Source organism: Diceros bicornis, chromosome 16 (assembly GCF_020826845.1).
Source record: "Diceros bicornis minor isolate mBicDic1 chromosome 16, mDicBic1.mat.cur, whole genome shotgun sequence".
In the NCBI taxonomy this organism is placed as follows: domain Eukaryota; kingdom Metazoa; phylum Chordata; class Mammalia; order Perissodactyla; family Rhinocerotidae; genus Diceros; species Diceros bicornis.
The window spans coordinates 756,755-828,843 of NC_080755.1; positions in this window are offsets into that span (position 1 = coordinate 756,755).

Sequence of the window (72,089 nt, forward strand, 5' to 3'; positions counted from 1 at the left end):
TTTCCCCATTTCCCTGGGGGTGGGCTTTGTGAAGGTGGGTTTTGTGGGGTTGTGACCCATATCGTTTGCATGGGTTGGGTCTTTGTGCTATAGCAAGTGCCTAGTCCGGCTGCTCCTGGGACCAAGAAACATCTCCAAGTTGAAACAAATTATCTTTCTCTGTATTTTCGTAAAACAGCTGTATTGAGATATCGCTCACATGCCGTGTAAGCCACCCATTTAAAGTGTACAAATCAATGGCTTGTAGTAGAGTCACAGAGTTGGGCAACCATCACCACAACAGTGGAACATTTTCATCACCTCAGAATGAAACCCTGGACCCATTAGCAGTCACTCCCCCTTCCCCCATCGCCACAGCCCTAGACAACCACTCCTCTACTTTTTCTCTCTCTCGATCTGTCTATTTTGGACCTCTTATATACACAGAATAGTACAATGTGTGTTCTTTTGTGATAGCTCCTTTAATATGTCATGTTTTCAAGGTTCATCCTTGATTGTAGTGTATCGGTAATTCTTTCTGTTTTGTGCCAAATGATTTTCCGTTGCATAGATATACTGTATTTTATTGATCCATTCATCGGTTGAGGGACATTGGAGTTGTCTCCACCTTTTGGCTATTATAATAATGATGCTATGAACATTCACGTACAAGCTTTCATGTTTTCATGTCTGTTGGGTACACACCTAGAGTGGAACTGCTGGGTCATATGAAAACTCTCTAAATTTTGAAGAATTGCTAGACTATTTTCCATCTTTATTCCTGCCAACAATGTATGAGGATCCCAGTTTCTACCTATCCTTGACAACACGTCTTAATATCTATATTTTTAATTTACAACCATACTAGTAGATGGGAAATGATACTTATTGATTGTGGTTTTGATTGCATTTTCTTCCTGGATAATGGTGTTGAGCGTTTTTCATGTCTTTATTGGCCATTTGTATATCTTCTTTGGAGAAATATCTGCTCAGCTCCTTTCCCCATTTTTAAATTGGGTTATTAGTTTCTTTATTATTGAGTTGTAAGCATTCACTCTATCTTCTATTTGCAAGTAGCTTGTTATATATATGGTGAGCTGGTATTGTGTCCCATTCAGCAGGCTGTCTTCTCACTTTCTTGATACTGCCTTTTGATACACACAAATTTTTAATTTTGATGAAGTCCAATTTGTTTATTTTTTATTCGTGTGTTTTTGGTGTCCTATCTAAGAAATCATCACCTAACTCAAGGTCAAAAGTTTTATTCCTAGGGCCGGCCCGGTGGCGCAAGCGGTTAAGTGCCCGTGCTCTGCTGCGGCAGCCCGGGGTTCGCTGGTTCAGATCCCGGGCAGGCACCGACGCACCGCTTGTTAAGCCATGCTGTGGCGGCGTCCCACATAAAGTAGAGGAAGATAATGGATGTTAGCCCAGGGCCAGTCCTCCTTAGCAAAAAAGAGGAGGATTGGCATTGGGTGTTAGCTCAGGGCTGGTCCTCCTCACAAAAAAAATAAATAAAATAAAAGTTTTATTCCTGTTATGAGAGGTTCGGGGATTCGATCGGAGACGTAAAAGACACTTTCCACTCCAAACAAATGGACTGAAGGTATATTTTATTATATAGAGGATAGTAAAGGTGACAGTCTGCAAACAGATCAAATAGGTCAAATATTAAGAGGGAAAAAACATCAGCTCGATTGGAAAGGGAAAACACCCACATCGGCTGAAGAGAAATGACACAAATCAACCGGAAAGAGAAACACCAGGTTGACCGAAAAGAGAACACATCAAATCAATTACTTCATATCAAATCAATTACTTCATATCAAATCAATTACTTCATATCAAATCAGTTACTCACAACATCCACGCCCCACTGCCGGGAGAGCCCTGTCAATCGACGCGGCTGGGCAAGGATCACACGTCCTGGGCAATGTGTCCCTTCCACAGGTGGAACTCTCACCAGGTCTCAGCTTCCAGCAGTTTATATAAGCAGTTACAGAGTTTACAGAGCAAGCATCTAGTGTTCCCATGCACAAAACAGTTATCAGTGGCATACGTGCACTGAGCCCCTTGGCTAACTAACGTCCCAGCCCAGTGGTTGTGTACGTGCATTGTTTTCTTTGGTTATCATCTTAGCCCGGCACAGATGGCCAGTCCATCCCGTGCTACGACGCTCCAAGAGCCTTGAACTGTTACAACTTGCAACTCCCTCCATGTGAGAAAGGCCAGTTCCCGGGAAAAGGCCAGTTCCCACCACACAGAAAGCAGCTTTGTATTTCTTTGTGTGCTGGTGGCTATAGGTCAATGGAGCGGCCAAACATGGCTGTACTCATGTCAAGACAATTCCCATGTGTTTTCTTGTAAGAGTTGTATAGTTTTGCCTCATATTTAGCTGTTGGATCTATTTTGAGTTCATTTTTGTAAGTACTGTAAGCAAGGAGTCCAACTTCCTTGCGTGTGAAAATCCAGTTGTTTCAATACCATTTGTGGACAACACTGTTCTTTCCCCATTGAATTGTCTTTTCACTCATCAAAAATCAATTGACTGTAAATATGTAGGTTGATTTCTGGACTCTCAATTCTATTCCGTTGGTCTGTATGTCTATTTTTGATGACAGCACCACGCTGTATTCATTATGGTAGCTTTGTAATAAGTTTTGAAATTGGGAAGTGTGAATACTCCATCTTTGAACTTCTTTCTCAAGATTGTTGTGGCTCTTGTGGCTCCCTTTCATTTCCATATGAATTTTAGCCTTGGCTTGTCAGTTTCTGCAAAAACAGGCAGCTGGGAGTTTGCTTGGAATTCCACTGAATATCTAGTTCTATTTGTGGAGTATTGCCACCTTAATAGTATCAAGTCTTCGCATACATGAAGATGAAATGTCTTTCCATTTATTTTGGTCTTCATTAATTGCTTCCAATAATGTTTTGTATCTTTCATTGTACAACTCTTGTACTTCTTATGATAAATTTATTTCTAATTATTTCATTGTTTGGGATGCTATTGTAAATTAACATATTTTCTTACTTATATTGTCAGATTTTCCTTTGCTAGTATATAGAAATAAAATTGATATTTTAAAACTTGACATATGATATTATATTAGTTTCAGGCATATAACATAATGATTCTATATATGTATATATTACCAAAGATCAACACAATAAGTCTGGTTAACATCCATCACCTCACATAGTTACAGATTTTTTTCTTGTTATCAGAACTTTTAAAATCTGCTCTCTTAGCATCTCTCAGATGTACAATAAAATATTGCTAACTATAGTCACCATGTTTTTTGTTATATTTCCAGGACTCATTTATTTTCTAAGTGGAAGTTTATACCTTTTGACCCCTTCATTCATTTGCCCAACCCCCACCCCCTGCCTCTGGCGACCACCAAGCTGTTCCCTGTATCTGTTAGCTCAGTTTTTGTTTTTTTTTTTAATTTTAGATTCGCCATTTAAGTGAGATCATATGGTATTTGTCTTTCTCTATCTGACTTATTTCACTTAGCATAATGCCCGTCTATGTTGTTGCAAGTGGCAGGATTTCTTTCCTTTTTATGGCTGAATAAGATTCTGTTATATATATATACTTACACCACATCTTCTTTACCCGTTCATCCATCAAAGGACACTTAGGTTGCTTACCGTGTCTTCACTATTGTAAATAAATGTTGCAATGAACAGTGGGGTGCAGATATCTTTTTGTGTTAGTGTTTTTATTTCCTTTGGATAAATATTCATAAGTGGAATTGCTGGATCATATGGTAGTTCTATTTTTAATTTTTTGAGGAATCTGCATATTCTTTCTCATAGTGGCTGCACCAATTTATATTCCTATACAATGGATTTTTTAAATTAATCTTGTATACGGCAGCTTTGTTAATCTCATTTCTTAGTTCCAATAGTTTTTCCATGTATTCTCTGTGATTTCCTGTATATGTGGTCACATCATTTGAGAATTGAGATAGTTTTACTTCATCCCCTCCAATCTAGATACCTTTTACATCATTTTCTTGCCTAATTGACCTGGCTAAAACCTCCAGTAAAATGTAGCATAGAATTGGCAAGAGTGGCCAATGCTCATCTTGTTCTTGACCTCAGGGGTGGCATTTCCAGTCTTTCCCCACTGACTATGACGTCGGTGAGCTGTGGACTGTTCACAGATGCCCTGGACGAGGCTCAAGATATTCCCTTCTGTTTCTAGTTTCTTGAGTGTTTCTATCACGAAAGGGTGTTGGATTTTGTCATATGGCTTTTCTGCACCTAGTGGATATTAGCTTTTGCAGCAGCTTTTAAACCATGAAATCGTCTTCCCTCCCCTCTTCCTCCATCTTTCTCCCTCACACAAACACACAGAACCTCTCTGGAGGCAAACCAGAACCCACATATTAAATACTTGCTGAAAGCCAGTCGAATGACTAGTCTAGACCTCTTGATCCCATCATCCCTGCCCTGGCTGCTGTGTAACTGGGGGGTGGGCCCACTCCAAACAGGTGACGACAGAAATTCACATACTCATGATGATTCCGAGGGTGGTGGCTCCCTCTGGATTGCATTCTCCGTCGTGTTCTCTTCTCTTTACTGACTGTAGAGTGAAAATATTTAGCATGAAGGGAGGGGATTGTGCAGGAAAGAGCATATATCAATTGTGTTTGCTGAAAGGTAACAATAAATAGGCAAAAAACTTGACTTCTTCAAGAAATGTGTTAAAGGAAATATGACATATTCTCTACAGACCTTCCTGGCGTGGAAGCCCACATTCTGAAAATACGGTGTCTGGTTAATTTTCTGAGGCCTCGTGTATCACTTTTCTCTTGCAGGAGTCTGGGTGCTGACCCTGTTGTCGGCCGGCCTCACGAGGGTGAGCTTTCTGTTCCATATTTTGCCCGGTTTCAGGTAAGAGGCCTTTGGGGTCATTTGCATGTCTTCAGCAGGAAAGCGTCAGCCACGCTTTCTCAGAATTACCAGGCAGTGCCGGCAGAGCCCGACATGCAGTACGAGGTCTGGATTGGACAGAAATTTCGTCTGCAAACTTCCTATGGCATTTCAGCATTGTGTTTGTCAGAGTTCTCCAGAAAATAACCAACAGGATACATATACATGTGCACACATACACACACACACACACACACAGATGTGTGTATATGTATGTGTAGAGAGAGAGAGACTGATTTTAATATATTGGCTCATGTGCTCATGAGGGCTGGCAAGTCCAAAATCTGTAGACCAGGCTTGCAGACTAGAAACTCAGGCAGGTGTCTAGATGTTGGAGTCTCGAGGCAGATTTTCTTCTTTGGGAAACCTCAGTGTTTGCTCTGAAGGCCCTCAGCTGATGAGGCCCACCCAAATTATTGACAGTAATCTCTTTTACTTGAAGTCAATTAATTGTACGTGTTAACCACATCTACAGAATACCTTCACAGCAAGACGCGATTAAATATCCAGTTTGATTAACCAGCTGCATACTATGGCCTGGTCGGGTTGACACACAAGACTAACCATCAGAGCCCACGCTCCCTCAACTTGGCTCCCACTCACATCTCCTTTAGCCGCATTTAATCTCCAAATAAGGACAGGAAGAAAGTCATTCTTCCCTCTAACATGGTACCCCTCTCCTGTGGACAACTCAAAACACAAATACTCTCCCCAAGGAGGATGCAAAGTTCTTAGGTGATGTGCACTCCTTTCCTTGATATCCTATGACTTAAATACTATCATGTGAAGTTAACTGTTATTGATACATCTAGTTACATATGATGTTCTGTGATAAGAAGATAAGGAACAGAAGAAAAAAATTTATTTGATACATGCACACTGTCTACAGTCTGGGAAGGCTTCCTGGAAGGCTTCTTGGATCCTTGGGCTGGGGCTTCTCTGGAGGGCAGCGGGGTGTTTTCTGTTTTTGGAAAGGCACGTGAAAAGGCAGTCATGTTGCTGAACATTTGTCCTCTTGAAGCACCGGTGCCCGCTCTAAAACAAGCTTCAGAGCTAGTGCCAGCTCCACCACCAGCTCCACAGCTAGCACCGCCTTCAGTGTCAGACATCACACCAGCTCTAGTACCAAATCTGAAGTTCGAGCCATTTCTTGCCCATGCCCAAGAGCTAGATGTAGTACCAGCCACAGAGCTTGTGCCAACTCCAGAAAATGGTCAAAAGCTGGGGCCTGGTCCAACACCAGCTCCAGCAGCAGCTCAAGAGCTTGAGTGTTCTCTGGAGCCAGCTCTAGCCAGGCTCCTGACTCAGAGCCATTTTCAGGACCAGCTTCAGCAGCCAAGCCACTGCATGAACCAGTTCTATTACCAGCTCCAGAACTAGAGCCAGTGATAGGTCTATAGCCAGAGCTAGCCCCAACACCAGCTCTACCAACAGCTCTAGCACCAGAGTTGGGGCCAGCTCCATAGCTAGAGCTAACCCCAGCTCCCACACTTGCACAAACTCCTGAGATAGAGCAAGCTCCACCTTCAGCTCCAGTGCTAGTTGCAGGGTCAGGGCCGGTGTTCTCTCATGAGCTAGAGCTGGCTTGAACACTAGCTGTAGCATCAACGCTGGAGATAGAGGCAGCTCTATCACCAACTCCTGTGCCAGTCCCAGTGATGGTTCTAGTGCTTACTTTAGAGTGAGAACCAGGTTGAAACTAGTTTACAGCCAGTGCCAGGTTCCAAGGAAGAGCCAGCTCCAGCATCAGCTCTAACACTGGCTCCAGAGTTAGAGCCATTTCTGGCACCAGCTCGAGAGCTAGAGTCAGCACCAAGTTCAGAGGCAGAGCCTGCTCCAGCAACAGATCTAGTACCAGCTGCAGAGCTAGATCCCCCACAAGTGCTGGAGCAAGAGCTGGCTTGGGTACCAGTAGCAGACTTAGAGCCAATGCCAGCTCAAGAGAAAGAACCAGCTCTGGCAACAGCTCTAGCACCAACATCAGAGCTAGATCATGCTGTGCTACCAGCTCTACCACCGATTTCAGAGATGGAGGCAGCTCTATCACCAACCCCCCAGCCAGAGCCTGTGCTGCTCTAGTACCAGAATCTGCCCCAACACCAATTCCAGAGGTGGAGCCAGTGCCAGAGCTACAAACCAATCCACCACCAGTTTTAGCACCAGCTACAGAGCTAGAGCTAGGACTGGTTATACAACTAGAGCCACAAGAACCAGGTCTAGAATGAGAACCACAGTTAGAGCCACTTACAGAAATAACTCTACACCAGCTCCAGTGCAAGAGTTGGAGCCAGCTCAAGAGCTTTATCAAACTGCAGAAGCAGGTCTAGATTATCTCTGGAGGTAGTTCCAGCTCCAGTGCCTTCCCCAGAGCTAGAGATACTGGCGGCTATAGAGATAGCGCAACTCTAACACGGGCTCTCGCATGAGCTGCTGAGATTGAACCAGCTCCAGCTTCAGCTCCAGTTCTAGAATCAGAGCCATGTTTTGAGCTAAAGCAAGCTCCAGCACCAGCTCTAGCACCAGCGAGAGAACTAGCCCATGACATCACCATGATGGGTGGGGCCAGGTGTTGGGCTGAGGGGTGGGACATTTTCTGCCAGGCAGCTCACTCCCAAGTACCTTGATCACATCCACTGCCAGCTCCTCGTCCTCCCTCACTCCATGAGGTCCCAGCCCCGGGGTCTCTGTGGCCCTGCTTTCCCAAAGAAGGCTCAAAGCTGACAAAGAGCCCTCTGGTGTTGGAAACTGGGGCCAATTCATTAAAAACAGTATACATTTTGACCCAGAAACTCCACGTCATGGATTCTGTCCTAAACAGAGATTTGTGGTTGCAGGTGTTCCCTTCAGCACGATTCAGAGAGTGAAAAACTGGAAATGGCCCCTGGTCCAAGCAGGGGGTCTTCATAAATTCTGATGCCAGGACAGAGAAAATACCAAGTGGAAGAGGATTACCTGGCGGTGGCCATGCCTGGACAAATCAGGTTCTAGAAGAGCACACACCCTGGAATGCTCCGTTCCTGACACCCACAAGTGCACACACATACGCACGCATGTGCACACACGTGCACACACTGTACAGACTTTCTGTGGGATGAAGTCCTGGGATCAGCACCGCCAGCACAGGCGTGCCCCTGGGGACTGCGATGGGTCCTGCAGGCTGGTCTCCAGAGAGGAGTGTCCTTTCACACTTGTCTCTAGGAGTCTGCTGGGGCCTCTGCTTCCTCACATTGTCACCAGGGCTGGTTGTCACCACACTGGAACCCTGCCCATCTGATGGGGCCCAGTGCCCTCTCCACAGTGTCTCCATGTGCGCGTGTCCCCCTCGTGGAGCTCGAGCTTCTCTGACACATGCTGCCCCTGTGTATCACCTCTCATTGGCGTTGAGTGTGTTTGCTCTTTATCTCTTTTTAAAATACTGAATTTCAAGCATTTTTTGGAAGCGAGGGATGTGTAGCCTTTCCCTGGCCTTGGGTTATGAGGAATGCTTTCCGGTTTGTGGTTTGCCTTTCCAGCTTTTTACCCTTGTCTTGTTTTTGTTTTGGCCACAGGCGTTTCATGCCTGGCTTCTGGCTCTGGTGTCCCACTTAGAACAGCAGTCTGTACCCCAAGATTATGCACATATTTACCGAAAGGGCTTTATTTGATACATCAAATCTAGAATCCACCTGGGATTTTCCTATCAAATTAGAGAAATTCTATTTCAAATAAAAACAGAAAGGAAAACCTATAAGGCCCTGTGAAAATAAGAAGGCAGACACAAATGGCCAGTTATGCCATGATTCCACTTATAGGAAACATCCAGAATAGATTTAACAAAAAACAGTGACAGAAAACAGATTAGAGCTGGCCAGGACCTGAGGAATAAACGGGGAGTGAGTGCTTTTAGAACAGGATTTCCTTTTGGAGTGTGAAATTGTCTGAGCCCAGATAGCGGTGATGGATGCACAGCATTGTGAATGTCCTTAATGCTCATAAAGTGTACAATTTAAAATGAGAAAACATAAATTTTAAAAAATCGAAACATTTAATTTAAATAATTATTACGAACTAAACAATAAAGAAAAATCAAAAAGAGCAACTAAGAAGGAAACAAACACATTAATGAGGGTAGGGAAGGAAATTTCTGGTGAGGGAGCAGTTTGAATGGGTGGTACAGGAGCTGCTGATGAGAGACATTGCAGAGCCAGCTCTCCCAGGCCAGATGGTTTGGCTTCAGGTGCCTCTTGGTCTCCTGCAGGACCCTCTTCAGGGGATGTGTCTCCCTGCTTGCATGGTGGGGCCTCAGTTGCCTCCTGGTCTTCTGCCGGAGCCCGTGCAGGGGATGGCTCTCCCTGCACGGTGGCTGGGGCCTCAGCTGCCTCCTGGTCTCCTGCTGGAGCCTGTGCAGGGGATGGCTCTCCCTGCACGGTGGCTGGGGCCTCAGCTGCCTCCTGGTCTCCTGCTGGAGCCTGTGCAGGGGATGGCTCACCCTGCACGGACGCTGGGGCCCCAGCTGCCTCCTGGTTTCCTGCAGGAGTTGGTGGTAATGATAGTTGTCCGGGATGGATGATGGGTACTGAGGTAGCTCTGAGGCTTGTCCAACAGTCAGTGCAGACGTTCTCCCCACAGCTGCTGATGCAGTCTTGTGTCACAGCTGCTCACCCCTGGGGGTGAGGGATTGGATGTCCCCTTCTACCAGCTCCTCGCTGATCTCCTGCATGGAGCTCTGCAACGGCAGTGACCGGCAGCCGACCCAGAGGCATCCGAGCCCTGCCAGCTGCCCAGCTGTCCTTGTGCTGCTTCTGTCCTCGGGACCTAATTCTCCCAGATCAGGCACATACCTGTGTCTCCACAGAATTCCACCCCGGATGAAAGACATACACCTCAGGCAGAAGGGTGCCACTCTAGCACTCCACATCCCACCCAGCCGACCTTGACCTGGGCTGTGAACATGACCCACCAGGGTCATGTTAGAAGCCCACCAGGCTTCTAACACCTCAGCGACCTGCTCCTGCTCACGGTGGTCCACCCTCATGAAACCGCCCTTCCACACACACACATGGGGAGGGGATGTAGGGCTGCCCAGATGGGACCACAGTGCTGGTCTGGTCTGGATTGGCCTGCCCTAGGACTCCCTGTGTTACCTTTCTGTCCCTCCGGTTAAACGGCCACAATTGTCGGCCATGAGAAAGGAACCAGCATCTGCATTGCGTGTGGTCTTTGGGAGCTTTCCTGGGGCTCTGGCCACTGACCATCGAGAAGAAGCAACTAAACACGTTGCTCCTCCTAGACAAGTGCTAGACAAGTGAGCTGGCTTGGGGGCTGTCTCTAGGATGTGGGTGCCTAGTTACCAGGGTTCCGAGTACTCTTGGGCTCCATGAGGGTACTTCCTGGGGTCACCTTACCTAAGCTCCCTCCTTACACAAGACCTCCCTAAGGGCTCCCGGGGCTGCTGACTGCTCACTCTCCATCTCCACACCACGTCCAGACACAGTCACACCAACAGAGTCCATCCCCACAGCCTCTGGGGATGTCTGAACGCAAGCAGGGCCCCAGCTTTGAGGACACAGTGTTGAATGCAGTCCCGCTCCTGCTTCTTGCCAGTGATGTCACCCTGGACAACCACGTGCCTCTCAGGGCCTCCCCAGTGTCCCCATCTGTGCAGTGGGGGTCATTCTAACATCTACTCCCTCGGGATGTCATCAGGTGCGATATAAGATATTTTATGTTTTCAAGTATATGTGGAAACCATTCTGGTTGGAACCTGATTTGGCCTGAAATTTATTTGAACCAAAGAAACCTGACTCATGGCTTGTCAGACATGCATTGTCTGTGTACTTTAATCGTTACCCTAAAGTAAAGAATGTACTCTTTGAAGATAAAAAAGCATCCCTCCCTTCCTTTGATGCCAGCACCCTTTCAAGATAAGACTGAATGCCTCATTTCCCCCAGCGCCGAGGCCATGGTGACTTGCTGTCTATGTGCTCATTAATAGCAAAATATCTCCTTGAATGCTTGAGAGAATGTGCACCTGTCATGCTTGATGTGTGTCTCTGTCTTTGGAAACGGGATGTAACTCTGCTGAAAAGCACTCTTCTTCACAGCGCTTTCTTCCCTTGCAAAGATGTGCTCCGGGCTAGAGTCCTCAAATGAAATTGGGCTCAAATAAAACTTTGTGCTACAGAACGATTATTGATTATTTGCGGCACCTTTTCCTGGCAACCACGAAGGGACTTCTGAGACACCCACCTGAGACCAGGTGGAGCCTACTTTCAACCAACACTGGTACCACAGGGGACCGTTGAGCTCCACTACCCCTCCTCCCCCCCGGGTTCACTGCACTCTTCAGGTGCTCTGGTGAGTGCTCCCGAAATCTGGACCTCCTTATTTAAGTTGACAGTCCTGACTTGTTATTCCAGCTGTTTTGAGTCTGAAGACTTCAACATCTTAAGGGTGTGTTGGTACTCTTCCTAGGTAAGAGGAACCTGGGGGGGACATTTCCTAGGTGAGGGGAGCCAACAGGGAGACATTTCCTAGGTAAGGGGAACCAAGGGGGAAGTTTGGAGTGAACTGGGTTAGCTGACCTCTTTAATTTGGCTTTCAATTGAAAAAGAGACATGTTGATATAGTCTGAACAAACTGACAGCAAAATGAGAGACTGAATTTGTTTTGTTCTGAAGAAAAGGGGCACTTGCTCTTTCCAGCCACAAGTTGTTCTCAGGTGACTGAGAACCTGGTGTAAGTGTCTGAGGACAATCTCCATGACATGTGGCAGTCCCATAGGGAACTCAGTCACCATCATTCACTTTAAATAATTAACGGCCTGCCGAGGGGCCCGCACACAAGGATTGTTCATCCAGTGCTCTGCACCCCTACGGTAGTTGTAGACTGCCCACAGGAGAAGCTAAGACACGTGAGAGAGTGTTCATCACCTTTTAGGAAGTGACACTCACAAGCAGCACAGTTTTGACCGGCTACACTGTCCTTAGAAATTGTTCAGACTTGATATTAAAATGAAATTAAAAGAAAATGAGAAACCACACTTTCAAAGCCAACAATGCCAGATGGGCACCCACCCACTGGAACTCTGGCTGGCTCTGTGTACAATATGTATGGAGCCTTTACTTGCAAGTACTTAACCAAATGGGGATAGCTGTAATTGGCTGAATCTTTGGATCAGGATAACCTGGGATAATTTAAAATTACACTGGCCACCTTTGGAGATCCTTTGAGCTTCCAAAACTTGTCTTTTTGTGCACTAGATTTGAGAACCGTGGAACAGACAGATTAAATGCAATCTTTAATCTCTAAAGAGTTAAGCATGCCACCTTCCAGCACACCTGCTCGAAAACTAAAGGTTCCAGAAGTTGTAAATATTTAAAACAACAGCAAAATCTTGCTACGCTTGTATTGTGTCCTGAGAGCTTGGCTTAGTAACCATCAGGTTGGGCGCCCCAAAATATGGTCAAACAGAATTGCAGGTTGCACCCAATTTGCAGTGAGGTATGGTTGGACAGAAATATGGGTTGAACTCCATTTGTGGCTAGGGTCCTACCAAAATGCCACCAGCTTCAAGGGTGTTACATTGGCCATTAGAAGGAATGATCTAATTAGATAAGATTGCTTAAGATGTGCACTTAAAAGCAAAGCCTTCAAAATTCCAAAAGAGCCCTACTGAAAGTTTGGTTGCAAAAAGCTAATAAAAAATTAAGCTATAAAATGTACCTAAAAGTCTATTAAATTATTGCTTTACAGACACCCCCATAATCGACCTTCAAAGAGGGGCCCAGTATGAGCCCCTCTCAGAGTTAATGAGATCATAAGAGTTTTTCTGGGAAACTTAACGTTATTCCCTTAAACAGTCAATGGGAAACTTAAATTAAAAATTAATAGAGTTGTTTAATACTGCCAAAAACACAGTTTGGATCCAACTATTCTTTTTTAAATTAGTGAGTTTTGTATTGTACCTGATTCATAGGAAACATTTAACGAAAACCATTTAAGGTCTCTGCTTGTGTCTGTCTGTGTATCTATGTATGTCTATGTGTACGTGTTATAGATATGTGATATTTTTCTACCTCTGGATGATGTAATTTCTAAAAGAGCTCCATTAGCAGGCTTAAAGTAAGCATTTATATAAATTGTTTCTAAATGTAATGGAAACTAACCCAAATGTTTTTCAAGTTAACATGATATCATCTTTAGTAAATGAAAGCTTATTTAAGTTTGTTGGTTTGATGAAAATAAGCATGTTTTCAGTATTCTAAAAATTATATAAAATTCCTAAAAATCTGATATGTCTTGGTATAATTCTAGTCGTTATCTTAAAATGTGGCTTATAAAATAACTAAATTTCCTTGTAATTACATTATCATGTTAAGTCTTTTGTCATTGCCAGATCGTCACTATTTTACTCCAGTGGTTTTACAAATACATTTCATCTTCAGAGAAATTCGCAACAAGGCCTCTGACACATCCAACATTTGACACACATGGACAGAAAGCTTCTACAGTACGTTGGTTGTGTGATTTATCCTTTTTTGCTGTGAAAAGTCAGTGTTGGCAGGCTCCAGGCTCCTGTCACTTCAGCAAGTGTGTGAGGACACCCTGAATGCAGTGACCACAGGCCACTGTGACGTGTCACCTGGCCGTTCTGTCTTCTTACACTCAGACTCTGTCATTCCACCTATATTGGGGAAGAAGCGAGGCCAGTGCAGAGCCTGAGTGGCAGGCACAGCCTGAGAAGGTGGAGGGACTCTTGTCACACGGTGGCCACCACCGTCTCCCTCAGTGGACGGTCGTTGCCAGGGGCCTGGGTCTCCGTCTTCCATCCCCTGAGCCCCCGCCGGACGTGCAGGCTGCCACTCCATGATGATTTCTGGAGAAGGGGCTCTTGCTAGCACACAGACCCTGACATCAGTGAATAAAAGACACTTGGCCTGCCGTTCTCGTCAGGTCCGCCCCTGACTCACTCAGGACAGTCCTGTCCTGACCACGTTTGTTTCTTGAATATGTGGTTGGCTCACATTTTCAGGAGGTCAGGAAACACCTACTGTGCACTCACTGTGTTCATGTGACAGTCAGACGCTGAGAACCACGCTGCAGGAAGAGTGCTCTGACTTGGCACAGCAGGTGACAGTCTCGTTGAGCACCTGGCACAGGGTAGACACTTGGGTTGCATTTCTGAAGATCCACACTGTTCTCTCGCAGATTACGCTCAGGTCCCAGCACTTCCTGACCAGCAGCAGAGTTACTCACACCTTCTGAGGGTCATTCTCTCCGCAGGGGCTGCATGGGAGCTGCTCAGGTGCCTCGGCCTACCGTGCAGCCTGACGTTCCCACAGACCACTTCAGATGGCCTTGGCGGCCTCAGCACTGGGGTGGATCTGTGAGGCAGCCATTGTCCTGGGGCCTGTCCTGCCCCGTGGTTGAGCCCCAGGAATGTATCCCATCCCCAAAGGACCCCACACTTGCCTTTCTCTCTCCCAGGGTGCATCACCCAGCTACCCTCAGACGCTCATGCTGTGGCGACCAAGAAACCCAGCCTTTCTTCCACACAAACCTTGATATTTCACACGGAGCAGCCCAGATTCAGCTTGAGCTGGAGACAGTGCTTGGAGTCCCTCTCACTGTGCTTTTCTCAGGGGCCACACTGAGGGCATGCTGAGCAGTCAAGTTTAAAAGGAATAATCCAGAGATTGTGGTCACCTTCTCAAACCAGGAGTCCATTGTCTTGCTAGGGAGGCAAACAGGTGGGATGTAGCTGGTGGGGGAGCTGCCCATGAGGAGCAGAGAGACTTGGTCTTGCTGTCGCTCTGGTAGGGTGGTGCCAGCTGAATTGCCAGAGAAGAGCACAGGAATCTGTGCCCATCAGAAAAATGCCATGTGTGCATCCACCCTCAGAGATGGAAAGTGAACAGGCTCAGGCTTGTGACCCGAAGCTGTTCCTCAGCTGCTGTCATCCACCTTCATTACAGCGAGAGAACACTGAAGATGAAGCAAAGGCCTGATTGAGTCCCTGTTCCTGACCGACTGTACGCCAGGAGCTGCCAGGTGCTGGGGATGTGGTGGTGAGAAGCATGCATTCATTCCAGCTGGCGCATTTCGGGGCTGGCTGCCTCTCATGAGTCTGGCCTCAAACTAGGAAATCAAGATGAGGTCACCTGCCCCCAGAGCAGCCGAAGGAGGCCGTGTTCATTAGGGGATTCCTTTGGGCAGATTCAACCCCTCACCCTGAGCTTCTCAACCTTGCCTGTATGATAGAATCATCTGGGAGGTTACTGATTGATTGTTTTGATGTACCGTATTCAACATTTGGTGGACATTTGGCTGGTTCCACATTTTGGCTATTATGAATAATGCGAGAACTTCATGTATGAGTTTTACTTGGCCCAGCATTTTATTTTTTGGATCATTCGCATACAAGTGTCTGTGTGAACGTGTTCTCAGTGTTCTCAAGTGTATACCTAAGGAGTGGGATCACTGGTGCCTTCATTTAATTTTTTAAGTTTGGACACTTTTACCACGTAATTCATGACACGCTCAGTGACCCTGAGTCCAAGACACCGAGTATTGATTTCCCTGAAGACACCTCGGGCTATTACCTACAGGCTCCTCAGAGGCTCTGCCTGCTTCTCCGAGGTTCTCCCTGGACATCAGGACCCTCCCGGTGCCCCATGCTCATCAGGGTGGGAGATGGGCCTGGGTCTCGCTGACGCTGCACAGCTTCCCGCTGGATCAGCTCAGGTCCAGAGCTCCTGGAAAAACAGCTCAAATGAGATGCTCCCCCACCAACATTTGCGAGGTGGGAGCTCCCGGTTCTTGCATCCGTCCTCATGCTCCTTCTCTGTGCTGCCTCCACCATGTTGATAGGGACTTCCTTTAACCCTCAAGAGTGTCAGAATAACTCACATTCTTTCTTGGCCATCCTTCACGCCCAGCATCCATTCCTGTTGCTTTTTCTACCACATCGATATTTTTAAAACATTGACATGTGAGTCACATGATGTAAGACCATTTTAAAGTGTACAATTAAGTGGTTTTAGCGTATTGTCTATGTGGTGCAACCACCCCCACGATCTCATCCCACGCATTCCCTTTGGAGAGCTCGTTTTCACCATCATGAGCCCCCTGCCACCTCAGAAGAACGTCACATGATAAAACCAGGGGGACCATGTGACCACAGAAGCTGCTCTTTCCTCCTGTGGCCGAGTTCTTTATGTTACCTTTTGAAAGAGGGTGGGGGAGGTTTTAAACCGATATTTCATCGAAGAGAAACTGAATCAGATTCTTGGGGGTGGAGTCCTGGCATGGGTAACCCCCCCCAGGGATCTGAATGTGAGCTGCAGTCAGAACCTGCCAAGAACCAGCCAGAGCTGCTCCAGGAGCAATTATACCCTGGTTGAGTGTGGGGCAAATTCATGATTCTGAGGGTTGGCTGGATATCTGCTGGTCCCCTGCATGCGCCACTGCCCCCACCACCCCAAATCTGCACACAGAAGACACTTGAACCACCAGGGACCCCTCCTGAGAACTGAGGCCAGGACCCTGGCAGTCCCCCTTTCCTCCTCCTATCAGCCCTCTTCATAACCCAGATCACCACTCAGATGCTAAGTTTGGTCCCCTGCGTGGAAGTCCTCAGTGGCTCCCCATGGCCTGTAGGAGGGTGAGGCCCCTGGAGGACCCGAGCACCCACCTTGCATTTGAGCCTCATCCCCTACCTGCCCCATCCACTCCTGCCTCCCCCGCCGCACTCCTCCATTCCAGCCAAGGTTCCCTATGGCCCTCTATGACTTTGCTCCTCCCTCTGCTGGGTCCCCATCTTACCAAGTTCAACCCTAATGTCCTGGCTTCTTGGTCTGCCCCCTACTGCTGGACAGTGGTCATTCCCTACCCCTGGACACAGCACACCTTTGTGGTCTAGCCCGGCCCTGCACTCCCTGCAATAGATCCTTTCCCTGTCTTCTCACCTCCTAGAGAGACTCAGGTGCAGGGGCCACAGCAGGTTCCTCGGGGTCCCCAGCACCTGGCACAAGGTCCAGCACCGCCTGAGTGACAGTGACTGTGAATGAGTGGCGGGAAAGGGAGGTTGGGCTCTGGAGGCCTTTGTAACTTTTGAGATTTTGGGGGACATCAAGAGTCCCCGTGGATGTCCTAGCTCCAATGGGGTCTCTGAAGGAATGAGGGGTACATAGTCTGAAGACCCCAGAAAGGAAAGCATTCACAGCATCCAGAACTTTCTTGGACTCAGGGTGGTGAGAAAGCTTCAGAGCCATTGTCACTCCCTTCAATCACCAGGTCTGCTTTTCCTGTGGGCAGGGGTGAGGCGGGTGAGGATGGAGGTTGGTGGGGTTCAGTGCAGGCTCAGGTCTTCAGCGCTGCCCTGCTCACACCAGCCGTCCATGGAAAATGTCAGAGAGGGGCAGTGAAGGGTGTCCAAGGTCCAAGACCTCTGTCCTGCCTGGGCATCCCAAGTGCCTGCCTGCCAAAAGGGCAGGAACCAAATGCCAGAGCCCTGTGTTAGGGACGCTGGGCATGGAGCCCTCCCTCGTGCCCCTAGGGTATCTTGTCGGGAGGCATCAGCTCCTGGGCTTCTAGCACCAAGGACCTTCCTGGGGGTGTGACATCCACAGCAGGGCTCCAGGCTTGTGCCAGAAGCCCTGTGGCCCGTGATCCAGCCCCTGATCCTCCCCCTGCCACCAGCAAGGCCCTGTCCTGCTCCGCAAGCCCCCTAACCCCCAGGGCCACCTCTGCCAGAGGTTTAGGAGGAATGGTGGGCACAGTAGACAGTCTTCAAGATGGCAGCAGTGACCTTGGCCTCTTGGTTTCACACCCTTGTGTGTTCTCCTCCTGTGTCAAATCAGAGCAGGGCTGTATGGTGACAGAGTATGGTGGAGGCAGAGGGGTGTGAATTCTGAGGTTCGGGGCCAAAAAACCATTTTGGCTCCTATACTGGCCCTTGAATCCCTTGCCCTGGGGGAATCCGGGCACCGTATTGTGAGGACACTCAAGCAGCCCCATGGGGAGACCCACGTGGAGAGGAACAGGCTCCCTGCCAACAGCTGAGCCCAACTTGCCAGCCCTGTGAATAAACCACCTGGGAAGTAGATCCTGCAGTCCCAGCCAGAACTTCAGATGATCGCAGCATCCTGAGGGACCCTGAGCCAGCTGCTCAAACTGCTCCTGAATTCCTAACCCACAGAAACGGTGATACGTAAACAATCAATTTAATCCATTGCATTTGGGGCAACTTGTTACCCTGCATCAGGTAACTAATACAGCCCCTCTCGCTCTGGGGATGTGCCCTCTCTCAGATGCTGGGTGTGGATGGGAAGGTTGTTCTGCCTTCCTCCAAGCCCCTGGCCATGTTCCTTGACCATGGAATGGAGAAGGAAAGAGATGAGATGTGGCCCTGGAGCAGCACAAAATCAGACGCCCTCAGCCAACATGATATTTTTCTCTATTTTAATTAATACTTTACAAAGTACAAAATACATTGTCTTTTTGGAGAAACAATTGGTATTTTTTCTCTCCATCACATGGTACATGAATCTTGAGGGTTTCATGTTTCTTCAAGAAAGAAAGAAAGCGTGAGGTTCCCCACCAGGGTGTAAGGTTGCCCAGTTCTCCCCTCTCCAGACCTTGGGACAGATGTAAGTGCCACTGCTACTGCTGGAGACCTAGGGAAGGCCAGGTGAGGGCTAGACCCCCGAAGATGAGGTCCTGGGCAGGGTAAGGCTCCGCAGAATCCCAGTATACCCCCAACATCCCCTCACCCCATCTCAGGGTAACAGAAATGATCTTGGCATAGAGCAGGATCTTTTGTTTGTTACCGTCTGACCCCAGTTTTGGAGCCAACCCTGCTCAGTTCTTCCCTGGACCATTTCCTGAATAGCTAAACTGAGGCAGGGGACAGGGACACTCACTGGGCTTGGCCTGTGACTTGGGACATGAATTTGGCCTATTTTTCAAACCCCCTTCCCACCCCTTCTCCAACTTGCTGGACCCTCTTCAGGGATGAGCCCCAGTAGGCGAGGGGGCACCAGCACCCAAAACCTCTCCCTGTGAACAGTATCCTCAGGACTGGATGCTTCTGAAGAGCCGGCTCAGCAGGTCTTGCCCCTTTGGGCTGCATGGACTGCCAGGCTTCCAAGAGCACAGCAGAGCCCCTGCTGGGGACACCTCTGGCCCCTCCACAGAACAGATTTACACAGTCAAGTAGGCTGGGGCAGTCCTGCATGCAAGGCCTGCCACACCACCATCAACTCCACATGTGGCCCCCTGGTAAGAATGCTACCGAGGCCTCAAAATACTGGATGAGTCAGTCCCTCAGCTAGGATTTGGGCTCTGCACATGTGTGCTCACACACACACTAATGTGGATGACACGGCACATGTTCACATCTAACATGTGTGTGTTAACACACGTGTGGCTGTCCACAGAACACTGTCCTGACCCGAGGGCAGGGGCCACCTGCACTCCTGGCTCTCTCAGCCTCCCACCTTCTTGAAGCAAGAGCCACAAACTCCCTCATCACCAGGCTGCCCACAGATGCCAGGGGCCGGGCCGCAGGCTCCTACCTCCACTCCAGCCGCTCCTGGTGCCGCCTGCCTCAAGGCCAGAGGCTGCCTCAGCCACCAGCTCCTGCCTTTACCTTCCCAAGAGAGCAGGCATCATAGGAGGGGTGGACATCAAAGCTGAAAGTATGGAAAGGGGATGAGAGACAGTTAAGCTTGTCCTTTTGCTGCCTCTAATTTGAAAATGAAAGAAAGAAAAGAGCCAGATGAGCTCTGAGAGGTAGGAAGAGGTCTCTCCTTCAGCGGGGCTCCACTCCCCTCAGGACAGCCCCGCCACTCTTCCCAAGCCTGCCCTCTGCTGGGCTGACCATGGTCCACCACCCTGGTTTCTCCCCTCCCAGGAGGCCTCTGTGAATGGAGGGCTGCTGCCCCTCCCTCAGCACAGTATCCAGGAACCTGAAAGGCCAAAGCTCATGTCTTTCCATTGCTGGGAGACTCCATCATCCTCCCCCAGGTTCCACTCACGAAGCCACACCTACTTCATTTCTCCATGTAGGTGACAGCAGTGACTGGCTGCTCCCTGCCCTGGCATACAGTAGGCACAGATATATTGGGGGTATTTTCTTCCTACCCCTGCCCAGTGTCCACTCAGAGAGTGGCATCAGAAATTCCTCAGTCACAGGGCTGGAGTGCTCTGCTCTCATGTGGGTGCTCCGCAAGGCTCCTCTCTTTGCTGGGGTTGGCAAGGGCCCTAGTTGTCCCCACCTCCAGATCCAGAGGCTCAGATAGGCGGCCCAGGGTGGTCGTGGGACTCCTAAAGTTCTTCCAGGGAAATGCTGCCAGGTGGGTGGGCCAGTTCATCTTTGATTATCAGGCAAATGGTGCCCTGGCTTGGGGTGGGAGCCTGGCCCTTCCTATCTCCCCAGAGCCTTCTCTCCTGACCTCCATGGCCTCCTCTGTCCTCTCAGAGGGGACAAGCCCCACAAGACCAGTCGTCTTCTTCTGGACACTACACTGGTCCCCGAGGCAGTGTTGCCTGGTGTGGGAGACCACAGTGGGCAGCTCTGGGTCACCAGGCTCCCTCCTTCTCCTCAAGGGGCCTGTGCCCTGGAGTTGGTGGGAGGGGGAGAATGCTGGTTCTTGAGGGGCTCTGGACCCCCTGAATCTTGGGGAGGAGAGTTCTACATGCCTCTCCAGCTCAGATGTGTGCCCTGGGCTGAGGGCAGTGGCATGGGCAACACCTGCTTGGCGGCTTTGGAGACCCCCGTGGAGTAAGGAGGTGCAGAGGTGGCACTGCACGTCTCTAATGGATTAGCTTTGGGGGCTGAGGGAGAAAGGGGTTTCTTGGGAACCAGGGGAGGCCATGCTGACTGTTGAGCCAGAGCACATTTTTCTAATTGGGGGTGAGGGACAAGGGGTGGTCAGGGCTCCCTCATCCCTCACTCTTTCCTCCTTGAGCTCTCACCACTCTGGAATGTACAGGGATGGTGTAGGGATGGGCGAGGCGTGAGTGTTTTGCAGAGGGTCTGAGCTTTCCTCACCAGGGAGAAGCACAGAGGCAAAGACACACCCGGGAGCCCAGGTGGGGGCTCCAGTCACTGACCCACCCCGCCTCTCGGCAGCCTGGCCCAGGAACACCATTGTCCTCCCGTGCACGTGTCTGTCCAGCCAGGGCCCAGAGATGCTCAACACCAACAGGATGTACTCCTCAGGCCTCCCTGAGCCATTGGCTGCCCTCAGTGCCTTTGCCTTCAGCCAGTAGGAAACGTGGCCATGGGCTCTTCCACTGGGGAGTGAGGGCAAAGGTCATGCAAGATGGCGGTGCCCAGGAGAGCTGAGGCATGAAGCAGAGAATGGCACTGGCAGCCGTGGCATTTTGCTGATGTGGGATTTCCACCCCTGCGCAGATGGCAGAGCTTGCCAGATGCAGGTCCCCTTGTCAGCCCAGCAGAGTGAAGGAGAACAGCCTCAGATCACTGATGGTCCAGCTCAGGGCTGCCCCAGGTGTCCTGCACCAAGCACAGAGCAGAAGGGACTGGGGACCTCCCTAACCACCACCCAGATGAGAAATCTCCGGGAAAACCTTGGCCCTGAGTCCCAGAACTCCCTGGTCCCATGAATGGCCCAGAGTAGAGTTCACAGGGCTGTGGGGAGGACAGGATAGGGGCTCAAGGTGGGCGCTGGTATTTTAGATGAGTGGGAAGGCATGAATTTTACCACATTTTATCCTTAGGAGAGTTGGAGGAGCAGGTGCAGTCGTGTCTCCATATCTGCCCTCCCTGCGTTGATTCTACTCACCTTGACAACTACCGCTGCACTGCCTGCTCCACATGCACTGATCTCATTCAACGGCACAGAATCCCCACCCTGGGAGCAGCATTGTCCCCATGTCATATGGGGAATTGGAGGTGCAAAAAGTGTCACCAATGCCCTCCTTCAGCTAGCAAGTACACCTGGTGTGGAACTGACGGTCAGGAAAAGTGTTCCTGGAGTTTCTACCTGCTGAGCTTGGCCGGGTTCTCACACTGCCCTGGGCGGCACCGTGTCTCCCGGGTTTTGGGAAATGTGTGGAGTCTCTTTGGGCTGTGCCAGCGAACGGGGGAGACCACTGTCATTTAAGGAGGCAGAACATGCCACAGACTGAAGAATTGTCGCCACCCCCAACCCACACCCAGGGTGCCCAGGTAAGAACCCCTGGGAAAACTGGGGAAGGACATTCTAGCTCTGACCTCGCTTAGTCACTGGGGATAAAGAAGGTGCTCCTAATCAGCACAGGTGGCTGGTCCCTGAGGGCATGGGCACTCTGCACTTGGAGCATATTAATAAAGACTTTGAAACACATAGAGCCCCAGAGTGCTCTGGTCCTTTCACCTTCTGTAAGGAAGGATCCCCTTGGCCTTGGAGCTGGGTTGAAGGCCACAGGGTCAGGGGCCTTGTGTGACCTTGAGGGAGACTCTTGTCAAGGGCAGCCCTGGGAAGCTTCCTTGAGCCCCACTGACCCCACTGTGCTCCTTAGCATCTCTCAGACATAGCCCCGCCCCTTGTCAACCCTTGGTTCATTTGCTGGGACTCCCTCCCAGGCCCCTGCTCTTCTTTGCCCCAGCCCCTGTCCAGCCTCCCACCACCACTCTCCAACTGAGCTACCAACCCTCCTCGGTCCTTCCCACCTGTGACCAAGATCACAAACTAGGTCCTGCTGGTCAGTCAGAGGCCACCACTCAGCTGGGCTTCACCCTGATGGGGGCCACCTGCAGCAGGAGCCCCACACTGGTGGGGCCTGGTGGACACCTGAAAGGCTCTGGGGAAGGAGAACCTGGGCCAAGCAGGGTCAGGGCTGCCTGCACTGCCCACTGTTCTCCCTCCAGCCCTCCTGGGGCCAGGAGGGATAGGGGTGCACAATCTCATCTCTCCACCTTTTGTTGTGACTCACAATTGCTGCTGGTTTTCTCCTGGTGAAGTGAACGTGCTTTTAAAAAATGTGAGAAATTGAGAAAGGTGTAAAAAAGAAATTAATAATCGCTGCTAATCCCTGCCCGTGTAACCGAGCAAAGGCTCCTTCTGCTTGCTGCAACCTTGAAGCCAATCAATCACAAGATGAGTCGGTGGTGAGGAAAGGGATTTACTCGATTAGCTAGCAAAATCGGAAGATGATGGACTCATGTCCCAGAGACCATCTTAAACAAGCACATAATCTGAGGCAGTTCTGTAGGGACTAGTGGGCTGTGAAGGGGGCTCAGGAACATTGACCATCTGGCATCGGAGACTGGAGACATCACACCAGGTCTTTCAGTTGTCATCGATGATGGATGCCGGCATAGATGATCTTCCTGAGGAGGTCGTCATGTTCCTAAGAAACTCAAAAGAATAAAGTAATCATCGATCACTCTTGGGATGTACGTGTGTCAGCCAGGATTATTTCCCAGACCTGTTTATCTCCTAGGCTACGTGCAAGGTAAAACACACAGAGCTTGAGTGAGCTAGTCAGAGGTTACTCTAAGTTACAACACGGCTTCCCTCGAGTCAATTTGCTCTAGGCCAGTATCACCCACGGGTAACATTTGGCAAATTTTCTCCCAGGCCCTGCTGCATTTGTGCTTTCACTTCTTGTTTTCCTCATTCACATTAATTCGTAAGCATTTTCTGAAGTCAGCACAAATATTTTTCCAGCTGTATTGAGGTATGATTAACAAAGAAATGTTGTATATATTGAAGGTGTACAATGTGATGATTTCATGTATGTGCATATTGTGAAATGAAGACCACAATCAAGCTAATGAAGAGTTCCATCACCTCCTGTAATAACTCCCCCTTCTTTTAATGCTAAGAACTCTTAAGATCAATTCTCTTGTGTATACAATGCATTATTATTAACTCTGGTCACCTCGTTCTATATTAGATCTTGAAAACATCCTCATGTTATAACTGAAAGTTTGTACCCTTTGACCAACATCTCTCATTCCCCTCGCACCCACCAACCTCCATCCCTTGTAGGCACATTCCACTCTCTGTTTCCACGAGTTTGACGTTTTTAGATTCCACGTGTAAATGAGATCATGCAGTGATTGTCTTTCTGTGTCTGGCTTATTATGCTTAGCATAATGTCCTCCAGGTTGAACTGTTGTCAGAAAAGGCAGGATTTCTCTCATATTTAAAGCTGGATAATATTTAATTGTAGATACATGTAATGTTTCTTAATCCAATCATCCATCAACAGACACTTAAGTTGTGTCCATATCTTGGCTATTGTTGTCACCAACTAACTGCCCCGAGTAATTCAAAGGCAATTTCGAAAGCACTTAACTGTTTCTTTTTTGTTGTTTTGGTGAGGAAGATTAGCCCTTACCTAGCATCTGTTGCCAATCTTCCTCTTTATGCTGAGGAAGATTTGCCTTGAGCTAACATCTGTGCCCATCTTCCTCCGTTTGATATGCGGGACGCCTGTCATGGCATGCCTTGATGAGCGGTGCATAGGTCCGCACCAGGGATCCGAACCTGCGAACCACAGGCTGTTGAAGCGGTGCGCCCAAACCCAACCACTATGCCACCAGGCCGGCCCCTTAACTCTTTCTCAAAGTTGTTTCTCTGTTACTTTAAGAGACGCAATCACCAACCACCCTGAACCAGTTCAAACTGCACTGCAAAAGCAACGCCTGCACAGATGGGCCAAGAAGTCTCCAAAGTTACTTTTGCTTCATTTTAATGTTAAGATCTCCACCCCAGGAGGAGCTTAAGCCTTATTAGCATAACATGAAAGGTAGGGGAAAGCACGTTTTCAAACTACGCCTGGGCTGGCTTATACCCACCTCTATACGTGATGACGAAACTTTCCTTTTGAATATTTATTCCCTACCAAAAATAAAAGGCACTTGTTTTCCCTTGCTGAGAGAGCCACAGCTTTGGAAGTGATTCCCTATGGTCCCCTTATTTGCGGCAAATGAATTGTACTTTGTGTGAGAACAACTTCTAGTAAAGGTTTTGATTTCAACTCACCAAATAGGGAACTCATTTTGGTTCGGTAACATTGTGACAAGTGCTGCAGTGAATATGGGAGGGCAGATATCACTTGAAGATACTGATTTCATTTCCTTTGGAACTATACCCCGTAGTGGGATTGCTGCATCATATGAGAGTTCCATTTGTAATCTTTTGAGAAAACTCTGATCTTTAATCTTTGAGAAAACACTGTTTTCCATACCGGCTGTACCAACAAAAATCAATTCCAGGTGGATTTTAAATCTTAACGGGGGTTTTTACAACAACTTCTCTAGTAAGTACCTTAGAAAAACAGTTTCAAGATCTTGGGGCAGCCAAAGATTTCGCAGAACACAAAGAACAGTAAACATAGGGAACCAAAAGATAAACAGGAAATTATTAAAAATGAGAACTGTCAGTGAAAAGAAACTTTTAAGAGAGGAAAAAGGGCAGGCACAAAGGGGATAAACACTTGCCATGTATTTATCTGACACAAGACTCTCATATAGGATATTTGACTAACTGGCATAAATTTATAAAAATATTACAGACAATCCACGAGAATAAAAGGGGAGATTTCACTAGGCACTTCAAAAAAAAGATAACCAAATGGGAACAATGAAATGGAAAAGGGCTCCACGTAATTACTCAGGAGGAAAATGCAAATTAAAACCACAATGAGCTACCACTACACATACACCACCACGGTTAAAATCAAACCTCTGACGGCACCAAGGGTTGGTGGAGATGCGGAGCAACTGGAACTTTTATACACAGCTGGGAGTGCAAACTGTTTAATCCGCTTTGATACTCTTTGATAGTATCTCCTAAAGGTGGACGTACACATACTCCATGACCCAACAATTCCACGCTTAGGTATATACCCAACACAGATATGTTCATATGTTCACCAAAAGATGTACAAGATGTCCAGAGCAGCATTTTTTGGCATATCGTCAAATTGTAGACAACCCATTCTGCATCAGTAGTGGAATGGATAAATAAAATGGGTTATATGTTTTATAGTGGAATACTATACAGAAATAAAAATTAACTACAGCCACATTCAAGAATATTGATGAATCTTACAAGCAAAATGAAAGAAGCCAGACACCAAAGAAGACACTCTCTATGATTCCATTTAAACCAAGTTCAAAGACAAGAAAAACAAATTCAGAAGTTAGAATATTGGTTCCCCTTGGGAGAGAGAGAGAAGTGACCTGGGAGGGGCACATAAGAGGGCCGTTGGAGGGCTAGTCATGTTCTATTTTTTGTGGGTACTGGTTAGCGGTTGTGTTCCCTTTGGATAATTCACGGATCAATGCAAGTATGATTTCTGTACTTGCTGGTATGTATGCTATGCTCCAACTTGCAAATCCAATCTCATGATTATAAACTTTTTTACTGATTAGTCCCAAAGCATACGTGTTAGTGCGAGACTCCAGACTTATGGGTCTACATTCATATCCTGGATGTAACCTCTTCCTACCTCAGAGACCCTGGCCATGAGATTAACTCTCTGGGCTTCAGTTTCTTCATTTGTAAAATGGGTTACTTTTGGAACCTCTCTCTTACTCGGTGAGATAATTAACTCCTTGCTGGCACAGGGCAAGAACTCCATAACTAATGGCTCTTGTAGTTGTTCTTGCCATCCTTAACTCTTTGGGCTGGGGAGCTGGTGAACGATGACCTGTGGTGGATGGTGGTGCAGGATGGGGATCCAGTCAAGACACATGCTCCAGGTGAGGGTGAGGGGACAGAGCAGAGCTGATGCTGAGGTGCAGGAGGAAGGGTCAAAGGCCTGGAGCTCCTCCTTCCTTCCCCATCTCAGTTCCTGCCCCTCTATAAATACAGGAGGTTAACTAATCGGGTGATCTCTAGCTGGTTAATCCTTCCAGCGTGGACATTGGAGAGTCGGAAGGGTGATGGAAATGCCATGAAAAACCAAAATCAAATTTCCCAGTTTGATCCACACTCAAACCCAAGGAACCAGACCTGGGAGCTAGGGGAGGTTGATATAGTGGTGGGATTATGGGTCTTGTCTATACTCTTCATTGTACTTTTTTCTATTTGGGACAGGAGCCACCTGAAACAAGGAGCCACCTGGGTGGCTGAGGGCCCAGGGGTGGTCCCCTTATCTGAAGACACCACATGAAAGGGGGTCCCTTGGCCCGGGAGAGCAGAGACTTCCCCTCTGTGGATGGGATGGTGTGGAACTCCCTGGGCTCAGGGGTTGCTCTGTCCACCCTGCTACAGCCCCTCCATGAGGGACATCCCTGCATTTGATGGCTTGCAGGGGGTCCACACCAAGAGGAGGGGGTTCAGGCTGTCAGTGCCCGGCCTCCAGGAGCCAGTGACCTTACATTCTCTTCCCCCTCACCTGAATCAGCCCCCAGCCTCCACTCCTGAGTGGAGTCCCATCTTCCCAGCCTGGCCCATTAGAACCTGAAGCCCTCTGAGATGTTCATCTTGGAGAGGGGAAAGTCCCTTGGTGTGGCCCTTGTCCCTTCCAGGGTGTCTTCCCCTCCCTGCCGCCTGGGCCTGACCTCTCCCTGGGGGAGTCTGAGTCTCAGAAGCTGCACCTCAGCCCTCTCCCAGCTGGCAACATGTGTGCACACCATGCCCACAACCTGCTCCACCGAGCCGTACACACTGCAGTGTCCACAATCCATGCACTGAGCCTTGTTAGCGGTAAAGGTTTGTCCTGCACAGGGAAGCAGGGGTGGATGATGAGGAGAGAAGGGACATGTGAAATGCACCTAGAGCGGGGAGGAGTGAGGTGACCCAGGGACACTGGGAGGGGTGTGGGCAGCACCGTGGGACCTTGTGGTCTGCCGTCATGATGTGACGGTGGGACCAGCCCTGGCTCTGCACCAGCCTCTGCCCCTCTCACAGCTGGGGCAGGTGCAGAGAAGGTGCAGAGCTGGGTCCCAGGGTGGATTTCACCTGGCCAGGACCATGGAAGGAACAAGACAGAGCTGCAGGACAGGAGCGTGGGGCTGTCCTGGAGCTCAGTGTGTGCAGAGGAAGGAAGGACGTGACGTAGGGGAAGGAAAGCGAACGTGGAACCAGGTTGGCAGACGGAGACCCAGTGGGCTGAGGACTCATCAGGGGAGGGAACCTCCAGTGGGTGGGCTGGAGAGACACTGGTGGGTACTAGCTAGAATGGGTTGGCCATAAATGGGGGTGTCGGTCATGGTGGAGATGGTTAAATGCGCAGAGTGATGCCAGGGCAGTGGGTGGTGTGAGTTGAGTGAAGGTGGGCGGAGGACAGGGCCTGAGGGTCCAGGATGTCAGAAAGATCATCGGGTGGATGCAAGGTGACCAAAAGTGGTTGATTCACAGTGGTGGTGGAGAGACAGACAGTGCGGCCTTACACCCACACCTCGAAGTGCACACACAGGTGAACACACAGACACACACTCCCCCATCAGTGCACAGGGTGCAGTTTGGCCCATAGGCTCAGTGCAGCTGCTAGATGTGCTGGCCCAGGTAGGTATCCCACTCTGTGTGGCCACACCACTGCTTCTAAGGCCCCTCCTGCCCTGTGGAGACCCCCCCTGAAGAGCTTCATCATCTGCGTGTCCTGGTTATTCATCTTGTCTTGGAAGTAAGCGATGCCATGGTCCCTCTCCAGGATGAACTAGGTGTTGATGATGGGTCTCCACCCTGGAAGCGACATGGGTTAGGGCCATTTGGACTTGTTGGGGTTCATGCAGTTGGGGAGGGTCTTAATGCCTGAAGGAGGGAGAACAGAGTGGGGGAGGCCCCAGTGCAGGGAGTTGCGAGGTCAGGAGGGATGCAAGCTCAGATCCCCAGCAGTACAGAGTAGACGTGTCTGGTGGCTGGCAGGGATGCTTTCCACCCCAGGTCTCTCTGCTGGCCTCAGATCACTGCCATCAGCCAAGGCTTCCTGAGGCTTGTTTGGACAAGTATTCCCATATGCTGCAGGGAGCTTAGGAGCAGCTGACCTGAACCCCAAACTTCTTTACTGGGTCTCTGGATGGAATAAGAGAAGATGATGGAACTGTATCAGCATGGTGTCGTGTCCCCTGAGGGTGATGACTCTGTGAGGTAGGGGAAGCACAGGTGTCCTGTCCCTGGGGATGGGGCCAGTTTCAGTGAGAAAGGCTCACAGGTGGAGGGGTGCCCAGCAGAGTGTGTCTGGGCTCTGGGAAACTGGAGAAAGTCGGTTCGTGGATATGGTGTGGAAAGAACACGAGCTGCGTGTGGGGACCAGCCGGAATGACTGATGGCTCTGAGCAGTAGAGGGAAAACTGTCTCCCGAGGTGATGATCTGAGGTTTTCAAGGGACAGGCGAGGGGGGCTCTATCACATGAGTCCTCATCCAAATTCACAGTCTAGGTGGTCACCTGGCACATTCCTGCAGAAATGCTGCCCCCTGGAAGCCCAAGCCCTCCATGCAGCTGAGCCAGTGGCCACTTACAGGTTTTGAATTTCGAGGTGATGATTCCACAAAGGGCACTTTAAATACTTTCAATCCACTGGGCTTCCTGGACAACAGAAGCCACCTTGGAGCCCTGTTCTGGTGATGGAAGCATCCCAAGGTCTCCAGGGGGTGAGCCCCGACTGTTGAAACCAAAAGGCACCCTCCTCATTCTTCACTCAACGCCCATCCCGCCTCCCCCAACCCAGGGAAGCGCCACTAGCCTATCCATTCGGCCCAGCCCCTGCCTGGCCTGGGGTTCTGAACCATCTTTACTCAAACAAAATTAAAGGATAGGGTCAACCCTGTAGCCCCTTCCATCACCTCTCATCAGCCTCCACTGCCATGATCTTCTGAGCTCACGGACCCCCATGACCTCCCCCACCAATGTCCCCAGGAAGTACCAATGTGGCCACATAGAATGAACGGTCAGGAGATTGTCCAATGAATCTTGCAAACTCCTCCTCCCCCAATCTCAGCCAGAAACACACTCCTAGGTGAAGTCCTCGCATCTCAAGCATGATGAGGCTGCGGGCTGCAGGTGGCAGGACTGTCATTCCTCTTGGGACAAGCTTGTCCATCTGCTGCTCAAGGAGATGGTGAAGGTTGGGCTGAAGACTCCATCTGATTTCTCTTTGTGTCTCCAGAGACCAGGATGTTATAAAACTACACCCAGCAAGTGTGGTGGGCGGAGAGAATGATCTACGGAACATTCAACCTCCTGACTAACTCCTCTGCTCCCTGAAGGATGGGAATTTTGGCCTCTCATTAACAGATTTCAGAATTGCCCCCTCAGGCCTATTCTAAGGACTTATAAAGCTCATCTTGCTGACAGCGCCCAACAGGATCCTGAAGAGGCTGTCAGCCTACTGTGGGGAATATCCCGCCCATCGCCCCCGCCCATCCCACTTACAGTGCTGAGCCGACAGGTGAGCCTACCTGGGCCCCACCGGCTATAGCAGGATGACAGTGGTACTGTCTTCCCCTTGCCCATTTGCCCACCTGTCCTGTAGGCAAGAGACCTCTGTTCCTTGTCTCAACAGAAGCCAGTCCAAAGCTTATATTCCAGGCTCAGAGATCACCAATACCTATCAATCTATCGAATTTCTAGCTCACATGAGAAGTACAAAGACTCCCCTTCCTCAAGCACCCGCAGCACAGGGCTTTTGCAAGATGTGAATGAGGTAAGGTGGGTAAAGCATTTTTCAGAGAACCACCCCAGAATTAGTTCTCAGTACACAATGGTGACTCACGGTTACGTTCGTTACCATCACCACCATCTTTATTGTGTTGAGTCTGCTAGAAAAACCAGCACATTAATAACGTAGAGGATGTTGGATCAACTTAGCAGGCTGCGGCCTGGCTCCAGAGCACAGGTGGGGGGTGAGGCCTGTTTCCAGGACCCCAGGCTCAGGATTGGGGAGCTTGGAAGTAGGAGGGGAGGGAAGAACACCCACATGATGAGCATCTTGAAAACCAAATGACTTTGAAGTTCATTGTGAAGCTGAAGGGCAGCAGGGCTGATGCCACTTTTCCTCGAGGTTACTGCTCTAGCCCAGGGCTTTCTATACCATTTTCCTCAAAGCTGGAATAAAGGGATGTCTGTAATAAGGGCTTTAGGGAGAAAAATGCAAAAAGGTGATAGAACTGAGCCCAGATGTCTCTAAAATGACTAACATCGGAGCAGATGTGCATAGCTCAAGGAATATGGACTGTGAAGTTGGATGAAATAGGGAAAGAGAGATCAAATGGTTGAGGGAGCTGTGGGAGGCAAACAGCCATGTGTCCCCACACTTGGGTTCACCCTCCCATCTGATCAGCAGAGGAAGCTGACACTAATAGGAAACGTCCTGTAAGATTTCCATAGGAGCTGCCATGGCCCTAAGATCCTGAAGAGGAGGGGCAGTTAATGGGCCCTTTGAGAGGAGAACTCCAAAAGAAATTGGATCCCTCTCAGAACTGGACATGCCCCCAATCCAGATCAAGGAAGGTGTGAGCAAGCAAGAGGAGAGGATGGAGCAAATGTGCATGGAGCTCACAGTGATGGTCAAGTGGATCTAGACCCCATTACTTTAGAGGTGTCCATGTGTGCTTTATTTATCCTGGCCTCATAGGTATCCATCGATCCATCTATCCATCCATCCATCATGCATCCACCCATGATCCATCCATCCACCATTCATTCATCCATTCATCTATCCCTCATTCATCCATCCAACGGTAAACCACACATCCACCCACCCATCCATCCATCCATTCACCCATCCACTCACTATCCTTGCATCAACTACCCTTTCATCCAAACATTCATCATCCATCCATCCAGCATCCATCCGACCATTCATTTAATTGAGGAACATGGGATGAAAATTATAATGATTATGTGTCCAGACCTTCCTTTGTCCTGACAGCGTTGAAGGCCTCAGGTCCTCTAACCATTACTATTGCCAAACCGTTTCCCCTGAAATCAAGTACAGTTTCATTCTGATGATGAGCACACATTGCATGATATTCCCCAGGTTTTGGGTGTGACCAACCACCAGGATCTGGTTTCCCAGCACCAGCTCCCACTTCACTCCTGGGTCTGCTGGGAATCACTTTCCTTGAGAGGCTAAGGACAACTCTCAGAACTGAATGAGACCAGTCTTTTCAGGGGCAGGGTAGAGGGAGGACCTAGACATGGGCATTTAAGAAGGAAAAGGCAAAGAGAGGGGAACTTGGGTCCTCAGGCCCGGGTGGACAAGACTGAGGCCGGCATGTTGACCAGCTCCGAGAGAGGGACAGTGGGCATAGGGAGGCAAATGGGCAGACAGGGGGCAGGAACCTTGTACTGTACAGTTGGGGATGCCTGGAGCCCAGGACTGAGTGTCAGGGATGTCCAGGTCACATAAGTACCAACAAGAGGCACAGAGTGCTCACAAAGAGGTGAGGCTGTGACGGTCCCCGTGGGAGGGTAGTGACTAGGGACTGGGTGGCACTTAGACATTTGCAGACCTCAAATATTGTTCCAACAGCACCATGGATTTTTGAGGTTGATAACACGTTTTGTAACAATGTGTTTGATTTTTAACGGCAACACCAGCGCAGTAGTCTTGCAAAATATAAACACATAATAGGGACAACAGTCCTCACATTTATAGATGGGCTTATAATATGTAAAGTTTCTTCCAAAACATGACTTTAGCCTCTGAGGAAACTATGTCTTAGAAAAGCTACCTGACTTGCCTATAACTTCACCAGGAGTAAGGGGTTAGCAGGGACCCATTGTGGATGGAAATCTGTCCAAGGCCTCACTGAGTTCCCCTCTCCCCTGCTGGGCAGGAAGATGTCCCGCTCTGCCTGGGAGACACCATCAAAGACACAAGAGAGCAAATTCTGGCCCAAGTCCACCTGGGGCTCTGAACAACAGGACTGAGACCCTAACCCAGTGCAGGTGGCTGACCTGGGACACACACGTGCCCACTGCCCAGCCCTTCCAGAGACTCTCAAATGACCTCCACAGTGTGGGTAGGAATAAACTGGGTCCCTCAGCTCACAGCACGAAGAGCAGACTCAGTCCAGCAGTCACAAGGGACAGCTGCAGGGCTGGGTGGGGGACCCTACACCTCCTCCCTGCTCACCTGTCTGGCCCTGGGCTGACCTGGAGACAGGATCCTGCTCCTCCCTCATCTCCATAAAGGCCCCTCATTTTGACTTGTAGGTGGTGATTAAATCATTTTTGGGGGGGATCCTGTGAATTTATGTTCTTAATTTTGCATAATTAGCCATCATTACTCTTGGGTTTGATTTCTTCTGAGAAAGCTTATCTGGAAGGGAGAATGTTATCAGAATGGGAAGCAGTACACCTCTGCATTAAGAGCTAGCAAGATAAAGCAATGGCTTCCTCGTATGTACCCCCTACTCCCATGGTCTTTGCTGCCCCAGCCCCAGGGATCCTGGACTAGCCCCGGTCACTCCAAGCTCCCCTGAGAGAGCTGGTCCTAGTCCAGGCTCCAGCTCCAGCCTTGGAACTGATGTCGCCACCCCGCCCTTTCCTACCAGACCTCTTGAACTACAAGCAAAGTGTCCAGCCTGCTCTAAATGCCCCCACCAGGATGCCCATGGCTCCCATTGCAGCCCCCTCACCCCTTGCAGGCTGAATTGATCTCCTTTCCCTCAAATGTACCCTGGCTCCTGTGTTCTGTACTCCCATCAGTGCCCCCAGTGACCCTGGGAGACCACATTGACCTTCATGTCTGCTACCCATACCACCAGGTCTGCTGGCCCCACACACGCCCCTAATCCACCTCCTCCCTCTATTACTGCTGCTCTTCCCCCATTCCAGACTTGTGAGTACTGGGGTGACTGCACTGACTGACACACCCTGAGTGGTCTCTGCTTTCCCTGCCCCTCGTTCCTACTCCATTCTGCTCCCAGAACTTTCTACCAAATGCAAATGGCATCATCTTGCTCCTGTGCATGTGTGGGTGCATTTGTGTGTTTGTGTGCATGTGGGTATGCCTGTGTACACATGTCTCTCTGTGCATGTGTTTCTTTCTATTTGTATGCAGCATGTGTACACGTGCATATATGTCTTTTGTGCCCACACATATCCATGTGTATGTGCGTAGACGCATGTGTGCATGTGTGTTTTCTGAGTGTGTGCATATGCAGAGTTGTGTATGTGTCTCTGTGTGTGCATATTGTGCTGCATATGTGTCTGTGTGTGAGTGCATGTGTATGTGTGTGTGCCAGTGCATGGCAGGGGGAAGGCTCCAGAACATTCCCACTGCTACCAAGTTCTTGCTCCAAGGGGTGGGTGAATCCAACTTTACCAGGCCCCATAACCTTCTGTGAACCCTCTAGCCCCAACCATGCTGCACCCCTGCTGGGGTGCATCACGCATATGGTAACCACAAAGCTCAGGGCTCTCTTTTTTGAGACTTCTTCCATCTGCTCCTGAGGAGGGTCAGCCACCCTGTTGTGTTCCCTTTTCATGGCTCCTCACACACCAATGACTCCATCCATGGCTGCTGTAGGCAGGAAGGTATATTTGCATTCTGTGTGCACTGCCCCACCCAGAGGCCCTTGGAATTGTTCATGTCAGAGAGACGGATCTTCACTGATTCCCTAACAACACTACATGCAATGCCCTTCCCATCCAGTCAAGGGCCAGAACCTCTGAATATGTTAGGTTTCAAGGCAAAGAGACATGAAAGTGCTCATGGATTAAGGGGCTGGTCAGCTCACCTTGAGATGGGAGACAGCCTCGATTGTCCAGGTGGGCCCGGAGTAATCATATTTCTTACAAGTGGAAGAGGGAGGCAGGAGGGTCAGAGGAGAGAAGACGTGAGGACGGAGGCAGAGTCAGAGTGATGTGATGTGAGGAGGACTCTGCTGGACACTGCGGGCCTTGAAGTTGAAGGAAGAACCCAGGAGCTAAGGGATGCAGTGACCTCTAGAGGCTGGAAAAGGTGAGAAACTGGATCCTCCCCAGAGCCTCCAGAGGGAACCTGCATGAATTAGAAAAACAACACTGGTCTGTTGAAATTGGTGATTTGAGCAGCACCACTTCAGCTGAGTCAAGAAGGCGTCCTGTTGTCCAGTAGACAAGGAGGCAGGGGTGGTCTGCACAGAAAAGGTACAGGAGGTGTGTCTATGTGAAGATACCTGGCCCAGCCCCTGCAGGACCACAGGCAGGAGTTGTTCTCCAGTCTTCAAGTGGGCGTTTCAATGGGTTGTGATTCAGCCTGAGGTGGAGAGCACTACCCCTGGGCATGAGATTGGCCTGTGTGAGTGTGTGTGTGTGTGTGTAAGTTTCTTAGGACTGTTGTAACAAATCACCACAATTTTGGTGGTTTAAAATAACAGAAACATTCTCTCACGGTTCTGAGACCAGGTGTCTGAAATCAAGGTGTTGTCAGGGAGCTGTGTTAACACAGCGCAGATCCCAGTGAGTGATACCTGTGGCCTCAGCCCCATGTCTGAAGGCCCAGGGTGGCCTACTGACTGGGCTCTTCCTAGGGTGGGGCTGGGGTGTCCCACGGCCCCCTGCTTCCTGCACATTCTCCAGGCCGATTGTCCAGATATTTGTGAATTCTGTGAACTACAGGATCATCTCCTTGTAGTTTATTTCTGCTTAAATTAGCTAGAGTTTCCTCTGGTATTTGTAGTCAATTACCCTCATTGGTCCAGATGCTCATAAAGAAAAAATTCACCCCTGTGACCCTTGCACTTTGAGATCGATGGCAAAACTAGCTTTCCAGTGTCCTTGGACTGGGTCTGCCAGACAGTAGGACAATGAAGCGTACAGCTTGTGAAGGGAAATAGAAAACTCCTGGAAGGTGCATTGAGAGCCTACAAAACTTGTGTGATCCAAAGAATTGCGACAGGGACTCAGACAAGTCCATGAATGAGCATGTTCATTGCAGCATTATTCACAATAGCCAAAGGGTGGGAACAACCCAACTGTCCACCAACGGAAGAATGGATAACCAAAGGTGGTCTCTCCATGCAATGGAATATCATTTAGCCATAAAGAGGAATGAAGTTCTGACACACACTTATAACATGGATGAACCTTGACAACATCATGCTAGGTATTTTCATATTGTAGGATTCCGTTTATAAGAAATGTCCCAAGTCAGCAAATCCATAGAGATAGGGAGTAGATTAGTGTTTGTCAGGGGGTGGGGAAGGGAGGGAGGAGTGAGAAGTGACCGCTAATAGGCATGAGGAAGCTTTATAGGATGATGAAAGTATTCTGGATTAAGACAGTGGATGGAGGAAGTGTGGCCGGGGGCTGTGCCTCTCAGAAGGGGCAGTGGAGGAGTTGAGTGGAGTTTCTGGACTTGATGTGGAGCAAAAGTGCAGTGATCAGTGACCTTAGCTGGCCTAGTGGCCTTTGCAACCCCCACCTATGGCTGGGACCTCTCAAGGCTGACCCCAGCAAGGTTAGGGTTGAGGTCAGCGAGCCCCCACAGGGCCAGCTTCTTGGCTGTGGGTCATTTCCTTCTGCTGAGTTGGATGGCAGGGCCTTTGAAGTGCTGGGCAGACTCAAACTGAGTTCCTCTGGGAGGAGACCAGCGTGACTCCTGCTTCAGATGGTTCTTCCCAACACTTTCGTAACTAGACTTCAGTGGGCAGGCAGCTCGTATGTGCAGACCAGTTGCTCCTAGGCATAGTGATCATGAGTGGACATGCACCGCCCTCTTGACCAGCGTGTGAGCAGAAGGAAGTCTGGCATCACCCACCCGGGGAACGACTGAGATGAGGGGGTCTCAGGGTGAGTAGCATTGAGAAGGGACAGCTGAGGGGAGGCAGTGACAGTCAGATTGACCCCAGGACCAGCTGCAGCAGGTCGGGGCTGTGGTTTGACCACTGACCTCCCTCTTCTGAGTGTCCCCTCAGGAGGGACATTTCCTGGACCCGGAGAATCTGCTCCCCAAAGGTGAGCAGGGGCATTTACCTGCACACACGACACGGCAGATGGGCTGTGTTGTCCTCACAGAGCACCGCTCAGAGCCTCTTCACAAGAGAGCTCGCCACTGAGCTGCAAGACCAGCAGCTGGCTGAAGGCCACCAGTGGCAGTGCCCCAGGATGGAGCACATGGGGAGATTTGGGGAGGAGGGCGCTGGGCTGGCCTTTCCACTCTGCAGGCTCCTCCAGGGGCAACCATGGCTCCCACCTCCCTGCTGGGCCAGTGAGGCTCCTGGGAGGGTCTCCTGCCTCTTTGGGCTTCCTTCTCCTTCATAGCAGGCATCAGCCCCCACACCCCTCTCGCTCTCCTACACAGCTCAGCAGCCACTTCCCAAAGGACCCAACTGAGTAAGAAACCAAAAAAAAGGCGCCAGGGATAGATAGGGAGAAATAGAAATGTTGTGTCTGCAGGAAAGATGAACTCTACATGGTCAAACCCCTTGGGGTCCCAGTGTCTCCATGATGAGCTCTCTGGATGTCATGTGTGTTCCTGGAAAAAAGGCTTTGCTGAATTGCATGTGTAGAGAGTAACTTGTTCTTGCAGACATAGCGTGAATGTTCCAGTATGGGAATGAAGAGTGCGGCCAAATGGGGCGGCCACAGAGCCCTCGGCCCCAGCATTTCAAAAGGCAAGCATATGCTTTGGTTCATACTTTTTGAAGCTGAGGGCCAAGTTGTCGCTGCTAGAAAAAGTCCCACCCCAAAAATAGAGAGTATGGGCGTTGACACCAAGTAGGTCAAGAAAGGATCGGATGCCCATAGACAGCACGTGCTAGCAGTGTGTCCTGCCCAGTCAGCAGGCTCAGAGCCCCACATCTTGGCATCTGGGTCCTCAGCCACTGGCAGCAAGTCTGGTATTTCTCAGGCCTGGCACTCGATCAAGGCCCTGCAAAGATGAGACCCTCAGATATGGAAACCCGTGAACACAATTCCTACAGGGTTATTTTGTCATATTGTTTTAATAATGTGGCACATTAGCACCAAAAGTCTGTCTTATTTAAGGACATTTGGGGACAAATATTCTAAAGACTCAATCCATTCCTGAGAACTCCACCCTCTACTTTTCCACGCCTCTTGAGTGATGCCTGCGATGTGTCTAAAGTATTCCTTAGCATCCTTTTCATCATTGCCCCTCTGGCACCTGCCACAGGCAGACACTCCATAGATGCAGGTGCACTGAATCCAGCCCAGCGTCTCGTCTGGGGTGGGGAAAGACAACAGCAATCAGAAGAATAATAATAAGTGAGCATCGGCACATACTATGTCTCCCTGAGTCCCCCTATCCAGGAGGCACTTGGCCCATGGTCACATAGCTGGTCGGGCCCGTCTGACTCCTAAGGCCCCAGCCTTGGCCCCTGCTCCCTGGGACTTCAGAGAGCCCAGAGCTGAATGGGAGTGAATGGGGTCACAGGAAGTGTGCTCTGGTGTTGCTCACACCGGCTAACCCAGCAATAGCTGTCATGCATCTCCAACATCCCCTCTCCTCTCAGGACTCCTTCACCGTCCATTTGGTCTCAGTTGTAAAGATGAAATGTGTCTAGTCAGGAGCAATGAATGACAGATGGAAGATGTTATTTTCCCCCCCAAAACATCCTCTGTTCTTTTGGAATCCCTGCAGTGCAACTTGGACCAGCAGGTTTGGGGAGCAGGTAAGCACCCTACTGGTTGCTGGTCTCCTCTTCCATTAGGCCGAGTGGAGGTGTTGGGGACAGGCTGGACAACACCTGGTGTGGGCCAGGGACTCTGACACCCACTGGGGCCTAGGAGCACCCTCCTTCACCGTGCATCCACACAGACCAAGGCAAGGAACTGCCCTTGAGGATGGTGTCCAAGTCTTCATGGCTGGTTTCTCCTAAATTTTAAATGGCTCCAGGGGCTCAAATCTTCCCCCGGTGGCCCTCCCATGCCAGGGTGCAAGGTTTTCCAGTCTGATGTCTACAGCCTGCAGGGCTGCGTTTGGGCTCTGGATGGTCACCTGGATCCCACAGCAGCAAGTAAATCTCAGAAGGAGGTGAGGAGCTGTAAGAACCAAGGCTTATTTTTGTTCTGACATGTTAATTTTGTAAACGTGTATGAGCTGTGCATTAGACACCAGCTTTTAGTCACTCTCATCTGATCTTTCCACGTTTTTCTCCCCTCCAGATAACTCTTGTGTTGTCAAGCTACCAGACCATAGTAGTGTGTTTCCTCCTTCCAGGAGAGGTTCCTCTGCTGTGGGGTCCCACCTTGCCTATGGGTTCAGAAGTCCAAAAGAGAGATTGTTTTTTGAGTGAGTTGTCTGTGTCTCTGCATTCTGCCTCTGTCTTCCCTGGGTGAGGTTGAGCTGAGGCATGTGGAGCATCCCTGGGGCTCAAAGTTCACAGAGACTGGTACCCGACACCTGTCCCAAGGCTCTAAAGGCAGAGACTGGCCAACTCCCAACTCCCAGGGCCACAGGGAGCTGTGTGAGGCTGTGCATGCTTCCCAAGCACCAGGCGTGAATGCTGGGAGGAGGCCCAGGCTGAGCTGTCTTCAGGGGGACTCTGCCTATGATGGCCTCAGAGGCCAGGCCTGAAGGGCTGTCACAAGCTGTCAGCTCAGAGCACCATCACCTCTGTCCGGGGCTTGAGGACAGAGACCGTCAGCTGGGGGGAGGTCTGAAGACCCACAAAAGCACTTCCTTAGAAATGGGGTAAGAATTTGGACCTCCACTGAGCCCAGTGGGCACCCAAAAGAAGAGTCAAGAAGGATTTTGCTTCTCTCTAGCCTTTCCTCTGTGGCCTGTGCTGGCCCCACAGGCTCATTTGGAAACCTGGTACGCGTGGGTGAGGGACAAGTACAGCAGCTGCAGCAGCACTGGTCTTTCCTTCTGTCCTGCTCCCTGCCCAGTTCCTGCCCCTCTGGTAACAGGACTAATGGGGACAGACTCTGTTCTTCTGCTCCCTGGTGTGGGCATCGGCCTGGAATCATGTTTTAAACCTGTTACTTTCCCAGTAAATGACCAGGTTAAGTATCTGAAGAGGTTGGAAGGGACTAACGGCCAGACATAGTTGGGTATGAGCTTGGACTTCTTCCTCTCTTCCTCCTGCAAAACTCACAGTGGTGGTCCCCAGGCTCACTGGCAGAGCCCAGGCAGGAGTCTCTGCAGGCTGGGGTGGGTGTCCACTACTCACTCAAGGAGAAGGGTGGAAACCAGGTTGGCATCCAGGCAGGGTGAGCCACCTGCCAGATAGCCACCATGGACAGGCTGCTTAGAGCTAATGCCCCAAAGTACATGATCATAGAGCAGGGCGCCCTTGAAGACTCCAGAGAGGCAAGGCCAGTGTGCGCTTCTCGTTGAGCTTCAGGTGCTGAGAAAGACAGGTGGATGGCACCCACAGACGCAGATGTGGCAAGAAAAATGAAGAGTCGAGAGCCAGGCAGGGCAGGGCACACTCAGAACTGCAGGACAAATTCCCTTTGATGCTACTACATGCAAAACAACATGTATCAGTTTCTCTGAGACTAAAACAAGCGAAATCAGATGTTCTGTGCTGCTGCGGCTCCAAAGACTCTCTGAGGCACCACATGTGAAATGTGGCCTACAAAAGGCTGCTGCTGACCTTTTGTAGGCCTCTCCAACCAAAAGTGAACTCGGGTCACCCATCATCATAGCTGCCATCCTGGGTGTTTGAGCCCACCTGGGGGACTGTGGGGAGAGGGAGGCACCCCAGAAGGAGGAAAGAAGGAAATAACTCCACCCTAAATCTTGCAGTTCTGCCCAGAAACCAGTGCTGAAGTGACATTTGTCATGACCGGCTTGCACGTGCAGCCTCCACCCTCATGCCACACACTCTGGGAAAAGAGGGGGGGTGTGCATTAGGAAGATCCCTGCTACTTGCTCTAAAACTGATCAAATCTCTGAAATCACTTAGTGAAGACTAACTGCTCTAAGATTTCTGATGGATTTTTCTTTATTGTTTCAATCTCTTTTGTGAAAAAATTCCTGATTTCATTGAATTGTCTGTTTTCTTATATTTCATTGAGCTTTTTTATGATAGCTATTTTGAATTCTCTGTCATTAAGGTTATACATTTCTGTGCTTTCAGGGTTGATTTCTGGGTGCTTGTCATTTTCCTTTTGGTCTGGAGATTTAATATATTTCTTGGAAATCTTTTCATGTCAGTACATGTGGATCTACCTTATTGTTTCTAATTGCTCTATAATATTCCACAGCATAGAATTACTATAATAGTTTTAGTGTAAAACTGTCATAGAAATAGTGATATTTTTGAAATTTAATTTTTTTAATAATATTTTCTTTTTTTTAATAACGTTTGAGTGTGGTTTTTTTGGTTTGTTTCCTGGAAGTTGGAATTTTCTTTTTCTTTCTGTGTTATGGTTGGTTTCAAGGAGGAACATGAAGCTTCTTTGGTCATCTTCAGCCAGGTGTCTTCATTTATTTACTCGTGTCTTTGCATAATCTAATTCCAAAGAAATTATGTTGTATTTGGCAGCATTTGGGAACTGTTTTATTGAAGAGATTATGAAATGTAGATTGATTTGTACTATTCTAAGCAGTCACTTGTATGACTGTTTTTGGAAATTTGTTTTGTTTTGTTTTGTTTTTTTGTGAGGATGATCAGCTGTGAGCTAACATCCATGCCAATCCTCCTCTTTTTGCTGAGGAAGACTGGCCCTGAGTTAACATCCATGCCCATCTTCCTCCACTTTATGTGGGACGCTGCCACAGCACGGCCTGAGAAGTGGTGCCTCAGTGTACATCCGGGATCCGAACCCAGGCCGCCAGCAGCGCAGCGCACGCACTTAACCACTATGCTGCGGTGCCGGCCCTGGGATAGTCTTCACTGTACACATACTTGTGCATTGAGACTTTTGAACTTTAAAATTATACCACTTTTGATTGTTACAGTGTCTTTTCAAACAGAAACATCAATTTTAAGCAGTTTCTATGAGAAAGGAAGCAGATACCATCCCTACTGGGACTAAGCACTGGTAACATTTGATTTAAGTTGCATGAGAAGTTGATGATTGTATCTAAAGTACCATTGTTGCTACTAATATTATTACTACTACACTTACAACTCTGATAACGATACTAGTAGTATAGTAACAAAAATATTTATTAAGTATTTATGTGCCAAGCACTTAGCATAGTGGTATCTCATATATCTAAATAGGCATTTTTACAATATCATCATTTACTTTCTCATTATTGATATTACACAATAATAGTCACGAATAGTCAACCATGGTATAAGCAAAAGTTTAGAAACAAGCATTAGATTTATAAAAAGGAAGCTTTCCCATTCCTTTGGAGCTTCCTTAACCCTTCTTGAAGGAAGACAAATGCATCCTCTTGTGGGCATCACCAGTACTGCTTCGACTGGGTGACATACTTAGCTGTGTGACTTTGGGATATTAATAAATGTCTTTCAGCCTGTTTCCTTACAGTAGAATGGAGACAATATTGCTTACCTTGTAGGAATGTTAGGGTGAAATGAGAAAATATACATAAAGTGCCTGAGAACTTTTAGGTATTTAAAGTGAGCAACTTGAATTTTACCCATGTATAGCAATGATTGTCAACTGAGCTGGAGGAGAGGACATGTTCTCCTATAGAAGCCTATCAGAATTTCTTTTTTTTAAATTTTTTTGGTGAGGAAGATCGGCCATGAGCTAACATTCTTTGCCAACCTTCCTCTCTTTTTTTTTGCTTGAGGAAAATTGGCCCTGAGCTAACATCTGTGCCCATCTTCCTCTATTTTGTATGTGGAATGCTGCCACAGCATGGCTTGATGAGTGGTGTGTGGATCTGTGCCCGAGATCCGAACCTGCAAACCTGGGGCCACTGCAGCAGAGCATGCAAATCACTACACCACTAGTCATCAGAATTTCTGAGTGAGGCCTTTTTAAAATCATATATGATCTCCCCCAAATGGACATTCTTTTCTCCTCTTTTTCTTTCCTCCCCCTCTCAACTCTTGAACTATGGCTATGTCAAACAACTTTTCCTGATGAAAGACTTTTATGTTGGGATAGAGTGGAAGAAAGCTTGAGAACTTTTGATAAAAGTAGTAGTTTCCAACTTCCCTGTATCAGATCACTTGGGGATCTTTATCTAAGCAGATTCCCTGGCTGAACTACCTAACAGAAGTTCTCAAACTGTAGTATGCATGCACAAGAAGTGCAACTTCCTTTGGATTGCTGATAGTGAAAGGGAGAAGGGAGGGGGAGAGAGGAGAGAGATGAGTTTTGTGTTTAAGAATGAAGAATCCAGTTGACTTTCTGTAAATTTTTAAGGGTCGCATTCTGCTTTATTATGTCTCCTTGTAACTAACTACTCGCATTTATGCATTGTGAAAGATTGGATCTGTGAAGAAAAAATCACAGGGACTGACACCCTGTTAAGGGAAATGCTCCTGACTAATAATGCCAAAAACCACTCTCTTAAACAACTCCAAGAAGGTATAGTAGATTGATACTCCTTTTTCCCCTTTAGTAGTGCAAAGAGATGTTAGGCTCATTGAAATCTTAAAATCATGCAGAATTTCCCTGGGGATATAATAATGTTTTCTTGAATATAATTTTAATAATTCTCTTTGAGTTTAAGGAGTTTTAACCATTTATTTCTGATATGCTTGTATCTGTTACCTCATAGGTCCTACGTTATATCACTGAACAGCTTGTGTGAAAGGTCGATAGAAAGAAGTCAGAAATAAGTGCCATGGAATAGAGCAACGGACTTGCGGTTACTGGATAGTGTTCTAGATCACCACTGTCAAATAGAAATAAGACGCAAGACACACATATAATTTTAACATATAATTTGAAACTTTCTATAGCCACATTAAAGTAAAAAGAAAGGCAAAATTAATTTTAATAATTATTTCATTTAACCCAATATATCTAATATATTATTTCATCAGGTGCTCGATATAAAAAACGATTAATGAGATATTTTACTGTTGTTCCATACTAAGTCTTAGGAATCCAGTGTATATTTTATACTTACTGCACATCTCATTTTGGACTAGCTACATTTCAAGTGCTCAACAGCCAGATGTGGTTAGTGTCTGTTCTATTGAAGAGCACAGGATTGATATTATTGAATAACAGCAATCTGCTGAGTGCTTATAACCTATAAAGGGGGCCACCCTTATAGGTATCAACAAATTCCAATCTTTCAAATGAATGTGACTACCAAAGGCAATACTTGTGTATATTTTCATATTTCAATCAATTTTTAAAATCTTTCTGAATCACCAAGGAAATGAACCTTGTCTTTGGGTCACTAATGTGATATCTTAAATGAGATATGTTTTGTTCTTTGTGAAATAACTACACCTAAATGAATTTTTCTTAAGGTCCTTATTTTAAGTATGGCCAAAACTATGGCTAGGATTGAAAGTTTTACGTTTAGACCAACGTTGTTTTCTTGATTTGTTTGGCCTGTAGTCTGATAGAGCAATGTTACTTCTTCTTTGGTAAGCTGTATAGAATTTAGATTATGACTGCTAAGTTTCCCCTTTAGCATTTTCAGCTGTCCCAGTAAGACATATGGAAACGATACAGATTCTAGAACGCTTGACTCTACTCTCTGCCAGTGAACTTATACCATAGGCAGAAGTATTAACATCCAATATGAACCAGCTATTGAATTCAGGGGTTCTGTGGAGAATGCTTCAAACAGTCAATAAACTATGGATGGTTCTTAATACTGTGATGCCTAGAAGGTAATTTCAGTGTATTGTTACACGTAATAGATAAGTGTATAGCAGTGATTATATACAATAACCTAAACTTAATGGTTGAAAAAAATTGTTGAGTGTTTAACAATATAAATCCCCTCTGAAGACTACTAATTAAAGAGTCATTATAACTTTCAGAAAAAGCATAAATTTGATCTTAAGAAACAGAGAGAAACTATAAAGTATTTCCAACTTGAGAAACTTCCTTAAAAGTGAGTTCTCCTCTATAGGCATCTGTCATTTGTGGCTAATTGTGATTTAAATCACTGTGTGTCTTGCATCATTGTGGTGGCTCCAAATTTTGCTGCACATTAAAATCACCTGGACAGCTGTTAAAACTCTTGTTCCCCAATTGTAACCCATGTCAATTAAATCAGAATGTCTGCGGTTGGGAGTCAAGCATTAGTATTTTCTTTTTTTAAGATTCCCCAGTTGATTCCATTATGCAGCAATGTTTAGAGAACACTTGATTAATTATTTCTTTAGTCAAATGGGTCTCTGCTGGTCCATAGATTGCATCAGAAACACCTGGTCAGCTCTGAAAAACAGGATGCTGGGCTGGCCTTCCCTGAGATATCAGATGCTTAATGTTCAATCAAGTAAGTTCGATGTGAAAAATAAAAGCATACACTTAAAAAATACTGTAAGAATTTTCATATTTTTAAACAAGGCAGTTTTGTAGTCTTCTAAGATTAAATACAGCGGTCCTGTGTTCTTTTGTTTTGTTTTATTTTAAACTGAGGCTTTGGAATATTTTATGTGAGTAGGAAACCTCTAGGAGTTCAAAAAAGGTTGAAATAAATGGTTTCTAACTAAATGCAGCGCACATTCTTGGATCAGTTTTCAAAGGCTGATCAAAACCTGCTGTGTTTAAATAACATGCTGTTTTTCATCACATTCGTTGATGAATGTAAACAAAATGTGTAACTATATTAGTAAATGTTAATATTCATGTATTTTAAGTTAAGGTTACAAAATTTGTCACAATGTGATTTTTTTTATTCAAGTGAAAACAGATGTGTGCAGCTATTTTGAATATTGGTTTATAAACATGCATATTCTTTATCAAATGAACTTGTAGTTTTTTTATGTTTTCTTTCACTACTGTTCACCTGAAAGGAACAGTTCAAGGGACTGGAATCCAGGACTGTCTAGCTCCAGAGCCTACGTGTATCCACTTCTGTTAACGCCACACATGTCAAATGGCCATACAAGGCTAGAGTCGGTTGGGAGCCTTAGGAATTGAGTGGAGGAAAATCGAAAATCGTAGTAGTTTCCCTGGAGCAGTTACTTAAAGGACTTGATATTTAAAAAAATTGTAAAAGCAGAATAAAAATTTGAAGATATTTTTAAGTATTGATAAATTATCCTTCATTCCATTGTTTTAACAGTAAGTTACATTTTTTATACTTTCCCTCCATCTTTGCTTATGCATATATATTTTCACATAATGGAATTCATAATACCCTGTAGGGAGTCTGCTTTCTTTCATTTAAATTTATATGAAATTTTTTTTGCAAGTTGTTTACTTTTGATATTTATTTTATTGGCTTCCTAATGATCAAACTGATGTATCATAACCGTATAGGGTGCTATTACTAGACCGGGAGGTTGATGACTTTTTTCAGGATTACAATAGGCAATGTTATCAATTTAGGTATTTTTACTTTTTCTTTCTTTTGGATTACTCTTTTAGGATGAATTTTTGAGTCTAAGATTACTAAATTAAAAGGTAGAATTTATTTTTAGCACTGTACATTTTGCAATTGGGGAAGATGCAGTAAAACTGAAAGGGAAGCAAACAAATCCACTCTCCTCCCGCTGCTCCCCCTACAGCAAACCTCTCCCCAAACTAGTTGCTCAAACTTGAGAAACTGTCTCACGTTTTACTTTTTTGAGACACTAGTATCGGAGCCAAGCTTAGGCTATTCACAAATTGACAAAATCACACTTTGGAGAGATCACGATTAACTCCCTACCTTTGAGGAAACTGAAGTGTACTTCGTGGCAAAGAATAACAACCCGGTTTTAGGAGGGACAGAAGGCGGATGAGCCTTGATGGAGCAGAAGTGACCGGGGCGGGAGCGTTCTACAGCGTTGCTCTGGTTGAAGTCGCTATCCGGGGAAGCCTGGAACATCCTGAGGGTCTGCGGCCACTTGTCAACCAGCCTTGTCGCCTGGCCGGGCTCAGGCTTCTGGCAGTTCCCGCCTCCGTCTGTGCCACACCCGGGCCGACGTGAAGTTCGGAAATGTGAGCTGAGCGGCACTGACGGGCGCTCTGGGAAGAACTCAGCAAGGCTTTCCTTTCGCTTGGTCTACAGACCTGAAGAATGAGACTGCGAGTTTTCAAGGAAACGGATACATGGGTTAAGTCGCCGGTTTCAAAATCTCAAAATGGAGAAGACTTTTCCTTTAAACGCTGCGCTGTGCTCCCATCCTTCGCTGTTCAAGCGTTCGCCTCCGGGCCACGAAATACTTTGCGTTGGTTTTTATTGCGGAGGCTTCTCTCGGGGGCCAGCGTTCTCGCCCCCTAACCTCATGCCGGGACTGGTTTCTTGGTTTCTGCTCTGGCGGGTGATTGGGTGCTGGGAGTCGAGGGGGCGGGAGGCAGGAATTCGTCCGCAAGAGCGCTTGCGCGCGGCCTGGAGAGAGCGGAGGAGGGAGTGGGTGAGGCGCCGGGAGTCCGCACTCGGCCAGGGTGAGGAGGCGAGAGGTTTGGGGCTTCTCCTCTCTGCCAGGCTCCGCAGTGTGTGCTCGCAGATACCATTTCCTTTTCTCCCGGGACTCGGAGCCCAGGCAGCGCTGCCTCGGTTTTCCTCAGAACAGGCCAGCCTGTCTCTCCTGGGGCGGCGCGCAGCCTGCCCGAAGAGAGCCTTCTGCTCTCGCCTGGCCGCCGTGCAGGCCGTCGGGGTGACCACGTCCCCGGGCCTCGGGGTTCTGAACACGCGGAGGCCAGAGGGATCCTGTCCTGAACCCCGAGGAGAGGCCCCGGGCCCCCTTGACCCTCCGCTGACTCGTGGCAGCGGGGACGATGGCGGGAGGCGGATCGGGGCTCGTCCTTTATCCCCTGGGGGGTTGTGGTGACTGCAGGCGGGATGAATTTCTAGGCTGTATCTGAGGAACTAGCCGGAGTTGCGTTATTGGCTGGGGTGAAGGGGTTAGAGTCCACCAAATCTCTACTCAAGAGTTGCACAGATAGAATCACAGAATAGTAGAACTGGGAAATACCTCAGAATAGTGGTTCTTAGCTTGTTTTGGAACACGTAGGCTAGGGGTCAGGGTATAATTGGCTTCATAAGCTGTTGAATTACTCTTTTAACCATCCCTCCATCCCCAGGTCGATTTTGCCGGTTTTTTTCACTATTGCAAGGAAGTCCTCAGTTGATAACAGTGCATATCAGTCTCCCCTCTGTTTTCAGTTATTTTATTAGGATATAGTTCTGGGAATGAGAAATCCACGGACTTTCTCTTCAGAGAAACGCAGTCATGTACCAAGACTTCTGCATGCAATAGCAAGAGAGCACAGTCTCTGACTTCCGTCTCTGGATCCTAGATTAAGCATAGGAGGTTTAGAAGAGGTGGGGATTAATGTAGATCACCTCCTCTGTGTCAAATACTGGAGTTTAGGCACGTTCTATCCATTAACTTACTTTATTCTTAACTCAATGCCTGGCTAATTTTCGTCAAAACTCTATCGGGTAGATAATCTTAGCTCCATTGCACAGATGAAGAAACAGACTGAGGTTCAGTGATTCACACAGTGGGACTCACACTTAGGCTTGCTTTACTCCAAAGCCCATCTTCTTTTCATTATACCCTTCTGACCTTTAAATCAGAATTATCAAGCACCTACTGTGTGCCAAGGCATTTTCTCCCTTACAACAGTTTTTCAATTAGGGATTATTACAGATGAGGATCTTAGTCTAGAGAAGTGAAGACATGATCAAGGAAACACATCTGAGTTGTGGGAACCTGATCTAGAACTCGTACTTCTACCTCCTGGTCCACAGCTTTGGCAGAGTAGGGATACAAATCCGGATTTGTCAGATTCCGAGACATGTTCTCAACCACTGTGATGGTTAAGACTAGGAAATTCTTTTACTTGCATTTGTTTTGTTGATACATTTAGGAATCCCCTTTTTATTTCTAGACTTCTGTCCTAGTCTAGTTGGGTATCTGGTTTTCTTTGAATGGCATTGTTTCAGCCTTGGTTTTCATTTCTGCTGCAGTTAGGAATCTAAGTAAACAGGAAAGCATGACTCTTCAATATGGTCTGAATGTACAGTTGGTGGGGTGAAGATGAACTTTCCTTGTAAAGCTTGTCCATCATAGCTTGCTATAATGAATTCTGCAAGTATTTTTCAGCAGTTAAGTCTTCATTAAGATAAAGATGCTGATAATTCATAACGTATACTGAATCTGTGACTACATTCATTTTCTCAGATAGTAAATGGATTGAAAATATTTGCTGGGTTCATGGAAGAACATGTAACCTTTCAAAAAATAATCCTGATCGCTATGAATTGTATATGGTTAGGAGGCAAAGGAGAATATTCTGAAAACTATTCTCAGCTCATTTGGCACTTCTATTTACTTTACGGAATTACTACCTTCTACAAAGTATTTACTGTCTTTTACACAGAATACTATATTTCTCACCATATTTTTTGAGATGTTTCAATCATATAGAAAATTAATAGACCAATGAGTAAGCCAACTTTCCAGAGTTGTTCAATCTTAATATTTTGCCATATTTACTTTATACCTTGTTTGCAAGTAACATTACTAGTATGCTGAATTTATTCTTTTTCTTTCCTAGACGTGTTGTTATACTTTTGTTACATATGTATGTATCCGTAAACAATATAGAGCATTACTTTACCTGTTTTTAAACTTTGTACAATGATATGATACTGTACCCATATTTGTTCAGAAGTGTTTTTAGTTGCTTAACATTATTTTTAAGAAGTAGCCTTATTGATTGTTCATCTATTTTAATTGCTGTGTAGTATTCCATTGCATGAATATACCAGAAATTTTTTATCCATTTTCCTTTTGACAGACATTTAAGTTGTTTACATTCTTTTGCAATTCTAAACAATGCTGCTATGAACTTTCTTATGCATGTTTCCTTATGTTCCTGTGGGAAAGCTTTTGGATATATACATAGGACTGGACTTCCTGGTGTTGGGTATCTTCAACTTTGCTAGAAATTGTTAATTTCTGTCCAAAGTGGTTGTAGCGATTTACACTCCCCCTAGCAGTATCCTCCATTAAGTTTTCATCCAAGATATTAGTGTACTCTAGTTTTAAAGAAATGACGGTGCTTGCATCATTAAGGCACAAATTGCTTTGTTCATTTCTTTTATGCCTATATGCTTTTAAGTCCAACATAATTTTAGGGAGAAAGATAAAGGAATAAGGTCTAGATTGAACTAAATACTAATTCTCCCTTCTGCTATTGCTATGTTCCCTCAAGTACAACCTTACTTCTTGTTGTGTTTGTACTTGTGATGGAGACAGACCCTAATGAAGTAAATTGTTTACTGATTTTTTTTTATTGTTTTTGTGTCAATAGATTGTCCGAGGATTAAAAAGTAAGCAGCATTGTTTGTTGGAGAGCCCTACAGAAAGTGGGAAAAGCTTAGTCTTACTTTGTGCTGCTTTAGCGTGGCAACAGTCTCTTCTTCGTGGTAAGTATTTGGTTGATATATTCAGCTTGATTATTGGGACTTGAAAAAAATATAATAAAGTACTTTTTATCCAGAATGATTCATTTAAAGAAATAGCAGTAACTAAGAATATACTTTTGGTCTTTCTTTTAATCCTCCCTGCTTGATATTTTAATAAGTCTCAATATAAACGAATACTCAAGTGGTTGTGCCTTTATTACGTTATTAATCTTTGACTATTAACTATAAAACTCTTGGAAGAAACCGACCCTCCTTTATGTGAACTTGGAGACAGAGGCCAAGGTGGAGCCTCGGTGCCCCTCCACACTAGTGAGCTGCAGAAGGGCTGCAGAGTCCTGTGAATCTTTGGCGCCCCTCCTGGCTCCCTCCGGAGTTGGCATTGCCTGCACGGAGGAGCCCAGCTCCTTACAACGTCATGCTGACGTCACTCATCCAGGCCTGTTTTGAGTGGTGGTCTGTGCTACCTGTCACCCCTTCTTGTTATTCTTCCATCTCTAAGTTTGTGCCTTAGGTTCATGTGACACCAGCCCACAGAGGTAATAGATATTATGTCATATACACTGGGCGACATCTCTAGGAAGTAGATTCTAGCCTGATCCCCATGGTGCAGGTTTAGAGACTGGGGAGGACCTGAGAGGTACAGGGACTTTCTCAGGATGAAGAACTGGTAAGAAAAAGGAGGTCTGCATTCATCTCTGTGTCCTCAAAGCTAGGACCCGACTTATGGTTCCAGGGAGCTGTGGCTAGGGCTGTGTAGGCTCCTTGTGTACAGCTCAGGAGATGACATGGGGGAGGAGGGTTAGCAGCCAGGGCACAGGGGGCAGCTCTGGACAAGTCTGATTGAGGGAAGGGGCCTAGGTAAAGGAGTCTTGAAAAAAGACCTCACTTCCTTGGTCATAGACCTCAAAAGATCTTAGAACTCTGGTAACCAGGCACCCACAGCCCCCCATCCAGCTCACTTGACTGGAGACAGTCAACAGGAAAAAATATTTTGTTGTTGTATCCCAACTTTTGGAGGATCTAGGCACAAAAAAACCCAGAAAGAGAAACTTTTTGGTCGTTGCTGACGTTGGCTCAGCCCTCATCCCCGACGCCTCTGGGTGTCTGGCAGGAGGCAGTGAAGGGTAACACGGGGCAGCCCAGGAAAGGTTAGTGCAGGCCAGGACACAACTGTTATCCCACCTGATCAGCCCCACACCCCTTGTCCGTCATCTTGTGTGTGTGTGTGTCTGTGTGTGTTTGTGTGGAGGGGAGAAGGCAAGGTATGAGGGGCAGGCCATTCCTGGGCAGGAGCTGATTGTTAGGTGTCGGAAGTGTGGTGGGCCTGTCATGTTCATAGCCCAGGTCATGGCTGGCAGCATGAGAAGGTGAGCTCCTCTACTCTTATGTTACTGAGCCATAGAGGTTTCATCTCTTTTCCTGCCTGACCATAGTTCTTTGCAGGGATGTCCCTCTGTGCCTGAACTGAGGAGCAGACTTTCTCTTGGGGGATGACCCCAGTGGCAGTGTGCAGGCAGCCCCTGATTCCTTCAGGCCCAGCTCCAGAGCAGTCTTTGCAGATCTCCAGTAAGAAGGGCATCGAGGAGCTGCCCAATGGTTTCAATTTCACCAACTCACTAGGCAAGGGGAAGGTGCCTGAGGCCACAAACACCATCCAGTGCTGCTCTGAGATGAGAACAGGAACAGAGGGTCTCCACACTCAGGACCTTGAGATGACCAGGTTGGACCAGAACTAGGGAGTGACCAGACTGGGGCTGTCCCTTTTTCAAGCTAAAGGGGATGTACATGCAGGTAACCTTGCCTGTTTCGGAGCTGAGCTGCCATGACCCTCTTACCCTTGCCCGGTGTGAGCTTCTGGAGGCCACTGAGGCAGAGGCAGAGGGTAAGGGGGACTGCAGGCTGGATATTCCTGGAAGGGAAGTGGGATCTTTCCTGTGTTCAGAAGGACACATGGAAAGTCAGCTATGTGGGTGAATCTTTCTCTTTATCCCACTGTAGCGCCAGCTGCAGAGCTCCAGTCAGTGGCAGAAGCAGAGCAGTGGGCAGTGGTGGAGGTAGAGCTGGCTCCAGCTCTGTTGACAACACCCCTTCTAGCGTTGGAGCCAGAGTCTCCTCCATCAGCAGTGTTGGAGCTAGAGCAAGGGCCAACATTGGCTCCAGCAGGAGTGGGAGCTGCTGAGCTGGAGTCACCTGGATCATCATTTCTAGTGGGAAGTCCGTCTCCACCTTTGGCTGTTAAGGAGCATGAGAAGAAGCCCAACCTCACGGCCTTCTCTCCTAAGCAGGTGGTAGAGCGGTTGACCGTGATGGATGCAGTGAGCAGCTGGGCTCTCAGGGCGGGGTGGAACAGGCCTTCCCTCTGCCATCGTTGCCCCAGTTCTAATCCAGACTCCCATGATCTGGGCCCAAATCCCAGCTCCACCCCTTACCAACCATATGACCTGGGCAACTCCCGGAACCCCCAAGCCTTTGCTGTCCACATGCAGACCGTAGAGGTGGACACTAACAGGACCTGCTGCACAGAGTGCCTGTGCTGGCTCCATGAGGTAGAAGAGATGGAAAGCTGGACAGGGCCTGGCCCATCAGTGGCGGAGGGGCGCTCAGTGTGTGCAGCCAGGTCTACAGTGGCCCAGCCGTCTCCTCAGGAGGCTCAACAGCCTCAGGACTTGACACCTGATGTGTGCTTCACTACAAGGGAGACAGACAAGGCCAGTGGTTGTAGCTGCCACGGGGGAATCTGCATCAGAATGGAGAGTGGGACCAGAGTGGAGATCAGGGTGGTGGCAGATGCCCCCTTGGGATGAGCAGAGTTGAGCCATCATCTGGAGCTTGGAGTTAGCCAGGACGGGCTGGGTGCAAATACCCCTCTCCCTTCCCTACCGTGATTGGGCCCTGGGTCATCCTGTGTTGGGTACCCTCGGTGGACAGAGAAGAAAACCCAGGGACTCTCACAAGGCTCAGGCCACATCCTGAGCTTCCTGAGCTCTAGCTCTAAACTGTGACAACTGTGTGGGACTTTAGTGGCTGTGGACACAGAGGTGGCCTGTGGCAGGGCTGGATGACACTTCCCCTGTCCCCCAGGAGCTCTTCTGGAAGGTGGTGCCCTCTCAGTGCCTGGGATCCACCTGGCACAAGAAGAATAAGCCTGGTAGTGAGCACTAGATGCCCACCATCCAGGCCACCATCGACCAGTTCAGAAGGGTGGCCAGCCTCGTCATCACCACCTGCCTCGGTGACGCGAGCATGACAGCCCAGTACAGGGCGAGGGTGGTAGAGCACTGGGTCCAGGTGGCCCAGGTGTACCATGGGAGGCCCAGTGGAGCCCCTCTCTGGAGACTTGGGAACTGCCTCTCCACCTTTATCAGCTCCCAGGATTGAAGTGTGTGGTCTAAGCTCCTGCAAGTCCCTAGGCCCTTCCTGCCAGAGGCCCCGCTGACCTTGACTCCAGGTCCCAGTGGGAGGATGCTCACTTCCTACCTGGCTCCATCCCTGGGTTGAGCTAAACTCCTCCTCCTTGTGAGTGTTACTTTCTGGGTCCTAAATGTCCTTCTGGGGCTCCCTGAGAATCTGTCTCATCCAGGAGGGGAGATGTAAATAGAAGGGGACTGAAGCTAGAGCAAGCGGGGCTCCAGTGCCCAACCTCACACCTCATTCTCTTCCCTTCCCCAGGAGTGTGAGATCTGGAAGAACTTCTCCTCGTCCCGCACTTTCATCTCTGCTCTGCAGAAAACCTCCACAAGCCACCTGAAGAACACATGGGGGTAAGTTTCCCTGTGGGTAGGCCTCTCTCCATAGGAGGACCAGGATGGATGGGGGATCTCCTGTATGTCTGCCATTGGCGCCTCAGTCAGCCGGGAACTCCTGGGAGGCAGCAAATGATGGGGACAGGGCCTGGGAGTGGGTAGTTGGTCTCTAAGTCTCCTGGTGTCCTTAGTGAACCAGTTCTGCTTCAGGACTCGGTTTCCCTAAATGTCAGCTATTGGGTTGAGCCACATTGGAGATTTTCAAGTGTTTATAGCAGCAGAACTCTATGGTCAGTTGAAATTCATAGTGGTCAAAACAGAGCTGCTCTGTAGAGCTGGAGAGTGGAGACCCCAGTGAGCAACAGGAGAGCCCCCTCCCAGTCCCATGAGACCTTAGTGCTCAGAGGAGCCCAGTAAGAACACTCCTCCAGGCAGGTTGAATCTCTTGGGTTGTCAAAGAAAAGGGATTTGCACTCAGACCCCTCACATTATCCCTAAATTTATCCTTCCCTCTTTCCCCTCCCCTCAGGTAAAGCTCTGAAAAACTTAAGGAGCTCTATAGCCAAGATGAGTCCTTGAGCAGAGAACTGATGACCAAGATAGAGTGGAGGCTGCGGGTCTGGAAAAAGAGGAAGGGGGAGAGGGGCAGGGTTACTGGGCAGGCTGTGGTTTTGATAGTTTCTCACTTGAAATTTCTCTGAAACATTACAGTCTATCTTGTCCAGGTTAACAAGCAGAGGGATCTGTTCAGCTCATGGGCAGCAGGGTGCCATTTTTGGGCAGGAGGCCCTGGTCATGGGACACAGTGGTGTTGGTTGGGCTGTTCCAGGAGGAGTTGCTGATCTGGTGCCATCAGCAGGTCTCTGGCTTCCATGCACGTCCATCCTGCTGGATGTAGCTTCTTCCAAGCTGTTGCAGTGGGTTTAGCCCTCAGCCTTAACCTGTCCTCAGGAAGCCAGGCCCCTGCTGCTCCTTCTGTCTTCACCATGTCTCCAAGGGGAGGACACCCTGCCTGTCCCAGGGACATGCATGGCAGAGGATTCCCATGGTCCAGGTGGACAAACAGGCTGCTCATCCTTGGGCCTGAACGGCTGGACCAGAGACAGATGTGTGTGCTTTCGGGGACCACCCCCGGACCCTTAGAGCAGTCACTCGAGTCAACCACAAGAGTCTCATCTGAGTGCCTGGTTGGCAATGACATATGCCCCCAGGGGCTTATTAGAAGCGTCTAGGCAACTCATGGATTCTTAGTGGATCCTGCTGAAAGGACGTTAGGAGCTTCACGTAAATGAGGAAGCAAAGCGTCCTGTCACCACCTTCCCTCTGGATCAGAGGTGGCACATTGGGGGTTCAGTTCCTGAGTGGATAAAGAAAGAGTTCAGGGCAGGGGAATGTCCTGAGGGGTTCCTTGGTGAGGAGAAGGCTTTGGCATGGCCTCTGGCCAAGCCTGGGGGCCAGACACTCCACGAGACTGGGGCAGGCAGGAGCCATGCAACCAGACGCCCAAGACACCCCGTCCTCTCCACTGCTCGGCCCAGGACCAAGCTGTGAGAGCTCAGAGGACAGGACTGTTGTCAGTGGTGGGGCTGCGGGTTAGGTGAGGATGTGGGAACAGGGCATCTGGCTGGGAGGGGCAAGCGGCCTCTCCTCTTTGGGCCCCTGAGCAACTCACTGCCCCTGTTTGGTTCTCTGTCTCCTCATCAGGGAAGGGAAGGATGGTGATTGTGTGATGCAGGGCTCACAGGGTGGTGATGAGTTAAGAGGGTGGAAAGGACTGTGGGAGCTTTCTGCCTGCTCCACCTGGAGGGGTGAGGGCGAGCACAATGATGACAGTCATGTGACACTGAGTCATCAGGAGTACTTGTGAGGTAGCTGGAGTTCTCACACCTTCCATATGAGAAAACAGGCTCAGGGAGGCCAGACAGAAAGCCCAAGCTCACACCCAGAGTGAAAGTTGGAGCTGGGCTTGTTCTAGAATCACAACATCTTGGAGGATGTATTGGCATTGGTACCAGTTGACTTGAGTCAGATGTCCAGGTTCGGAGGCCAGTGGTGCTGGAGAGAAATGGGGTGAGGGTAGTATGGCCCGTTGACACTCTCCTCGACCCTGGCAGGAGGGGCCCTCCACGTTTACCCCCCCGCAGATCAGCCCCAATAGAGTGCAGGAGAAGCAGCAGCAGCAGCAGGTGAGTGTGCCTGTGGGGGAGGGGCTCTGCCCTCCCAGCTGGAGGCCTCAAATCAAGAGAGGACGGTCCTTCCTCTTGCTGCCACAGTGCCTGAATCCCCCAGTAGAAGTGACCAGGAGGAGGGCCTGGGAGATCTGGTGCAGGATGGTTGTTGTTGGGAGAACCAGGGACCGCATACCCTGTGATTTGCCAGAAGCCTGCCCTGGGAGGTGAGGAGGAGGAGTGTGGTGTTCTTGGGGTGTGAAGGGAGGAGGAATTGAGGGGAGGCTGCTAAGGGTCCTAGACTGCTCCCCGTGGGAACCCTGGGGTGGGCCAGGAGGCTGAGAGTGAGGACTTTTCAGGGGAGGGTCTGCAGGGGGCCGACTTGAGAGCAAGGACTCATCCCACCCACACTCTGATGTCACAGAGTGTCATCCCCTATATTGGCACTTTCCTTGGTCACCTGCTGATGCTGCACCTGCTGATGGGTGATAATCTAGAGGTGGGTGCACATGAGGACCAGGCATTGAGGCCCAGGATCCTGAGCATTGGGATGTGGGAGCCCCTGAACTGAGCTCTGAGCTCTCAGCACTTGGTACATCTCTCCTGAGAGCCTCACAGCCGCCTCTGGGAGCTGGGGCATCAGGCACATCTTAGGGATGAGTGAACAGAGGTTCCACCTGAGACACCCATTCCGGTTCCCCAGGCTGGGGAAGCTCAGAGCTGCCTGATGGCACAGCTGCGTGAGGTTTTATCTGAGCTGGACTCAGCCTCTCCCTCACATGCTGCCCGTGGAGGGAGGAACTATTCGGGCCCCTCCAAGTCAGGCAGCACATAAGTGGCTGAGCAGTCCCCTCTGCCTGAGGCCTCAGACTCCAAGTCTGTCATCAGAGAGGGTTGTGCTGCCACGTCCCTTAGCCTCTCCCCCATGTCCCCCTTCTCTGGATCCCAGAGCCAGGCCTAGGTCCAAGTCCTGTTTTCTCTGCACGCCCGGCCCCCTCTGGGGACCTGGCAGTAGTGCAACATGAGAAGGGGTGGGCATAGGGGGCTAGTCAGGCTAGGGGGCTCTGTCTGATGGACTCTGGCTGTCTGCCTTCCAGGAGAATGAGATCAACCTGAGAAGAGGACTGAAGTGAACAGCTGCCGCACCCCCTTCAGGGGAGGGGAAAGAGGAGGAATTCAGAGACCCTCTGGGCAGAACAGTCCCTGGCTCCACCCCCTGTATCTTACATTGAGTGGACGAGTTTGATAACAGAGAAGTGGGAGACCCATCCAGTTGGCAGGTGGGTTGAGGGGAGGATGGCATCAAGGAGAAAGTCCTGGAGGAGACGCTGCTTATTCCCATTCTGAGAACAGGTAAAACCTGGTAGGAACTGGAGGGAAGGACAGTTCCCAGGACTGGTCCCTGCCCCACCCCTGACACCCGACAAGGCCCATGCAGCATCCTTCACCCAGGCCCTAACTTCAGCCTCTCCTTCCCTCTGGTCCCAGGAATACCCAGTCATGAGGGAGATCCTGCTGCTCCAGGTGGCCACAAAGAATTACAACCTAGAGCCCGAGGAGCGATTTGGGGCCTGGTTCCAGGACATGGAGCTGCTCAAGGAGAATGATAGGTGAGGCTGGACAGGAGTTGGGTAAGGTCAGGGGTGGACTCTCCCTGTTGGCCAGTCCAGAGATCCTGTCTCCGTGGCCCCCCACTCAGCCCCAGGCCTTATTGCATGGCGACCTCTGGGACACTCAGACTCCAGCTGCTGGGCAGGCAGTGAGGGGACACCTGAGGTGTGGTTTCTCTTAGGTTCACAGGAGCCTCTCTGTCCTGGAGCTACAGCCTGTCCTGCGAGCTGGACCCCCAGACCTAGTTGGCCAGCAGAATACTCAAGGCCAAGAAGAACCCGCCATCATCAAGGTCAGGGGTGAGTGAGTGTCTGGGCCGGGGTGACTGACTTCTATAGGTTCAGTTAGGCTTCGGGCTAAGCATGGCCTTGGGTAGTCGAACAGCTGGCACTGGGATCCCAGCTCCACTACTGAGCAGTCCTGTGATTGGGGTGACTCTCTTCAGCTTCCTGAGACTCCATTTCCCCCTCTGTGAAATAGATGATACTAAATGATCACTCGCGTGGCAGGGACAAATGGGGTACTGGTGGCTGACAGCACTGATCACAGGGTCTGGAGCACCCAGGGCAGTGGGGACAGGGTGGGGGCCATGATTCTTCCAGGCCACCATGATAACCCGACTCTTCTACTCAGTCCCCAGGCCCCAACAGTGAGCCCCATACCAGTGGCCGATCACAGCTCCATCCTCAGCAGCGGGGACACAGCTGGGAGGCTTGGGATACACTGGGCCAGCTCCTCCCACCTGATGGGAAGGGGAGCATTGTAAGCTGATTCCTGCGACCCCTGACGCCCAAGAGAGAGGGGACACACCCACCTCAGCTCCCTGATATCTCTACCCCAGCAACTATTCACCCACTGGGGAGGCACAGAAGTTATTTGTTGTAAACAATAAATGCCATATTTGAATATTATATTAAAGTCCTGTTCCCTTTACAGTCTGGGAGTTGTGGTGTGGTTCTCTCGCTTTCTGTAGGCATGTAAGTGAGACACTGAATCTCACATTTCTCCTTGAATCACGAACTCTTCCGGGTCATCAGCTTATTGTACGTGGGATAAGGGAGAAGGGCCAGCCCCTTCCCTGGCTAGTGGGGACACCCCCAAATCCCCCTAATTCCGAAGACCAGTTCATTTCAGTATCATTCAACTCCTCCAGGAGCAGACATGGCCCCCCGCCCGTTCTCTTGGGATTTAAATGTTGAAGGTACTTTCACAGGCAGAGCAACAACCACTGAAATGTGGGTGTCTTTAAAACAGCACTACCCAGGACCATGTCGTGCCACAGGCAGGGGCTGCCTTTCTACATTCTTGAGGAACAGGGAACATTTTCTGCTTCTCTTGTTGAGATTTCTTTTGACTAAATTTTAGGAACTTGTAGTTTTCTAGTTCAATCTCTGGAATTGCATCAGCTCTAAGTGGGGAAAACAATGTAAAAAGATCAAAACGTGCACTTGGAGAGGACAAGGCCCAAGGAAGCTCATTTGCAAATGGACTAAAGGCAGGAAGGACCTAGCTCCTGAGGCCCCTCTAGGGGCTCCCTGTTCACCCCTGACCTAGATTTGAATCCTGCTGTGATCCTTGTCCAAGACTCTGAATTCCTTTTCCTGCTTGTTTTGTATCCAGGTGGAAAGATTTGTGATGCACCTTTTAAGGCTACTGCTGGGCCTCGTTCCATAAACATGACTGCTCCCTGTGAACTAGGATTTTCAGCACCCCTGCCTTCCTTAAGCAATTCCCTTTAGGGCAGAAATTCCCTAGAAGGTCCCAAGCCTCCTCTCTGGCTTGGCCAGAGGATCCCCGGTGAGCTCTACTTTGACAGTATAAGGGACAATAATCCTGGCCAGTGAGTGACTCCACACTGTCCCTTGCTGTCCAAGGTGACATCTGAGCCCGTGTCGTTCTTAGGTCCGTGATCTTGGACAATCCTCCAGTTTACATACTAAGTGTTGGTGTTACCAACTCGTCCAAATGGGGCAATTGGGCCCGAGCACTTAAAATGTGTCACCCCTGGGTGGTTGTGTTTTTTTCCCCAATCCTGTGCTGTGGTTACATTACCACAACCCCCTGCGTGTGAAGACTGTTTGGAGCTTTGAAAGATGAGGTATGACAGGGGTGTGGGGGGCTCCAGCAGGGAATGCCACTGAACTGATGGTCCATGGACGTGCATGAACACAGCCTTATCAGTTAAAATACCGAAATGCTTCCCATCTGGTGGTGAACAGACACTGCTCTGAGCTCACACAGAGAACCCACCCCATGACTAGGAGATTTCAAATGGTTACCAAGTGGCATTTTGAACCTCATCACTTGGGAACACCCTGTAAGACAAAGGACAGATGAATCGCTTGGCACTTGTGAGGTATCCCCTCCTTTCTGATGGCTGCAAGTGTCACCCAGACACACAGGCTGCACTCTGCCAGGGAAGCCTTGTCAGAACAGCCAGAATTTGAGGATGAACCCTGGTTCCCGTCATCTCAAGACATTCCTGACATGGCACAGCCACCCAGGAAAGTGATTTCGTAATGGAAATACTGGGAAGGCCGTACTTTCCCTCCAAAGAGAAAGAGAAGTGCCAACAGTGAAAGCTTGATCCCTCAAATAGACAACTAAATCCCAACAAGCAGTGGTTTCTTTCAGCATTACTGATGCTGAAAAGTTCTCTTTCGGTAATAGCACGATCCCCCAACTGCCATGTCCATTTCCATGAATCACATTTCCAACACATATGGATCTAAAAAACTGTTGGAAATCTGGTATTTCCTTAGATGCAACTCTGAATTGGCATGCAACAGAGAACAGAAAAATGGAGACCTAGAAGTAAATATCTAATTTGAGAACATAGACACAAAAGTGATTTGAAATAATATTTTGGAGTCTATTGGAATATTACACAAAAAGAATAATCCACTTTATGTAGGTTTTACTGTGACTGTGATGGGAAAAGCCGAATCATCCCGTGACGTTGATAACTGGCTGCTGACTTTAAAATACAAATAAATATTGTACATAGTAAAGGAAAATGAGAAAACAGCATGAAAAAGGAAGATCTTTCTCTCCTCACCTGCAACTCAACCTCACCTCAGAAAGAAACCGCTATCTATATTTTCTATGTCACGCAGCAGAGTTTAATACAAGAAAAGTATTGGTATATTTTAAAAGTTCAAGAGCTCAAAGCAAGGAAACATTAGGGACGCAGCCATGAGACCTCACTGAGGTGCCTGCTCCATTTCATCTGCTGTCGTGATGGCCTTCTTGGCCCTTCACTTTCTCTGCCTCGCTAGCAAGTCTGTCCGCCATCAGTGCTATCACCAGTATCGCTCCTGTGCTCTTCACTGCCCTTTCCTCCTTCCTGATACCTTCCTCAGTCGTCAGAAATTGTTGGCAGTCGAGCTGTGGAATGCCCATATCAGCTCCTGGAATCATCTCTGCCAAATCTGAAGACCAGCAGGAGTGCTCAAGGGACCTGGAATGCAGACCACCTGCGGGCACACCTGGCAGGGATTCACCTGTGTGACTAGGTGCAAGTTTTTGCAATGCTTTGGCCAGATTGAAAGGACTTACGAGTTGTCCTGCACTGCTGCAGGCCTGGAGTCCTTGCGGTCTCTCGGCCCAGCAGACTTGGTGGGGCTGGTCCAAGGAATCCTCCCAGAGACCCGTCATTGCCAGGATGTGATGGCATTCTAGTCATCATCCTCTTGAATATGTCACTGGACAGCCTCAAAGGCATGGAGATGCTTAAACCAGGCTGTGGTTTGGACTGGTTTTCACAGTTATGCTGCTTCCTCTGCGAAGACGTGACTGTCATCCTTCTTATCATCCTTCTTTTCCTCTTATCCTACAAAAACCAATCATGAAAGTGGGTCAAATGATAAAAGAAGCCTACCTTTTTAGGACAATTATCCTGGCTGTTTTGTACTTCCACCCCCTCTCTATCCTCTGGGGATAGATCTGACCTGTGTCCTGGGATGTCATCAGGCAGATTTGCATCAAGAACAGAAAGCTCAAGGTCAAAATTCAAGGCTACTCCAGATCATTTCTCCCCCTCCATCCTGTTAACACCCCCTCCTTGTTTGAGTGTGATTCTATTCTCTTCTTGTCCTTGTCACTCTCAACCGCACAAGTCCTGGCACTCCCACTCAGGACAGTCAGTCCCCAGTCCTTACTAAAACCCAAATCTTACCATTTCTGTGTTTTCTGTCTACTCATTTGCTTAATCCATTGACCACTTGGTGTTCATAGAGGTTAAATCAATAGTGATATTATCAACCACCTCCTGTTAACGACTTCCTCCAATCTCCCAGATGTTCACATAATCCTAGTGGTTATGTTCAAAAGTAAATAATTCAGAAAACATAGTCACCCACCACAAATTCCTGTTCCCTAATATTTTTATTCAAACACTCATACAGTAGATATCTGTCCCTCAAGATCAGAAGTAATGCCAGATCACCAATCCTCACCTTAATTTCCTCCTACACCTATCTAATCCTGGATTCCATGGACTACGATCACAATAATTTCCTTGGAAATATAAAAAAATCCTTACCACTCATTTATTTTGTAAACCTCCAAACCCAGAAGATCCCGATTATCTGCCATGCCGCAGCTACTGCTGGTCTTATAACAAGCTGAAGAAAAAGCACGAAACATGACCTTTTGGTACCACTGTAAACACAAAACCGTCTGCATCAACTGGGGAGCACCCATAACGCCTAGAAATTTTGTTCTCCTTTTTTTCTGTTGGCTCAATAACAAAAAGACAAGTCAATTTAAAATGTGGGCAAGAGACCATAATAGACTTTTTCCAATGAAGATATACAAGTGGCCAACAGGTGTATGAAAAGGTGTTTGGCATCGTTAATCATCAGGGAATGCAAATCAAAACCACAATGAGGTATCACTTCACACTTGTTAAGATGGCGATAATCAAAAAAACTAAAGATGACAAATATTGGTGAAGATGTGGAGAAAAGGAAACCTTGTGGGAATATAAACTAGTACAGCCATTATGGAAAACAGTATGGAGGTTCCTGCAAAAAAGAAAACTAGCATATGATCCAGCAATCCCACTTCTGGTGTATACACACAGGAATTGAAATCAGGGTCTCAAAGAGATATCTGTACTCTAATGTTCATTGCAGCTAATTCACAATAGCGAAGATATGGAAGTAACCTAAACGTCATTGATGGATGAATGGATAAAGAAATGGAATATTCGTCAACCTTGAAAAAAGAAGGAATTCCTGCCATTTTTGACAACATGAGGGACCTAGAAGATATTATGCTAAGTGAAATAAGGCAGACAGAGAAAGGCAAATACTTATATGTGGAATGTAAAATTGTCAAACTCATACAAGCAGAGGCTAGAATGGTGGTTGCCAGGGGCTGGAGGGATGGGGAAATGGGGAGCTGATTATCAAAGGATACAAAGTTTCAGTTATCAAGATAAATAAGTTCTGGAGATGTAGGATATTGCGTAGTGCCTTCAGCTAACAAAACTCTATTGCATACATCACATTTGCTACTTGAGTAGATGCTAAGAGTTCTTACCACAGAATGATAGTAATAAAGGAGGTGAGAGAAAACTTTGGAAGGTGATGAATATGTTTGTGGTCTTGATGGTGATGACAGTCTCAAGGGTGTATACTTATGTCCAAATTCATCAAGCTGTATATAGAAAAATATGACACCATCGTTGATTCTTCTGCACCTTGAAATATGCCATGTCCTCATCACAAGAGAAAAATATTTGTAACTATGTATAGACGGATGTTAACTGGACTTATTGTGGTGATCATTTCAATATATACTCAAACATTGAATCATTACGTTATACCCATGAAACTGAGATAATGTTGTATGTCAACTTTACCTCAATAAAAAAAACCACAACAGACAAAACCATTTGAATATTGTAAATGCGTTCAGTGAACCCCTGAAAGTGCCCCATTCCCATATGAGAGTTAAAGGAAGCAGAGAGGATGAAGTAAATGGAAGAAAGTTGTATAAAACAGTATTCAAATTAAAATCATTTAAGTTGCTATCAGCTCTTTGTGGCAAAGTTCTGTGCGCACTAATCTTCTTTCACATTTTTCCTGGAAATCATACTTTCAGATCCAACCCATAACAGTTTCATCATTTGCTCTAATAAGACAATTTCAACTTAATAAATAAAACCAACAGCATCCCTTATGTATGAATAAAGTTAGTGAACTTTACAGAGAAAAGAGCATGTTTGCACAATCTCAATAAAGGAAACAGAAGAACTGAATGATGATCAAGTCTCATTCAAGCTTATCTTTGAAAATCAGTAAGACCAGGTTATCTTTTCAAGGATGTGTGTAGAGCTGTCAGCCTTGGGAGATAGAAATAGTGGCCTACTCTGGAACAAAGGGCAGGCTTGCTTACTGCCCAGTATAATAAAAATAACACCCTCCAGGACAAAGGTTAGCAGACATCCTGCCCCTTATCAAAGATTTGAGTTCCTTAGGCTCTGAGATCTTGCAACCCTCTGCATGTCACCTGGCCCACTGTGTATCACCCTGTAGGAAGTGAGATTTAGTGAGCCGGTGCAGATGATGATACTCTGGCCACTGCTATTGCTGTGTCATTGAGTCCTTTGTCTCTGACCCATGGGTCTTATGTCTTTTGTCAGCATCTGCTAAACCATTGTAGGCTAACTTATTAGCTTGCAGGTAAGGTAAAATATCAGACCTTTCACAGTTCCTGACAAGCCCTTAAAATAACTAGTAGTCTTAGGAACAGAGAGCTATCCAGAACAATATGCATGGATGGTCTTCATAGAAGACTTCATGCAACCAAAACTTTAATAAGTCTCTCTAATCTCCTTTATTTCTACCCCAATTAGGAGAGGCACCAAGCTGTTACAGACCTAGGGCTTGTGCAAGCCACCTGGAGACCTAGTGACCAGAAACTTCCCATGGGGAGCAAAGACAGATGGGCATATTTCCAAAATGGACCCATATGCCTCCCTATCATCCAAAAGACGGGACATTATCTTAATTTATGATGATTTGAGTCATTAAAATCTTGTGATGGGCCAAAGATACACTTCTAAGAGGAATGAGGCACATAGCAGTTGTAAGCAGATTAACACGCTTGGTGAATATCAAACGCCGAACTAAACGCAGTGTTCTAATCAATTATAAGGTAAAACAAATTTAATAAGGTCAATTAAATGATATTTAATGGTATCCTTGATTATTACTCTGCAATAATGAACAAGAAACTCATGTAGATAACTACAATTGGTCTTACTTTAAAATATGGTAGTCAGGACTGTTTGAGATAAACTGGAGATAAGGAAAGGGAGAAATAGATAAAAGTTAGCTGCTCTGAAGCCACTGTCAAGACCCCTGGATATACATGTAACCCAGGAGATCGAGGCAGACGGCTGTGTACCTAGATCCTCCTGCACTGTGGTTCTTAGGGATGTCACGGAGCTGAAGCAGCTTCCTGAATCGTGTTTACACGTCCATGTGTACAATACCCCTGACCATAGGGATGAACCACCATTCAATCATCTCTTACACCCCCCTAATTAACAATTAGGTTTCAAAATCATTGTATCATTACATGATCATTTATTCCTCAAACCTGTGGGATGCCGAGCTAAAAGAAAATTAAATTTCAATGGTTTCTTTTCTTTGAAGGACCAAGATGTTCTTTCACATTTGGAATCCGGGTTAGAAGATAAATCCATCAAATCAATGGAAACAACTTAAGAAATGGACAGAGGGATACTTCATTCATATATACACAGTTTGCAGTGTGGCAAAACTAGAGTTATATTTTTTAAAATTAGAATTTTTTGAAATTTTATAGATATTAAAGACTTTGTTCTGCTTATACTCCCTTTGGTTTACCAAACCAAACTCACTCTTTAATGGGCGTTTCTAGCATTGAGTGCTAATAACTGCAACTTTTTAAAATTCTTATTTTTCCCAGATCAAAGACCAAGGGCAGAGGTCATCAAGAGGTCAAGTCTAATCTACCTACAGATGTGGCAGGATCAACTATGGATGTTCAAGCCAGACATTGTCAGCAGAACCACATCTCTTCACCCATAGGTGAGGTTTTACAAGTAATTACAGGGACTTAAGGATATCAAAGGAAATTCTTTATTAAGAACCAAAGTTATAGATTGCTATCTTGGGTTCATTACTTTGGATTTTTGAACCAAATCATATATATCGATTGGACCATGTTCAATTCTATGATCTTTAGAAGACGCAGCCTATAGGTGAAGAGAAATAAATACAACACCAATATCTTACACTCTCTGAAGCACAGCTGAGAGCCCCTGGAGTCAGAAGTTTTCAAGACAAGAAAACGTCATCCTTCATTTGAACAGAAAGAGTAGAGGCTATTCAAAGATTCAACTTTAAATTGTTAACATGACTTGTTAGAATGTGATGGAGCAAGCATAATACCTTCTAAGTTTCATGATTTTTCTCCGGAATACTGAGATGGATGACCTTGAAGTGCAGCTTCCCCATACAGGTCGTTATTCAGTGATAAAATTAATTTCCCTATAAAATAATTACCACAAAATTGTTACAAATATATCATAGTCTCTGACTAAAAGGAAACAAAGCAAATCGAGGAGTTGAAAGCAGTGTAATAAATTCCACACAAGGCTCTTATAGCAGTATTATGTATAATAGTGAAACTGGATGTAATCCCTTTGCTATCAAAGAAGATATAAACAGATCATGGTATGCCTATTCTTTGGAATACCTCTAAAACTTCTAAAAAGGTAAGTTAAAATGATGTGCACTGATAAGGAGAGAGGTCTATGATATATGGCTTGGGAAACAACAAATTGAAAAACGATGTAGTTATGTAATTTATGTTTAAAAAAAACTTTGTGTATTTACAAATTCATAGGAAATTTCCAGAAGAATAAGTCACAACCTCTTAACAATAGTTCCTTCTGAGTAGGAGAGTGAGTTTTCAGGGAAGGGGATGAAAGGGGAATGTTTCACTTTACTCTACATAGATCAGTGCAATTTGACTTTTTTTAAAGTGTGTACTTGTTTCATAGTTAGAAAAATGAGTGATGTGACCGTTTGGTGCAGGGCAACAGTATGATGTTCACCAGTCTCTGTTCTCTATGTTACTGCACAGCATGGACTGTAGGAGAAAGCCCAGAGGAGCAATGAAGACAAAGAAGACATGACACCTGCAAAAAGTCAGTGGAGTATTTCTCCATAAGATACCTTCCAGGTGAGTGACGGTCAGTATCTTCCACTGCTCCAGCTCTCGCCATGAACCTAGAACCTGCCCAGGGTAAGCCGGAGGACCATGCCCGCTAGTCCACTCCCTGCCCGGAGCCTGTTTGTGCAGGGTGACTGCCATCAAGCAGACAATGGACTCAGGATGGGGCGTGTGCCTTTGGGGAGGCTGGCAGAGAGGCATAAAGTGGAACACCAGCTAAGTGCACACACCTGAGAGGCGGAGCTCCAGGTGGAGACACAAAATGTACCAAGAAACTGGGAAGTGAAGGAAGCTACTCCATCTCTCTGAGCTTCAGTGTCCCCCCTGTAATGTGTGGATCACAGGTCTACTTCACAGAGCTGTTGGGGAAGATACATAAAAGTTCCTGTGACAGCCAGTGTCACATTATTAACAAAGTCATATCCGACTTCAAAATAATCGATGAAAAGAATAATGTTAATGAGACCAAAGACGGGATGCTCAACTTCGTAAGCAGCCCCAGCAGCATGAGAATGAGAGGAGCTCCGAGAAAGCAAGGTTCTTCACAGCTCCACTGGAGACGATGAACACGGGCTACACCAGGATAAGTCGCTGTTGTACAGTGACTCGTGTAGTGAGGGTGGGTCCCTAAAGACACTGTGAAATCCAGTTACACACAGTGGCTCCTAGGAAACAACTACAAAGCAATCAATGCAGCAGTTAGGAATGGGAAGGGGGTGAGCAGAGGAGGGTCAGAGCCACAAAATCTGACGGAAGACACTGAACCACGAGCGCTCAGCTCTGTCAACAGCTTCTGTGGTTGCACCAGGAGATCAAACGTCTGAGACAGCCATTGTGGGGACTGCTGGGAGCATAATGGTCACTGCAGCCACACCCCAACAGCAGTTGCATCGGAGCACACAGACCCCGAGACTTTCCTCTCCATTAATCTTTGTTTCAAGATGATGAATATCCTCGTTACAATGTCTCCTTCCAACCCTTGTGGAGGAGTGTCATCAGAACCCCCTGAAGAGGTCACAGGCCAGAGTAGGATGGAACACTGGGGGCTGGGGAGCGGCGTTGCACCTGACAACACAGACTATCACCCGGGTCTATTGAACATGAGAGAAGAACCCGAGGATGTGGTCCAACGAGAATTCCCTGTCTTGCCACATTCAGAGATACTGCAGAGTTTCTCATCCATTCTTTAAAAAAATGTTAAAGAATTCGTGTCATTAATTCACAGCGAGGCAAATGCTTCACATAGTGACAGGGTCCAGTTTCCATGACCAGCTTATTCAGTAGTTTTGATAATATCCCACATTCAGGAATTGGAAATGTAACCTATTGGGATGTGTAATATAAACAAGGACTTTTTTTCATGGAGATCAACACCCAAAGTTTTAGGGAGCACATAAATCGTGAAAGCTGCTAACCATTCCTCCACAGGTTTTAATAAGACTTTTAAGTTAATTTACCAATCTCAGGAAAAGATAACTTGGCAATTCAAATTTTTTGTTTCTGCATTCAAGCGTATAGTACAGCCAAGAGAATGAGGAGAAAAAAATTAACAAGTATGTCTTGCTTGCATTTCATCTTTTGCAAATAATCAGGATATATGCTCTGTTTCTTTCACTGCTGTAATCAATTTTTAAAGAATACGTTACATCTGACTATCCCTGGGCATGTTTATCCTGGAACCTTGCCGGAATCCAAAGCAGAGATGTTAAAGCTGACGGGTTTCAAATGCTGCCCAGGTGTTGTCTACCATGAACATGCCTCTCCCAAAGCCGGACCACCGGTCTCTTCCTGAGGGATCAGAGTCATCACTTATGTCCCTGAGAGACTGGCCACTCAGGCCTGAGCTGTGATTAGGTGATCAATCTGAAGGGCAAAATGCTTAAGCTATTCTCATCCTAACGATGCTGTTTTGGAGGCCTCTGCACTGGAATAGGTTAGTGAAAACGGCCCACTAGATACTTGCCTGGGAATTATGTTGTTCTCCTCTGCCCTTAGCAGATCCTGGGGAAACCAATGATTAACCTCACGGATGCTTTAACTTCCACATCTGTGAAAAAGGCAAGCAACAGCCAATGTTACCACTTTGCAAAACTCCAAAGTTGTGCATCCAAGAGGGACCACAAGGGTGAATTTCTCCCAAAAGCTGATGAAATGATGGCACTTTGGCTGGAGAAGGCAGAGGGCAGCAGGCAAAGTGGAAAGTTTCTGGAATGTCTAACCAGTTCCCATAAGCAGTTTAGAGAAACACCTGACCCTGGATTAGGTAGGAGGCTGTGGAAGGACCCACAGGTACACAGGGGGGAGGAGGAATCAAGCAAAGGAGGGAGGCGGTGGGGAAGAGGCGCCAGTCTGGGCTTCAATTTTGGACAAAAGCAGTTGCACGCTGCAGGCCCGCGGCTTCCCATGCAGCTGCCACACCCTCCTAACTCCCTGGTCCTTTTCGTCTCGTCACATCCCTCTGGGAATCAGTCCACATGGAGCGGGTGCAGGACCTGAGTCCTGAGTCAATGGTTTGGCCCTCGGCCAAGCTCACACCGCCCTGCTCCTCCCCCCAGGGCCAGGCACCGCCCTGTGCCCAGAGCATCCTGGGCGTTCTAGTCCTGCAGCCCTACAGGTTGCCAGCTGGGAGCGGTTAAGAGAGAAAAGCTCCCAGCATGCACAGCTCGTGGCCCCAACTCTTGCCTTGTCCTTCGGCCCCTGGGCCCCACCCCTCTGCTTCTCCATCCCACCCTCTTCCCCACCTGTTCTGTATACCACGCCCAATCTCCATGCCCTGCCCACCCCCCAGAGTATGCGCAGTGTGGTTGGGCTGCATCCCTTGAGGCCGGTACTCAGGTAGGGGTGGGGCTCACCAGCCTGGCTATTGCTGAGGTTGCTTGCAGCCCTGGTGGAAGCCCCCTGGCCAGTATTTGAAATGTAAATTCAATATCTAAAATGGAACTACCAGGTGCCTGGGATCCTGGAATTTGCCTTTTCAATGCCACCTGTCCTACCATCCCCCCTATCTCTCCAAGCTGCCATGATCCTCCCTCTGGAACCCGTGGTCAGGGTCGCTGCAGAGATCCTCCCTTTGGACCCAATCTGCCTGAAGGGCCCATACCTTGGTCAGGAGTCTTAGAAGGACTGCCCTGAGCCATGTCATAAAAAGGAGAAAACATCACATTGGACAGCCCCAATACCTGCATTATACAGACAGGAAACTCAGGTGCACTGGTAAGTGACCCCTAAGCCACTTCAGGGGAACACATGCATGCCCCTATTTCCACGCTGCACACAGGCTGGTTCACTGGACTTTCTTATCCCAGTGTGGACCTCTTGGCCTCGTTAACATAGGCAACAACACCGAAACTTCCTATTGGTCCTTCCCACAGTGTTAGGCAAGTTTGTGCAGGAAGGTAATATGCAATTTCTGCTCTACTATAGGGCTGGCTCCTTGGGAACTAGTTTTAATATTCCTGTTTAAATATACCCGCAGAATCACAAAATAATTAAGCAAAATAATTTGTTGCTGTGGAGGGTTATGGTGATAATTCTCTGAAGTCGTTTTTCCATTTAGCTTTTCTGATTGACTCCAAATACTACAGCACCACACGCTTCTTAGACTGGTGGATGCACAGCTCCACTTCTTTCCAGGGAGAACGCACAACAGCAGAATATCCGTGGCCTGACTTTCTGGGGCACCAGTATTACTACAAGATTTGGAAGAAGCAAAGTTAGGTCATTTCCAAGGTAAGGAATTAAAAACTTAACACTAAGATGAGGTGGGAAAGTCATATGCCATTAATAATTGTCAGTAATCTGTGCCTGAAATGTCAGACTTTCTCTGAGAAAGAACTCTGAGACCCTATTTCCCATTGTTTTAAATAGGAAAATCTAGAAGGCATAGCAAATCTATCGAAAAACTCTACCAATTTCCTAAGTCACAATATGACACCTAGACATAAGTTACGAACATCGTGTGCTCCTCATTTTGTTCCTTCCAACCCAGTCCCACAGGTCTTGAGTGCATGCTGTGAACACGGCACTGTGCTAGGTCTCGAGGCCTTGGTGAGCATCGTGGTCGGGGTGGACCTTGCTGTAGAAAGATGACATCATGAAATCTCAAATCCATACCGCTTACAAAACTGAGGCAAAAATGGAAATACCCAGGGGTCCATGCAAGGATGAGGGCATTAATAGATACTTGGGAGTATTAAAATCCATCTAATGGTGTCATGAGTGAATGTGTTCCACTTTAAAACAAAACACTGCTGTTATTCTGAGATATTGAGTTAGTATCTTTGTGCAAATATGCAGGATTTAAAATGACTATTGACATATAACATGCATACAGAAATATATGCAGAAGTCATCCACGTACATCACAAAGAATTATTAAAAAGTGAACACACTTGTGTGACCAAGAACTAGCACCAGCTTTACTCAGGCCCCGACAATCCCTTTCTCCCTATTTCCTCCCCAAAGGTAACTGATATCTTACCAGTGAACACTGTATGTCAAGTTTGTCTTCTTATACAAGTGTTTTATTACAGAACAATTTAAACAATATACAAAATAAACAAAATAGCACAGTAGGCCCGTCACCCAGTTTCAACAACTACTAATCATCTGCCATTTTTGTTTCATCCACACTCCATCCCATTCCCACCTCACTTTATTATTCTTTTAAGCCTTTGTGCATGTGTGGTGAGTAAGATGTATGCACACTGAAAGGCACAAATCTCAACCGTACAGTTTTGGCAAATAAACATGCCCATATAACTTTCATCCCTTTAAGAATAGGATATTTCCATCACCCCCAGAAAACTCCTTCCTGTTCCTTCCCAGGCTATTTTTTCCTTGCCCCGATGCAACCCCTGTTCTGGTTTATTCAGCATAGGTTCCTCTTGGCTGAAATCATCCCATGTGTGTTGTTTTCTGTCCAGTTTGCCTCCCTCAGCACGAGGTTGATGAGTCTCTCTCAGCATGTGTGTGTCAGCATTTGCTCCTCGGCACAGCTGAGGGCGTTCTGCTCTGTGGAGGTCCCAAAGTGCGCTCATCTTCCTCCTGGGGACGTGCAGGTCATCTCCTGCAAACAGTCTCGTAAAAACGTTTTTTGGCATGCTGTTTAATTC